Source organism: Myxocyprinus asiaticus, chromosome 49 (genome assembly GCF_019703515.2).
Source record: "Myxocyprinus asiaticus isolate MX2 ecotype Aquarium Trade chromosome 49, UBuf_Myxa_2, whole genome shotgun sequence".
Classification (NCBI taxonomy): domain Eukaryota; kingdom Metazoa; phylum Chordata; class Actinopteri; order Cypriniformes; family Catostomidae; genus Myxocyprinus; species Myxocyprinus asiaticus.
In genome coordinates, this window is record NC_059392.1 from 6,519,209 (window position 1) to 6,578,988 (window position 59,780).

The 59,780-nt window shown below is 37.8% G+C and overlaps 1 protein-coding gene across 2 annotated transcripts; it reads left to right on the plus strand.

The window, feature by feature from the left end:
• The first annotated feature begins 4,048 nt into the window (after positions 1-4,048).
• Positions 4,049-53,939, plus strand: sh3bp4a (SH3-domain binding protein 4a). 2 transcript variants are annotated; one of them, XM_051693237.1, is made up of 5 exons: positions 4,049-4,135; positions 30,569-30,765; positions 30,915-33,298; positions 48,112-48,300; positions 51,128-53,939. In XM_051693237.1, exons 2-5 carry the CDS (start codon positions 30,645-30,647, stop codon positions 51,350-51,352), a joined length of 2,919 nt encoding a protein of 972 aa, XP_051549197.1. In that variant the 5' UTR covers positions 4,049-4,135; positions 30,569-30,644; the 3' UTR covers positions 51,353-53,939. The 2 variants fall into 2 exon arrangements, with proteins under 2 accessions (XP_051549197.1, XP_051549195.1); XM_051693235.1 differs by lacking the exon at positions 4,049-4,135 and adding an exon at positions 18,956-19,017.
• The last annotated feature ends 5,841 nt before the right edge of the window (positions 53,940-59,780 follow it).

Here is a 59,780-nt window from a genome sequence, read left to right on the forward strand (position 1 = left end):
ATTTTAAAGTACTAATACTCGTTATAAATCACTCAATGGCGTAGGACCTAAATAGACTGTAGATATGCTTGTTGAAAATAAACCTAACAGACCTCTCAGATCATTAGGATCAAGTCAGTTAGACATACAGAGGGTTCACTCAAAACAAGGTGAGACTGTGTTTACCTATTATGCCACCCGCAGCTGGAATCAGATTCCAGAATAGGTCAGGTGTGCTCCAACAGTAGCCACATTCAAATCCAGACTGAAAACACATCTGTTTAGCTGTGCATTTACTCACTGAGCATTGTGCTGCACTTACTGATTGCAGTGCATCATTTTATTTCTGTATTCTTTTTCGTTTTTTATTCATTTTAATATTTTTTTTAAATTTATTTTATTACTTTTACTTCTTATTTCATGTTCTTAATTTGTTTTGTTTTTTAAATGTATGTATCTTCTATTTTCTTTATCATTTTTATGTAAAGCACTTTGCATAAAACTCCATTGTGTATGAAATGTGCTTTATAAATAAACTTGCCTTGCCTTTAAAAAAAAAAAGAAAAAAGAAAAAAGGATGAGCCCTTCAGTATGTTCTACCCAAACTTCCTGTTAAAGTAAAATTATGTCAACATACATGTCTATTCACTGGGTCTTAAATCAGATTATATCTGAATACCAACCCCCCCCCCCCCCCCAAAAAAGATCTTCCTTTCAAAATTGTCCCGATTTCTTATTTATGTTTCAGCAAGGTTTGAGAACGTGCTATCCCGCATCACGGCATGACCTCAGAGCTCGTACAGAACTCCAGATAAGAATGTGACTGCTTGAATACCCCTGTGTGTTTCCCATAGATCAGTTCCCAGACAGAAAAAACACTGAGTCAAAGCCGGAGAATGCAGCCTGGGCACTGAAAACTACTGCAGCTTACACAAATGCCCTCTGTATGAGGACACAGCCAGATAAAAGAACAGAAACAATTCGGACTGTTCTTGCTGGTTTACAGAGATACGGTACATACAGGAAGGAATGTTCCAGGTTCAGTACAACTTTTGGCATGCTGTCGATCACCATAGAAAATGATTTCAGCTTGTTCCTCAGTTTGGGAAAACAAACAAAAATCAAGTTTACAGTAATGCGCTTTGGATGGAAATCAATGGAGCATATGTACCAGAGGGTTTAAAAGCCGAAATGTGTAAAGCACTTATATCAGTTCTTCTATATGAAGTGTGTGTTATTTGAGCTTCAAAGTTGTTTAAAACATCCTTTTAGCGGTGGGACTACTTTTCTAGGCAGATGAACTTGAATATTCTCCATGTAAACAGTCCCTTTATGGAATCCCCACACAATCTCAATTCGTAATAGTCGTACGAGATGGCGAAATCGTAAAATTTCTTATGACATGTGTCGGACTGAAAGGTCGCACAAAATATTTATTCATCGTCTGCAATATGGAATCAACACAAGCCTTATGTGGAATTAAAGTCATTATACAAACATATTTGACATGCCACATTTTTCATTTCATCCATAAAAATTCAGTGGAATATGTGTAAACATGGCCTGTGCAGAGAGCTTACAAATGTCAATAAAAGGACGCAGACACAAAACTTCTCAAATAATAAGATGTTTGCTCGCACGGCTGGATGCTAATTTAGTGTAATCTTTAGAGGCCATTTAACCCGAACGTGTTTTTGCGTTAAAAATAAGTAGATGCAACACAACACATAGAAGAGAGTGCAGGTGTCTGAAAAATCTAGATGCACATCTAAAAACATGATGCTTCTGCAAGAGACCAAAAAAATAAAAAATGGTGATACACAACGACGTGGCTCAACGGTCAAAAAACGTTCGTCTAGCGCATGTTAACATTTGAAAAACAATTGGAAAGACACTAGAGATGGATGCAAAAAATGCATTCATTGTGAACAGCCCCTTAGACCAGAAATATCAAGACTTGTGTCTCTGCAGAACAAAAATGGGCGTTTCCCAATCAGTGGGCGTTTTCAAACCGGGATGAGTATTTTTCAACTGCTTTACAAGATTTGCCTACTACAGTACATGAGAAGTATATAGGTGCAGGCAGAGCTCCAAACATGGGCGGGAGATCCAAACCGCCAGCTAAGATATAGGGAGCCCCTAACCAAAACCTTTCCCTAACCCTAACCATGAGTGGAAGTGACGCCCCCTTTTAGAGTTGGCGCATCCCCCTTTTGGAGTAACCACGCCCCTTCATGAAGTAACCCCCACCCTCTTTTGGAGATTGCACCTCCATCAAGCAGGTATACCTACTTGGACTACATTGAGATTCCCTAATTTCATTGGTTAGTTGAGAAACACCCATCCTGGTTTGGAAACGCCCACAGATTGGGAAACGCCCATTATTGTTCCTCAGAGACCATACATCAAATTATCAGGGTTTATAGTGTGCTTTTTTTGTGTGCATGTGCCTTTGGTTTTATACTTTCAGACCAAATCCCTCTCGTCTAACTTTGTCACTGTGTCACGGGGCTTTAATGAACTGTGTAGTTTCTGTTCATGCAGAACGATGGCTGTCTTTCAAGACATCGTGCATATAAATTGTTTCATCCTCCCTTTTACCTCTTATAAACAAACTAAACGTCTGCAGAAAAAGCCTCATGCCTTGCTGGATGCTGTCACAGCTTGTCGTCTAATGATTTTATTTTGTTTATTTGCTGCTTGGTGATTCTTTGTGAGATAAAGACCTGTGCTTTTTTGGAAGGTAATCTGTGGAAGTACATGAGGCTTTTCATGCTTTTCTAATCTCTCTCTTTCTTGTTCTGCCTTTCATTACATTTTTCTCATCTCTCATACAAAAACAGACAACAACCCCTAACCACCCCCGGAGAACGCAGGCCATGGTGCTCCTGGTGAAGAGGAGTGTCTTTGTTGCAGTCTGAAAGATAGCAGCGGTTCTCGCTTCCTCCCCGAGACTGCTATCAAATTATTCCACTGGCCCCCCGAGCATCTCTCCTCAAGCCCACATTTTTTGTGGATATACATAATAGCTCTCTGGAACTTCAAACTTCAAACTCCAAACTTCAAACTGTTTCTCTGTTCCTCTATGTAGGGTTTTATGTCTCTTGCTCGCTCCACATAAACACACACACACACATATATAAACACAGTATGTACAGTTAAAGAAATGTTCCAGGTTCAATACAAGTTAAGCTCAATCGACAGCATTTGTGGCATAATGTTGATTACCACAATAAATACTTTTGACTCATCCCTCCTTTTCTTAAAAAAAAAAATAATAATAAAAAAAAAAAAAGGAAAATTTGAGGAAACAGTTAGGCACTGACAAAGGAAGTGAATGGGGCCAATTTTTGGAAGGTTTAAAGGCAGAAATGTGACGTTTATAATTTTATTAAAGCACTTACATTAATTCTTCTGTTAAAACTCATGTATTATTTGAGCTGTAAAGTTGTTTAAATCATCGTTTTACAGTCATTTTAGGGTTTTTGACTACATCGTCATGGTAACGAAGTTGTAAAATTGTCTATAACTTTACACAGAAAATGTTAGTAAGCAGTTTTATCACACTTAAATCATGTTAATGTATTGTAGCTATACTTTTGAAATAGTGAGTATTTTAACGTTTACGGATTGTACCCATTCACTTCCATTGTAAGAGCCTCTCTTTAACACAGATTTTTGCTTTTTTGAAGCAAATAAGGTGCAAGTCAAAATTTATTTTTTTCTGGTAATCAATATTATGTCACAAATGCTGTCGATTAAGCTTAACTTATACTGAACCAGGTAGATAGACAGATAGATAAATCATTATTTAGAGTACTACAATACATCTGAGTAACCGACAGGAAAGACGTATGGAAGCTTTCGATACAGAGGTGGATGGATGAATATCAGCCGCATCATCACTCAGCGAAATTAATAATTGATTAGGCAAACTACAGACGCCAGTAGAATAGTGATTTTTCTCCGGACCACCGGATTCCAGTCTCCGCCCACCCGCCGCCTAAACCCCGCCCCTTGTGTGACGTCAAATGCGCTCCGGCCCCGCCCCGATGCGATGAGAGAGAGCCAAAGAGGCACAAAGGAGCACAAAGTGAAGTCGCCAACTCAGCACTGCAACTGCGCGCTGCTGGGGATAAATATATGGAATGCAGAGGTAAGTTAATAATAACGACGTTACGCTTTGGTTTCTTTTAATCCACTTGGATGCATTTGAAAGGATTTTGGCTATATTTTTTAACTTCTTGGAACGTTACTGTATCATCGCTGACGCGCAATGTGAATTAATACACACGTTTCGTACATTACACGCGTATGTATGTAATTAAGAGCCTTTAACTTTAAGTTGCGCGTACTTAAAATAAACATTCTTGTCTGTTAGCAGTCTGCACTGGTAAACGCACATTAGATGTGTCTAAATAAAAAGGCATAAACTTATATGGTAAAAAAAGAGAGTGAGTAAATGATGGCTGAATTTTCATATTTGGGTAAACCATCCCTTTATACATGATGATGCCCTTGATGTTTTGTTTTCATATATGATTCCATTATTCCATATTTGCATCTTTTCTTTAACTCTGTTGATCTACGGTGAGTTTGTGTCTTGTCTGTCTTACTGCACTGACACTACAGAAAATATCAATATTTTAGATTTTTTTTTAAATACGTATTTTAAATTGGTAAATAAATGGCCAGTAACATTAAAAACCAATTTTAAACCAGTGTACCAAAGTTTTAGCCAAAATACCACTGTGATTATTTGTTCTGTAAAGTCCTTATAAACAGGGGCGGGGCCATAAGGGTGACATGGGGTGGCAGCTACCCAGGGGCGTGTCTAGGAGTTTTTGCCAGGGGTGGCAAGAGTCGAGTAAGGGGTGGCATCCAGTAAGTTAGTCATGGGGGGTAGTTTTGTGCGGTGTTGTCTTGTGGAGTATTCCGTCTGACCGGGGATGGGGGGTTGTCTACTGAGCCGGAATGCTGTGTCCTGCCAGACATGGGCGGAATGTTGTTGAACGTCGGACCATGCGCGACACAGACGGGTTAAGCCATTGCGCACCGTCTCCAGGACACGAGCGGGGTCCGAGTTGGGGTGGCAATGCTCATTTTTAGGGTGGCAGCTGCCACTCCATGCCACCCTTCTCACCCTTTTATTTTTAAGTTACCACAGTTTTATTGTAGCAAAAATAACTGTAGTAGTAGGCTGCCTGTGGTATTGTGGTGTATACTATGGTTACCATGGTAAAGTTTCATATGGGAATAACCGTTCTCACTTGGTAGTTTGTTATTTGTTGCCGTGGTTATCAGGAATTGATAGTCAGGACCACCCTGTTGGTGAGGACATCCTATACATTTCCCCCCTCCCTATCTGCTCCCATTTCCAGGCATCTATCCTCTCTCTCCTCTTTCTCCCTCCCCTTACCACATTCCTTTTGGACTTTGAATGGAATAGGATTGACCTGTGGCATAACTCAGTCTTGTTTGTCTACAAGACCTCAGCTTCCACTGGTTATATTAACAATTTATTTTCAATGGGATGTTAAAAATTCATGGCTTTGTGAACAAATGGCCGCTGTTACTTTAGATGGGTAAGGTTGTGTAAGTGTGTCTTATAGGCATGTTTTGTATCTAACAGCTTTGTTAGATCCCTATTACAAGTTGGCCATCATAAAATGTACTAGTAAATACTGTTATAAGCTTGTTTACACTGCCTAAAAGCTTTTGTTGCATCGAAAAACATAAAAGCTATTCATTCAATTTCAGCTCGTCCCTTGGTTTGTAAAAACAAACAAAAAGAATGTGCACAGTAATGCACTTTGACTGGAAGTCAATGGGGCAATGCATTGCACCGGAATAAACATTAAAATGCACATTGTTTCGAAAGTACAGCCACAAGACCTAAAGGTATAGTTCACCCAAAAATGAGAATTAATACAAGCAGAAATATGCTTGTATATTTTAACGAAATATGAGCTGAACATTTCAGCTTTTAAACCCTCCTGATCTCTTGCCCCATAGACTTCCATTGTTGGTGCATTACTGTAAACTCAACATGTTTGTTTTTACAAACTGAGACATGAGTCAAAATTATTTCCAGTGGTAATCGACATCATGTCTGAGATGTTTACTATAGAGCTTAACTTGTATAGAACCCAGAACGTTCTACCATCACCAACGCTTTCTGTTATTTGTGTCTTGTCCAGTGTATATAAACCCATGTTAATTCAGCTCTGAACAGCAGTGTCACAATCCCCCTTGAGTAAGATGGCAGTAGACTGTGAAAAAAAGAAACACAACATAAATTCCAGATCGTTTTATGAGAATTTAATGTTTCAGAGATGTGGCCATCAGCGTTGATTACATTGTAAGTAAAGAGAGGCTTTTTGAAGAGTTTATCCTAAAGCAAGCAGGCCTTAAAGGGGTAGTTCACTCAAAAAATTCAATTGTCATATTTTACACACCCTCATGTTCGGTAGCAAAAGTAACAAAAGGGTCTGGAGAAATGTATCGGAGTAAAATATACATGTTTCTTCAAAATTTAGAGATAGAAGCAATTAAAATAATGAAGTGATTGAAAAAATAATATATATATATATATAAGTAACCACCTTTCCATTTACCGTCAGGCAATTATCCATCTAAACATGCAGGCGGAAAATTACTTACGCAAATGAAGACATAAAAACAATTATAAATGTAAAAATAATAATAATTCTGATGATAATAATCACTGAAATATAAATCATGGTTCGAGGTGAATGTGTTTTTGTATTATTTTATGTTGTAATCACAGATGTATAGGCTGCAGAGTTGCGCTCACAATGAAGTGCTCTGTGGAAATAAAGCGAACTGAACTCAAAGCACCTCCTGAGCTGAGATGTCTGAGGTCATTTGCAGCACTCATGGACGACGCTGTTCTTGCAAAAAAAAAAAAAAAAAAAAAAAAAAATTATAAAAAATATTAAATTGATAATAATAATGGTTTTTCCGACACATTCAGAATCATTACCGCTTTTGCTGGTGTCACTGCGGCTCGCTTCGTGCGTGTGCTTGTAAAATTTATATTTTAAAGTATTTATATAGTATTTCTCTGTAATGTAGAACAGTGTTAGCAATGTTACTTATTCTTTCTCAGCCCTGGAACTCAAACCATTTTCTGATGCCCATTGCCCCCAACATATAGCCTATATATTTAAGTAATTAAATTAATATCATAAACGTGTGACAACTAGTCGACTAATGGCTTAAACTAACGCCTACTAGTCGACTAGGAAAATCTTTGGTCGGGGGCAGCCCTAGAAATATTTATGCTTGAGAAAAGTAGAAATATTCAAAAACTGTACTTAAGTACAGTAACGAAGTATTTGTACTTCGTTACTATAGACCTCTGGATATGACCCTGGTAAGATCTTGAATCAAAGGCAAGGCAGTTATTTTTTTTTATGTCAGACTGTACACTCACTGAGCACTTTATTAGGAACACCTGTACGCCTACTTATTCAGTGGCAGCAGTGCAGTGCATAAAATCATTCAGATACGGGTCAGGAGCTTCAGTTAATGTTCACATCAACCATCAGAATGGGGGAAAAAATGTGATCTCATTGATTTTGAACGTGACATGATTGTTGGTGCCAAACGGCCTGGTTTGAGTAACTGCTGATCTCCTGGGAATTTCACGTACAACAGTCTCTAGAGTTTACTCAGAATGGTAACAAAAAACAGCCAGCGAGCGGCAGTTCTGCAGATGGAAACACCTTGTTCATGAGAGAGGTCAACAGAGAATGGCCAGACTGGTTTGAGTTGACAGAAAGGCTACGGTAACTCAGATAACCACTCTGTACAATTGTAGTGAGCAGAATAGCATCTCAGAATGCACAACATGTCAAACCTTGAGGCGGATGGGCTACAACAGCAGAAGACCATACCGGGTACTTTATTAGGACCATAGTGTTCCTAATAAAGTGCTTAGTGAGTGTATATCTTAGGACTTTGGGCGATCATTCTTGTTACGTTCTGTCATTGTCATACGAAATTGCAACAGTACCGCACAAGCCCAAGCAAGTCGGAGTTCTAGATTCGATCTCTGCTGTGCGAAACTTTTTTTATAGTACAAACATAACATGATGGAAATGCTAAATAATGAGATATTTAAGTTGCATATCATATAGACAAGCTAGTATCACTTAACAGATCATCTTTCTCTCTCTCATCTTATTAGTCAGACGTCGTAGGAACTGTCACACTAACGGACTGTAACGCAGAGTTTTGAACATTGTCATAACTAAGACTTGAGGCCAAAGTATACTTTGGTTTTCCATGTGCCGGTACGTGTCGCGCACGGTGTGTGTGATGCAGATTTCCTCAACAGAACAGTCTTCGTGGACTGTCCTTGTGCAGCCCAGCTTTTCTAGACACGTTGACTGTCTTCATCTGTGGATGTCGTCGGCATGTTGACTGTACTAAAGAGCATCGAATTTCGTCATCCTCACATGTTCTTGATGTTGACTGTACTAAAAGAGTATCAAAAAGCAGCTGAATAGTATGCATGCGTTGAGCGATTAACATTTTACTTTGAAAAAGCAGAGTGCTCTACAGTGTACAAAACGGAACAACACACGAAAAAAACTAAGTATACCCTAGCCTAGATTCTTTGCAAATGAAATCAGTCAGTCATCAGTCATGTCACACTAAGCAATCAAAGACTATGAATTTTGGCGTTGTGGATGAAATAAATCTTTTATGATTTTTAGAATTAGTCTCATACTGCAAAATCATGGCCAAAATCGTATAGTGCGCACTGGGCTTTGTCTACAAACTCTGCAAACATCACCAAATTCTCCTAGTCTTCCCATTGGCTACTCTTCCGAAAAAAGAAAACACGCATTTGTGTGTTTGGAAGGCAATATGAATGCTCCAGTGCGACTATTATAGACAGCCTCTGTTATGATATTATGTATTAAACCCTCGAGCTTCAGCCCAGGGTAAGTATTACTGAGAATAACCTAGAATTATATACTCTTTTGCTTTGCCTGTGTGTCAGACACAGGGAGTGTATTGTTGATGGTATCAGTGGATGTTTTTAGCTGGGATCAGGACCAAGACATAGGCGGTTTGTTTTCAGGCCTCAAACATGAGACGTACGTCAGTCTAGGGCTCAGATTTAAGCCTATTGTCTCACATTTTGATTCATCAACCGCAGATGTGTTTATATATAAACTACCCATTAAGATTTTTTTTGGTAAAAATAATCTCCCATTTACATGTACACTAGACATCTTTGAGAATTTTTTTACTTGTAAAATAAGAGCATACATCTTCACCAAAGATTTACTTTACTTATCGATTCTGCTGACTGACATGAGCATGCCATGTGTAGTTTGCATTCTTTACTGTCTCTGTTTCCTGTATTTGCCCTAAACGAAGCTCAGAGTTTTGAGTGGGATTCTTGTGTACCATCTACTATAGATATACTACTCTTGTGTAAATTCCAGTGTTTGGCAGCTGATTTACAGCTGGAGAGCTTCAGATGAACAGCAGAAGAAGGGAAGGGGCAGGAGCTACTCATAAGCCAAGCATTTCCTCTCTTTCTTTCCTCTCTTTTCTTCTCTCACTGTCTACCAGACTATTTCTTGTTTGCTCTCTTAGTCTCTCCAGTGCACTTCCTGTCATGGTGTTGTTACATCCTGTCTCTGACCCTTCCAAAAATGGCAGCCAAATAGTTTTCTTTCAAACTTTCTTTTGAACTTTCAAACCTTTTCAAACTTTATTTTGAACTTTCTTTCTTTTGGACTTTTTTTATTTTTTTTTTACAAACTATCTTTCGAACTTTCTTTTAAATGTTTTTTCATGACCGATAATGAATCTTCATTTCCATAATTAGGGGCCAAGCACCAAAGGTGTGTAGCCCCTATTGTATCCGTTAGTATTATTATTATTCTGCTGCTGCTGCTTCCTCGCAATGGGAGTCAATGGCAGCCCATAGAACCGTTCATAGGAAAATCATTAAATGTGGCACACTGATAGAGGTGGTCATAGATAGTCCCTATAGCAAATTTTGGACCTCTAGGACAAACTCCATAGCGCCACCACCAGTACTAAAATTATATTTTCATTTGCATGTGTCTTTTGAACCGTTTGTCCTAGAAACAAAATAAAAAAATTCCAGACTGAGCCGCACAGAAATGATAGTAAATCATTTAGATTTTTCGCCTTTGTTTAAAAATGACGGCAGCACAAAGTTAACAAGGCGATGTAAAACTGGATGTGAGGCTGTATCTTGGTAATGGTTTGTCCTATCAAAACTAAACTTGGTATGCTTCATCAGGACCATGATCTGAAGGTACATGCAAAGTTTGGAGACAGCGCCACCTATGGGTCAAAAGACGTAAAAATAGCTATTTTTGTCCGTAACTTTTGAACCGTATGTCCTAAAATCATGGGGTTGGTGTGTGTGGATTCTCTAGGTCATGCGGATTTCAACTATACCAATTTTTATCATGTCAGCCATACTGTCCCTCCACCACATAGAATTTTATTAAAAAGTGATATATCTTTTAAAAGCATTGTCAGATTTAAAAGATAATTTTTATGCATCATAAATATCATGTCCTGAGGATACCTGAGCAGTTTTGAGACAGTGTCACCTAAAGTTCAAAAGATAATCCACATTTGTGTGCTGACTCTTAACCTTGCGACGTCTCTTTGCCATCAGCCTGACATGGCAACTGAGTGGCTCAGTGTGCTATAGCACTGGTTTATAGTTTCAACACCCGTGGTTTCGAATCTCCACCTCGAAAAATCGGTTGCAGAGCTTTTATCGAATAAATTACCATTTTCATTTTGTTTTATAGTTACATGAATTCGAAGTTGATTATGGTGACTACAATGATTGGCAGTAATTGCTCTATGTTTGGTATGTCCCTTTGGTGATTGTCAATTCTGTGGTGCAGTGACCTGTTGAACGGAAAGTCATAGGTTCAAATCCATCCTGAGGCGATGTGTAATGTTATGTGTGTTTGCGCTTTATGTCATATAGGGCTGAACGATTAATCAAATTTTATTTTCAATTACGATTTTGGTGTCCAACAATTATGAAAACAAAATAATCGAGATAAAGATTATTGTGCCACATTCCGTTTCGCAATGAAACACCCCAGCATTATATCTTTAAAGCATCCTTTTATTAAAGTTCAAATAATAAGGAAGCGGGTTATGAAAAACTCAGAAACCGTCATTTCTCTGTGCAATCAACGCCACATCTATGAGTTGCATGAAGTGACCGGGGAAGAGATTGAATCTTCTCCCGGCTGATGCACACTCTGGCACGGGGATGCTCGTCGCTGCAGCTAGATTATAGTGTGATGGCTTGCGACGTAGTGAATCATAATATATGTGTCACGTTCACTGTGTGTATCATATCATGAAGAAAATTGGTGATACACAGCTCTTAAGAAGAGAAAGTTTGTTTTTTGTGAGTTAAAGGTGAGAGAGTGTAGTCTTAGCCCATTATACACTAAAACAAAATACATTTTTGATTAGTATTTTTTGGCTTGTTTTCCAAAATAACACCTAAAAACTCCTATAAAACAATGTACATTTACTTTAGGAGCTATACTGCAGAAGAAAAAATCAGAGAATGTTGAATACAATATTTAATTAGGGCTTGACATTTGGAACACTTGTCCGGGACAAATGGAATTTTGAAGTGGCAAGTGAAAGAGAATTTTATTTGCTCGACTGGACAAGCAGACTGATTAAAACGTCAATAACGAAAAAATAACTGACTATATTCATGATAGCCTAGGCCTGTGTCACTTATTAGAAAGTTCATATTCTTATTCTGCTGTTGAAAATAATCCAGAGCATGTAATTTTATAATTCGCTAGCGATCTAGTATCAGCTGCGCCCTGTTTGATTGACAGGCGGCGTATGTGTGTGTGCTGAACATGCATGTGTTCTGTAAATGCTCATGCTAATGAGCACCTGAACGATCAAATGCATTTAAATATTCTGCCAAAATGGCCGTCTTGGTGAGGTATTCATGTAATCACAGAGAGTTATGTCTAAAGTGAACGTAAACAGCAGAAAATTAAAGCGGATTTGTAATTAAAATGCCGGACTAAGTATAAATGTAAGCTAATAGACCTGCTGCCGTCTAGTGTAGTGTGTCATTATAATAATCAAACAGCCATAACAAGAAAACGAGAAAACACTCACTGCTCTTGTCTTGACTGGGTAACTTTATTAGCTTATGTTGCATTTCATTTTGAATGTTTACTTGAATACTTGATAGCCTACTGCTGTTAAAAACGTTTAAATCTGTTAAAAAAAGCACAGAATTTTATTAATTTGTATTTTTTGTTTTATTATTTTTAATCTATTTCTATTCAGTGCTGTTTTTTATTGTTATTTCATTACTGACTGTTTACTTGTCTTGAATAATTACTTATGAACTTGAAACCATTCTTCCATAATTAACATATTAGTTAGTGTTATTATTTGTTGTGGTTTTGAAGCTGGTATTGAGAATCGTCAAATTTCACTACTGAAACTTTGGTATTGTGATAATGTATAGCCTTTATTGTACATGGTAGATCTTGCTGCAATAACATGATAAAGTAGATCTCATTACATAGAAGTGAGAGCACCCCTGCTGTAAAAGAGGCTTTCCTTTATTTGACTACCATACTAAACACAATAATTATCATATGATAATAGCCTCCTCCCCTACCCAGTGCAGTATACATTTCAAGTTCAAGGAAATCCACTTTTAAAAAGACAAGTTTTTTTTAAAAGTTCAATAAATGCATGATGTTTCCAAAGTCAATGAGTAATCGTGTTAAATAACCGTGATCTCAATATTGACCAAACTTTTTGCCATAATCAAGCAGCCCTAATATCATATGTGATCTTTAGGTTGTGGTTAATGCTGTGCAGTGCTTGCCATTTCGGTGCATGGCCCCGTATATGTGAGCCGAATGAGTTTTGTTTATTTTTATATTTTTAAATCAGCATAAATTAAAGGCACTACAACAAGATGGTGCCAGATGGGATGGTTTGAGTATTTCTGTAACTGCTGATCTCCTGGGATTTTCATGCACAACAGTCTCTAGAATTTACTCCGAATGGTGCCAAAAACAAGAAACATCCAGTGAGCGGCAGTTCTGTGGACGGAAATGCCTATTTGATGAGAGAGGTCAGCAGAGAATGGCCAGACCGATTCGAACTGACAAAATAAAGTAGAAAGAATGTATGAATGCGGATGCATGACTGAAATTCAGAATCATCGTACAACACATGCATTTGAGATGGGTTGTGTGATATCTTAAATGAGATGGGGAGAAATCTGATTGGTCCTTGCTGAACTGGAAGTTGGCCAATCAGGTGGTAGATTCCTTTAAATTGACAGGGATAAATGTGTCAAAGCTACTTGGGTTTCATTAAAGCTAGACTGCAAGGACAAACAATGTGTTTTTGACCTTGCTTGCTTAATCACTAGGGACCCTAGTACCGGAAATGTTTCGATATTCCAATAATGCTCAATCTCTCTGCTTTAACTGTTCTTGAAAAAAATTCCACTTAACAATTTTAGTTCCTTAAGTCCATTATTCAGTATCACATATTCCATATATCTTATTCTGATTCCATATCACAAATTCTGGTTGCACAATTAAGTGGCATGAAATATATCTCAATGTTTGTATGATGCAAGACACGCGACTTGGCGATGACACCACCCAGTAACTAAACAGATACACACTCACAATCACAAATATACCCATACATCCCACCCTTCAGGTTTTATTCAGTTTCAGGCTACATTTGGTGTGTAATGTAATATATGACTCTATTGCAGCCTGAACATGTTAAATGATAAATTGGAAGAGATGCTTGCTTCCTGTCAGCACTGGTCTCCAGGGAAGTGTATGTGTGTGTTCTCTATAATAATTAGGTTTGACTCTATGGTTTTGGACTGGTTAGTCTCTGCAGGGTTTCTCCTCCCACCAAGGACTTAACTCATAAAACACACACACACACACACACACCACATATAAACACTAGAGAAAAATAGAAAATAAATTACACACTTGCTGGAGCATAGGAACTTGCATCTGTAGGGGGCGGCATTATTTACTTAGACATAGACATATCGAAAGTTTAAATAACTTTAACTGACTTGTTTTGTTAGAGTCTCTTCAAACTGCTGTTCATCACAGTAGTTAACCTGAAAGAGAAAAGTAGCTGTAGATAAAGACAGTTTATGCTACGCCTGCTATAGCACCCCTTGTGGCGATGCTGAGTATGCAATGTAAGTGTTGCACTGTGAATCGCAGTCAAACACATTTCGTAATGCAACAATGCATTGAATTGAGTTTACATAGCTAAAAGCATTGGCACTCACGTAATTGCGTAGATTGCAAAGATTATGTTCCTAACATGCATAACACAATTAAGACGATATACGCAAATGTGAGTCTGTTTTAACAGACTATTGTAGACATTTATACAGTTCCACTTTATATCAGGTGTCTTTTACTACTGTGTACTAACTTTAAAATACATACAATGGAATGTACCTACTGTGTAACTACATGTTTTTCTGCAAAATTCTCCCAAGATTCACATTTGCTGCTACTGAGGTTGAGGTAGGTGTAGATATATGATTAGGGTTTAAGTTAGGGTTTATGGTTGGGGTAGGTTTAGGTTTAGGATTAGCGGTAAGGTTAACGTATAACTACAGATGTAATTAAATACAGTTACTTTAAATATAAGTACAATGCAACAACACATGTAGATAAGTACATAATATCAAATGCTTAAGTACAGTTGAAGTCAGAAGTTTACATACACTTAGGTTGAAGTCATTAAAACTAATTTTTTTAACCACTCCACAGATTTCATATTAGCAAACTATAGTTTTGGCCGTGAAGCATGGGGGTGGCAGCATCATGTTGTGGGGGTGCTTTGCTGCAGGAGGGACTGGTGCACTTCACAAAATAGATGGCATCATGAGGAAGGAAAATTTGAAGCAACATCTCAAGACATCAGCCAGGAAGTTAAAGCTGGTCACAAATAGGTGTTCCAAATGGACAATGACCCCAAGCATATCCACAAAGTTGTGGCAAAATGGCTTAAGGACATCAAAGTCAAGGTATTGGAGTGGCCATCACATAGCCCTGACCTCAATCAGATAGAAAATTTGTGGGCAGAACTGAAAAAAGCACGTGCGAGCAAGGAGGCCTACAAACCTGACTCAGTTACACCAGTTCTGTCTGGAGGAATGGGCCAAAATTCCAGCAACTTATTGTGAGAAGCTTGTGGAAGGCTACCCAAAACATTTGACCCAAGTTAAACACTTTGAAGGCAATGCTACCAAATACTAACAAAGTGTATGTAAACTTCTGACCCACTGGGAATATGATGAAAGATATAAAAGCTGAAATAATTAATTCTCTCTACTATTATTCTGACATTTCACATTCTTACAATAAAGTAGTGATCCTAACTGACCTAAGACAGGGAATGTTTTCTATAATTAAATGTCATGAATTGTGAAAAACTGAGTTTAAATGTATTTGGCTAAGGTGTATGTAAACTTCTGACTTAAACTGTACATAGTAGTTAAAGACACCCAATATAAAGTGGGTCCTTGTATACTGACACCTATACAATAATACTTAGCAAAACCTCCTGAATCTGAATTTTAGTAGAAAAAGACATGACTTCAGCAACGTTGCGCTTTGTATATCTTGCGACTTTGGCTGAAGTAGACTTTTTGTGTTCTTTCTCCCTAAGGAACAAAGCAAACCTTAAAAACACAATCGTAATCAGTTTCCAAAAGCACAACAGTGTTTCATTCTACTTCATAATTAATGGGGACTCAGCACAAATTCAGTCCTCATAATCCCCCCTAACGCCACTGAAACCCTTGTTGTTGGTAGACATGCCTCCTGAGGTAAATCTTCTAAAGCTCTTGTTTAACAGTCTTCAGTTTAAATGTCTTTCAAAGCATTTGGTAATGTTTTTGAAGATGGACTGGGGTTAGCCACGTTAGGAAAGGTTCTCATTGTTATGTACAGCATTTCTTGAGAGCAGTCCCAACTCGACATAAAAACAACTCCGTTCAATTACCAAGGACTTTGTTTAATGCCTCGGCTAATCCAGACCTCCCAACAGGACTGAAATTTGGCATCACTTACGTGTGCCTTTGTAAATCAGGGGTTTTAAGAACACAATTCACTAGCCTCGAACTCATTCTTTTTGTGTATTCATGTATGCAAACTAAATTCAGTGCATAATTGAAACAACATGATGTCTTCTTCAACTCATTGTAGACCAGAAATAAACGTTAGAGAATAATTGCTTTTTAAAACACGTAGCCCTGTTGGGTCCGTGGCCTGAAGGTTAGTGAGCATATTCCAGCACATTAAGCTTTGGTACTCTTATGGCTGATTCAAGGTTCTTTCTGGCCTGTAACATTACTATAAAAGTGTCTGCCAAATGTACAAATGAAAATTGAAATAAATCATAAAATAAAGCACAAGAAAGATAAAATGCATAGCCCAAAACTAGCCTGAGAAAGAGTCTAAGAAATCAGCCTTGTCTGAGAAATACATTTGATAAAGGGGCTTTTTGATTCAGACTCATTTGCGTTAGCTCAACCTTGTAAGGTAGAATGACCAATTAACATAGAGATGATAAATGAAGCCGGTCATTTAATGGACTTCTATTAAATTAGCCTCTTATTGCCACTTTGAAATATTAGTTTCAGCCCAGAGGTCCATGCATTTCACCTCAGTAAACCTTTTGTTTTAGAGTCAATACTTGAGTACTAATGGGGGTAGTGGAGGGAGAAATTACTTTGGCTTCTGTAGAAAGAGGATACATAAGGTGGTCATATTTACTAGGGATGCTCCGATCCGATACCTGGATTGGTATCTGCTCTGATACTGAAGCTTTTAGACGGATCGGGTATCGGCCTGACGAGCCCGATCCAAATCCGATACTGTGTGTTAGTAATGTTCGTTACTGTCAAGTTCCAAAAATGACATAAAAGAACCATAAAAAGACCATTAAAGCAGTTCTTATGACTCGTGCATTTTATTCAAAGCCACTTGAAGACGTGCGATAGCTCTGTGAATCACAAAAGGCTGTGTTTAATAAGTAAATATATAGTATGCGCAGCGCCAGCGTGTGAGTGAATGGTGCTGCTCTATTGACACAAACTCATGCACAGGCTGGTGATGCACTCACGGCTATTTTTAGCCGTCACAGTGGTGCGCAATATTTGAGTGCTACTCAAGAACAGCATCTCAGATGTAGATGATCAATAGTTTGGTTCACTCATAATAAAGAGTACTCCCAATTAGTTCCACACAATAATGTTAAGATATTCTAAACTGATTATGCAAAAAAACAACACTATTTTCGGGTTGGGATTGGTATCGGCTGATACTGAGATTTCCGATATCGGAATCAGATCGGAAGAGAAAAAGTGGTATCGGTGCATCCCTAATATTTACCAAGTAATGGGATGCTACCACAAATCAGACTAGCCTTATTCAACCAATTAGCATATCAAAGTAATATAAAACACCACAAAAAACAGCTTAAACCAGCCAAAGCTGGTTTGCTGGTCTCCCAGCCTAGTAAGATTTGACTGTTGTCTGGTTTTTGAGGAGTCTTGGGCATTTGTTAGCTTGGCCAGTCTTTGAAAACCAGCTAAGACTACCTCAAACTAGTTAAGTTTAAACCAACTTGGGCTGCTTTAAGCAGTTTTTTTTTTTTTTCCAGCAGGATTATCACTTATAATAAACTAATAATAATATTTTATTTCCAAAGGCCATAATATGCTACATTATCTCGATTATTGCCCCAACGACCACATTTTGAAACTGTAATTATAATAATTCATTTGAGATGACAGGTGTTTTAATGGAGGGCGTAAGGATCGTTTTGATCTAGATGTGCATGGAGCATAGCAGTACTGGTCTTTTTGTATTAATGAATTCAGCCAAACAGTGTTTTCTGTTTGAAGCTGCCTGAAGGATGATGATTAAGAAGTAGTGCTTGCATGTGAACTCACAATATTTGCGCAAAGTTAACAATGTATCTAAGATAATCTAAATTCCCAGGCTTCCGGCTTGAAGTACCTTCAACTCATCTTCTATGAGCTGCATGGCACAAACGAGATAAGAGATTTAATGTCTTATGGGACAACTTAGAGTTGCTGATTACCAGTGTTTCATGTTGTAGAGGTAAAAGTTTAAGCATCTCTCTGTGAAAGTTGTATTCTTCAATACGCATTACGCAAGTATGTGCACTCAACGCAAGCTCGATATGATGCGTTTTTGCATTCCAAAAGACCACTATTCAAAATGCTATGCAAGTACGTGTTGCATTCTCAATGTTGCCACAAGGGGCGCTACTGTAATAGAGTATGTGAGCGCAAACGTTTCTAGCTATGCAAGATCAATTTCACGTGTTTCAGAATGTGTTCAGACCGCAATTCATAATGCAGCGAAAGAGTGTTTTGCATTCTCATCATTGCCACAAGTGGCGCTATTGTGTGTATTATTGAAAACTGTCTTCTTTTATGGACAGTTTTCTCTTTCAGGTCAACAACTGTCATGGCGTAGCAACAGTTTGAAGAAAATCTTGCTGAAAAATTTGCCAAAATCGACATGTTTATGTCTAGCTACCTGAATAATAACAATAAGAGGTAGGTAGTAACTAGGGTTGTTGTAAAATATCGATATAGCCATTATTGATCGGCATGTTATTTTATCTATATATTTTTGAGGCATCGATATATAAAAATTTGCCGACATTTAAATTAGAAGCCCAATTGGCGTGCTTTCCAATTTATTCTGTTGGCCTCTGTTTAACAGTCTGGTGTAATAGCGTTGGGATATACCATTTATTGAAGCTGATCAAACACACACACAGGACGAGCTGACGCGGCACAGATGGCAGTTCAAAGTTACAAAGGTTTTTGTACTTCTTCAAGAATGAAGAAACTGACGTTGATCTGGTTTGCAGGTTAGTGAAACTGGTGTAACTGGGTGACGTTTATTATGCAGTTTCTCTGTATGTAGCCATGAATAGGTCTTTCATTCAAGTTGTCAAACCACAAAAAGACATACTTGTTACTGAAAATACATTGTTTAGGCTCTATAAAAGATACTTACATACAATATATCATCCAGTTACACTAGAGTAAATAATCTTTGTCCTTTGATAATGATTTGGGTCGAATTGAATGAAAAGCATTGGTAGTGTGTGCGTACCTTTGTAGAAAATATATAATTTTTTTTACATTTTTGAACACGCCATGTCATCCGCTAGACACTTCCGGTGTGTGACCCCCTTCAATTAACCCTGCCGCTCAGAGTTTACAAAAGTAGTGTTGAGAAGTATGTCTCAAGAGACAAAGACAATTGTTCAACGAGCAGCCCTATTTCTATCTGAAAATGTTTTCTGATTATCGATGCGTGAAAAAGGCATCGATCCCAAGGCTACTAGTAATGTGTTACATTTACTCCGTTACATTTACTTAAGTAACTTTTTTGGAAAAAGGGTAACCCTTACTTTTAAGAGTAGTTTTCTTTTTCGTTCTCACATTTAATTAGGAAAAACCATCGTCACAGATGTGACAGTTTTGAAAGCGGCACTTACCCATACATGATGAGGTAAAAGCATCAAAACGCTTTGAAACCAGCAACTTTTGACTTCTGAGACAATGCACGATTGATTGAGATAAGATTAAAAATCACAGTATGGTCTTGCACGATTACAAAAGCTTGGAAGGCTGCATTTAAAAATTGACTGCAATCAGCGCTTCAGTCAGCATTGTGTAAGCAAGCGGTGCCCTCTAGTGGTGTGGATGGTATTTTCCTTTATCTAGTACACCACGATAGAACTTAAAATGGCGTGTTTCTTTGGTAACTTTTTATTTTTCCATGATGTTGTTGACATTTCTATGGAATTGCCCAACATATGCATAATATGAATTTGTGACGTTCTATTATATACAGTACAAACGTGTAAAATGTGAGCGGTATTAAGTTTTTTTTATTTTATTATCTGTTTATCTTCTATTTATCTTTCATTGACTCTCTTTAAAATTTTGGCCTGTCATGTGTTCAACAGATCTAATCCATTTTCAATGGAAGTTATTTATTGTTAGAACAAAAGCTTTTGTACATTTTTTTAAAACAGAATTCCTGAGCAAAACGTGATCTGAATTCAAAATAAGGTAAGTGGAAAAATCGTACTGATGGAAACTTATAAAAAGCCAAATGGTATTGCTGACCTACTTCACGCCATCTATTAGTAGAAAAAAAGAAATGGACATTCAAAAGGGGTTTAGATGGGAATGAATCCTATGGCAAGTCTTTTGTGTGAAAGGTTCTTAAAAATACATGCCAAAGATGCTTACCTCCTTTGAAGGTTTCATTAAGCCCTTTAATAACACAGATGAAAAGACTTCCCTCCAAGACCCTTATCCCTTCATGGATATATATATTGTAATATCTTTCAACCTCCACAGAGCCAAGGAACTACGGTAGTCATAATGTTTAAAGTAATAGTCAGAATTCCTTCTAAAGTGACTTTTCAGAGTACTTTTCAGTGTGAACTAAATTTATACCACAGAGCTTTTTCATTTCATTCACATAACTAGAAATTACTTTTATATACAACGGCAATATACATTTAAAGGGATAGTTCGCCCAAAAATGAAAATTCTGTCATGATTTTCTTGCATGTTCCAAACTGTTTTACTTTATTCTGTTCTGTGGAACACAAATTTCATTCATAATTTCTGAGGTAATTTGTGCCACAGGAATACAATTATTATCAGCTAACCTACTCAGGCCTTGTTTTATATTCTTTTCATGCTTGCTTGATTATTTAGTTTGACTAATTATAGCTTGTTTTACATCTCTGTGTTGTTATGCATGTCTGTTATTTCAAGTACAGACTATTAGCTCTCATCGTCTCAGACAGAAGTTGAAGCAATCGTGCATGGAATGTTCAGTTTCCTCCTCTTAAAGGCAAACTGTTGCTCACGATTCCATAAATCGTCAGAAAAAATATATAGCACCTCTAATCCACAACAAGGTGCGAAAATGTATCATTTTATATAGCACTGCAGGAATTCCCAAATGAGAAGTTTTTGTTCATTGATGTTGTTAAACTGGAACCATGCTGTCACAAAAAATAAAATATTCACTTAAGGATGGTATTTATTAATTTTCTTCACTCAGCAGGTGTTTTTAGTTTGTTTAATTGATGGAACCCCTACTGCAGCATATATGCATGCGATTTCTAGTTCAAGGTGTCCTTTTTTGATGTGCTATTCTTTTTTTGTTTTTCAGAACCCAAGAAATCAAATGCACTAGCAGTAATTTAAGACTTTTTTTCACTCTGAAATCAGCTTTATAAATTCACTGTGTATTACCCAATGGAGTGCAATTCACAGTATAGCTAACATTTATATTCATTATGTTGTATTTGACTTTTGCACAAGAATCATTTATACCTTTTGTTCAGTAATGGAACTCGCCGTAAAAATGGAAATGTGCATACTATGTTATTTTGTTACATATATCTTCATTATGAGTATTAAACCTAAGTGGCTTTTTATGCTGAATTAAATGATTGTAGATTTTCCTGAAGTTACTGCCCATGTAATCCTATTTTCACCGTATTAAAGTATTAAATTAAGATTAAGTATTAAAGGTGTTTAAATTGACTAAGCATTTTGACCACTATGTGGCGCTGTTTCCAAACTGCTTATGTACCCTCAGGACATGATGTTGAAGACCCCTTCCAATGTTCATTCAAATCGGACAAAGCGTTTGAATTCTCCTATGGTATTCGTTCATTTTTTTACCTAAATACATTAAAATGTAATAAAAATGGTTCACTTACGACTCGGTACACTCAGCATTGTATAGTAACACATATGGGCATGCCTTTTTACACGACCTAGTTGAAACATCTCTACAATAACGCCAATATTCTAATATTGGCTATGGCGTTTGAGCCCCGCCTATTTTGGTGCGAAATTGTCCGCTATAAAAACAGGTGCACAAAAACCATTTCCTCAGAATTTCTTCCTTCAAGACAGCAATCATCTCTTGTCTAGAAGCCCTCTACCTTTGTCGTCGATATACACAAGTCAGCGGGCGGAATCTTTGTGGGAACACTTTCCGCTCCCCTGCAGTGCTCCGGCGAATATCACACCGCCTCACCGTGTGACACTTTGCTGGTGAACGGGCCTCAGCATCCTGATTCCCCGCAGCGCTTTGGCAGGGTTTGTGTATCCTTACAAAGCAATTGTATATTGTGTGATATAAATATATATTAATTTATATATTTATAGATCTAAAAGAGTCACTTGCGTGTTCGTGTCTTTTTAAAGATTTCGTTCCGTAAGTGTTCTTTGTGCGAGAGGCACATCCTGCGTCAGATCAGCATGAGTGCTGCATTTACTGTCAGGACCGTGCCCATGCAGAGTCGGCTCTCATGGAGACAGACTGTCCTCACTGTGAGGGCATGAGTCACAAGACGCTTCGCTCGTGAATCACCCTCATGATGTTATGAGGGACGATTCAGCCTCACGCCCTCCCTCCCGCCTCTTCTGTGATACCTGAGGATTCACACGAGTAGGCACAGCGGGGTCGTGAGGTCAAGCAGGATGACTTTGAGGTGGTCCCAATGGCAGCACACGCCCCACGAGCCCCTCAATCTCTACGAAGCACATGTTTTCAGATACACTGTGCGAGACGAGCTCTGACCTTCTGAAAGAGCAGGCGGCCTCGTCTTGTGCAGCAATTCTGGGGCTGGAGATGATAATGACGAAGTCATGTCTCTCACTGCATCAGGCGAGTGGTCAGTGGATGATGCTGCCGCCCCTCCCCCCAGCGAGGGAGAGGAACATGCACGCGCCACTGACAGGGAGATGCTCTGCATCCTTACAAGGGTGGTCGAAGAGCTTCACCCAGAGGAACCTGAACAATCTCGCCTAGATGAATGGTTCCTGCAGTCCGAAGTTCATAATGAACTATCTAAGTCCTGGTGCGCGCCCTTCTCGGCATGCTCGTGCACTGACGCCATCCTCTTTAATGTGGATCACGGGGAAGAAAACGGTTATGCCCAATTACCCCCTGTGGAGGAGGTGGTAGCGGCACACCTCTGCCCAGTGAGTAACAGGCCATGGAAATCATGCCACATACATCCTTCCAAACCATGTCGACAAATGTTCGCATTGGAGGGAAAAGATTACTCAGCAGCAGGACAAGCTGGATCAGTACTCCACGCATTAGCGGTGCTCCAGGTAGTTCAAGCCAAGCTTCTCAGGCAAATGGACGAGCATGGCTTCAATCCAGAGACATTCAAAGAGCTCCGCACCACTACAGATTTATCGCTGCATGCCACAAAAGTCACCGCGCAGGCCATCGGCAAGTCCATGGGCAACCTGACAGTTGTGGATCGACATATATGGCTGACCCTCACAGAAATGAGTGATAAGGAAAAAGCCACTCTGTTGGATGCTCCAGGGTCTCCAGCCAGCCTATTTGGCGGCTCTGTGAATAAATTTGCTGAATGTTACGTCGCGACTCAGCAGCAATCACAGGCTATGAAACACTTTATGCCCAAACGGAGTATATCACAGCTGGTTCACCCTCGCCAAGCCAGCACCCAACTAAAAGCCCCATACCTGCTGTCTCACTGGCACCTGCGTATCAGCACATGCAGCAAAAGCGCTCCTGACGGGCACAACCTTTCGAAGCGGAAAGCAGAGCCCCGCGGTTCCCTCTGGGTCTGCTCCAAAAAATAATAAAAAAAAGGGCTTGATTGGAGACCCAAAACACTGTTCCTCATCACCCTACTACTGTTTGCCGGGAAAGGAATATTGTTGTTGCACTCAAATAAATGCAATAAAAAAATGCAATTAGTGCAAAAAAATATACAGCACTCATTGCAAATGCATGAGATTCTCATTCTTAAAAAAGAGCCCTTTTCCTCTTCAGAGCACACACATTATGCACAACTGCTTCCCTATATTGAGCGTCACATAATATCATACAGTGAGCAAACCAAATTGCCCTCTGTCCCATTACGCAGACGCGTGGCGAGCCCTAACGGGTATTTCAGAATGGGTGCAAAAATCGATCGAACATGGTTATATGATACAATTTGTACACCGGCCACCCCGTTTCAGCGGCGTTCTGTCTTCCACGGTTTCGTCCGAAGACACGCCAGTGTTACGAGCTGAAATACACAATCTCATCATGAAAAACGCAATAGAGATTGTGCCAAATTGTCAAGCACAAAAAGGGTTTTACAGCCGTTATTTTCTTGTTCCAAAGAAAGTCGGCGGACTTCAGCCAATCCTGGATCTTAGACATTTAAATCATGCACTCATAAAGCGTCCATTCAGAATTATTACTCAGAAACGGATATTATCACATGTACGCACACACGATTGGTTTGCGTTGATAGATCTGAAGGATGCGTCCTTTCATATCCAAATTGTACGACATCACAGGATGTTTTTGAGATTCGCATTCGAGGGAACAGCGTATCAATTCAAAGTCCTGCCCTTCGGACTGTCTCTGGCTCCTCGCACATTCACAAAGTGCAGTGATGCGGTTCTCACCCCTCTGAGACTGAGCGGCGTATGCATCTTGAACTACCTCGACTATTGGCTGTTACTGGCGCAATCAGAGACTTTGTTATGCCAGCACAGAGACTTACTGCTTCAGCCATTCTCAGTTCAAACTGGGGAGAACACATCCTCTGAAGTTGTTTCAGAAAGCATTGGGATTTATGGTGGCGGCATCCGAAGTGCTTGGCGCCAAGGGCGCATGCGCATCACTATATCCCACCGCTCTATAGCTGCTTTAGCACCATGGACAGCTCCTGCGTTTTACCAGCCAGTTGTCGTGCTGGGGCAAGTTGTCACGTAGCACCTAGAGCTATCGGCTGTATTTCTAGCCTTAAAGGCTTTTCAGTCAGAAATAGCAAACTGTCATGTCCTGGTTCGCTCAGACAACATGACAGTTGTGGTATATATAAACCACCAAGGTGGAATTCAGGAGACCTCAAACTGTACTGAGGATTTGGGAAATATTTGGCAAAGCAGAAATCGATCTATTTGCCTTAGTGGAGAATACCCACTGTCCCCTCTGGTACTCGAAGTCCCAAGTTGTCAGGTGGAAAGTGGTGACCACGGATGCTCCAAACACAGGTTGTGGGGCGGTGTGCGATGGACACTTGACTTTCGGCACCTGGACAGGTGCGAGGAGGGCGTGGCACATCAACCGCCTAGAGCTATCGGCTGTATTTCTAGCCTTAAAGGCTTTTCAGTCAGAAATAGCGAGCTGTCATGTCCTGGTTCGCTCAGACAACATGACAGTTGTGGCATATATAAACCACCAAGGTGGAATTCATTCACCGCCACTGTTGAGATTGACGTGTCGCTGCCTCCTATGGAGCGAACATTATCTCCTCTCCTTGAGAGTGACATATGTCCCAGGCCACCTGAATTATGGTGCGGACCTACTCTCACGCCAAGGGGTGATGCCAGGCGAATGGAGACTTCATCCTCAAACTGTATTGAGGATTTGGGAAATATTCGGCAAAGCGGAAATCGATCTATTTGCCTCAGTGGAGAATGCCCACTGTCCCCTCTGGTACTCGAAGTCCCAAGCCCCACTGGGAAGGGACGCAATGGCATGCAAATGGCTGGTGAAACACAAATATGCATTTCCCCCGGTATGCCTGATTCACTCTGTCATATGCAAAGTCTGAGAGGACAAGAAAACGGTTCTATTAATAGTGTCAAAATGGCCCAACCAGCCATGGTTTCTGAAAATGATGGAGATGCTGTACAGCTCGCCATGGAAAATACTGCTGAGGGGGGATCTCCTCTCTCAGGCGCAAGGCACAATCTGCCAGCCCCAGCTGTGGAACCTGCATGTGTGGCAACTATAACTGCGTATCACGCACATGAAGCCGGCGCCTCTATAAGAAAGCATGATTTAATCATAAAGTTCCTTAAGGGAGCAAGGCAATTAAACCCACCTTGGCCAGCTACTGTCCCGATTTGGGACATAACTTAAGTCCTAAAAGCTCTCACAGGGCCCTTCTTTGAGATTTTGAACTCTGAATATTTGCGCATGCTCTCCGTTAAGACCGCACTACTGCTGGCTCTGACCTCAATAAAACAGGTAGGTGACCTGCATGCACTTCAGTCAGCAATTCATGTCTGGAGTTTGGCCCCGGTCTTTCAAGAGCCACTGTCAAACCCAGGAAAGGCTATGTACCCATGGTCCTAACCACGTTCTTCAAAGCGCAGGTGGTTCACCTTCGGGCCTTCTTCCCTCCATTTAATTTGGATGAGGAACAAACATTGCATTTGTTATGCCCTGTGTGGGCACTACATGCATACGTTGAGCATACTTGCCAGTTCAGACTGTCTGATCAGCTCTTTATATGCTATGGAGGATGCACAAAAGGAATGTCCATCTCCAAGCAAAGGCTCTCTCACTGGATTGTCGATGCAATTGCCCTGGCTTATGAGTTGCAAGGTAAGACTTGCCCAATTGGTGTGAAAGCACACTCAACTAGAGGCATGGCCTCCATGGGCATGGACGAATGGTGTGTCCTTACAAGACATGTTTTGTAGCAGGATGGTCCTCTCAAAACACATTCACAAGGTTTTACAACCTAGACGTAATGTCTCTTTCTTTACAAGTCCTCTCTTAGAGCACTTGCCATTCATTGGCCAAATATATACTTATGCCCTGCACTTCCGTGTATTCAGGCCGTTATAATTTACCATAAAGTCACAAGCACTTTCATTATAAATAAACTCCCTTCCCGACTGGGTTCATAAGGAGTTAATTCATACTATATGACTATAGTTCATATATTCTTTATGAGTGCTCCCCTCCTGACCTACATGATGATCACTTACTGCGACATACTCACGTCAGTCACCGTCCTATACAAGACTGCGGTGCCATGTTTCCTCTGTGGGAAGTGATGTCGTGTAGTGCATGCGTGATGGGATTCTGTTCCCCATATTTACACGACAACGATGTACTAAAAACGGAAACGTTTTTCCTTTTGCGTTTTTGAAAAGTTTCGCGTACAGACGACAATGCTCTCAAAATGATCCCCGTTCACACAGATCCGCGAAAATGACTAAAAACGCTGTATTATGCATGCCAGGCCAGTAGCTGGCGATGTCACTTTGTAAAGAAACACTACGCACCTGCGCATATAAGCATTCTTCCACAGAGCGGTGAATACAAACAATGAAGATGGCGAAAGCATTGAGCAATTTTGTCTGGACGGACGATGACGTTGCTTTATTACTACAATTACTTTGCTGGAGAAGCATCAATAAACTCAAAATCTTGAGCAGCACAGACACAGTCCTGTAGTCCGCCATTGTAGTTTTGAATGTCTCACATGTTGTTTTAAAGTACTCGCACTCATGCCTATAGACTGAACTCTCAAGATTATTCAATAAACTCTGCTCATTTTTACCATCACTTCGTCTCCTGCCTTCTTCTCTATTCTCCCTGCTGACTCTTGGGCTGGTAGGAGAGTAAGTTAACATAAGCTGTTGATGTTGACTGGTTTTGGATATCAGACAGACCTCTGATATATGGATATCTTCTGATGGACAGAGAGGTCTTGTGTACACTGGATCTAACATGCATTTTCACTGCCTCATATTTTCATATTCTAAGCATATCATTGAATACTGTACATGGCATCACATCTCTGTCTATAGGCTATATACATAAGCAGTGGGTAAATTAATTGCAGGGTAAAGGTACATCAAATAAAATTAAGTAAATAAATAACATTTAAAATACAAATACATTTTTCCCATCTGAATCCATACATTAATCAAGATTTTCAAATTGCAGGTTCTGCCTACTGTACAATGTTTACACTCCATACAAAACACTCCAAATGAATAAATTGTTGATTATTGTTATTTGCACAGACACCAGTATTCATATTGATAATTATACATCTCAAATTGATGTCCATCAATCCACCATTCTTTTTATAACACGTAATACACGTGCGCATGACGTCATCATTTTCACAAATTCGCGTTTTTGTACGTTTACACAGAGACGATAACGGCATCGTTTTCAAAAACTTGCACTTTGAAACCCGTTTTCAAAAGTTTGCGTTTTCAGGCCCCAAAACGCTGTTGTCGTGTAAAGGAACAGCCAAAATGCTTAAAAAGTTTTCCGTTTTTAGTTGAAAACGTTGTCGTGTAAACGGCCCCTAAGTGGCCATAAAAAAAACCTTTGATTTTCACGGTCAAAATTGACAAATCAATAAATCAGCCACAAAGCAGATAAAATCGGACAGAAATTACAGGGTGAGACTCTAAAACATCCTCAGTGAAAAACATACACACATACACACACACACACACACACACACACACAAGAATGAACTGGTGAGACTTTAACACAATGCTTTTGTTTTACATTTGTCAAATAAAACATAAATCAGTCACAATGCTAAACACACTCTCAGAAATGAAGGGTTGATATGATAACACACTCACAATGCAGAACACACACACACAGACAAACAGAATAAGTGGAGCTGTACAGCTATCTTTTGGTCATTGTTGGCATTACAAGTCATTTGTTGTTTTCCAGCTGATGACAGCAATTTGACACACTCACACACATACACACGCATTTGCAAAATACATTTTTACTACAGAAAGTTTGAAATTGCTAAATGTTTACTCTTATGCATTTACTTTTAGTTAATAAATTTTAATGTTTTACATATATTAGTAGTAAAACATAAAATAATATACCAATAATATAATTGTATATTATTGGTAGAAAAATGCTTATTCTGTGTCTTTGATGACAAGCATAATCACATAAACTGCAAAAACTGACACTTCAAATCCATTTTAAAATGCTAAACTTTTAAAAATAATAGTTTGATAATGTCTAAATATATATCCAAATGCATATCTTGTGATAAAATATAAAATTAGGTTACAACAAGCCATCAGACTACACAGTAGGTGGCTACAGCAATCTACTGGCATGACATGGTTTTCAAGTCATGTTATATATATTTTGTTAGCCTGATGGCAGAAATCTGCCTCCAATTTATGTCAGATTCTCATATTTTCTTCATGTTTCAACCTATAGACGTGTAGGTACTGAATTTTTAATTTTATATAAAAAAAAAAAAATTGCTTCTTTGTATATGCAAATGAATGGTAACATTTAGAAATCTACATGTAAATTAGATACAAATAGCATAAAATCCCAAAAGAAATGCATAATATTATTGTTCTTACTTCAGGGGAAAAAATAGTATCATTATCATCATCATCAAAAAAAAAGGGTTATACATCTAAACCTTCCAGTCAAAATTGACCGAGAATACCAAAAGGAGGTGCTATATTTTAATACCATAGGAAGGTTAAGTCAAGGTCAAAGATAAAGCACAAATGACCATTTTAGGAGATGGCAATACTTTCTTATGGATGTTTATGTAATATTGATTTCCTATCTGAAATAACTTCCTTTACTGTCCTCTTCTTAGCTATACATGTTCCCTCAATGAAACCTTGCAAAATGACAGGATTTATTGAAATTTACGAAGAGCAATATTGATACCAGAGCGTAAAAGATATTTAAAACAGAATTCACCAGTATTTGGTAATAGCATTTGTTTGACTCCTAAACCAGCAGTTTATAACTCCTACAAGCAGACACCAGTGCATATGTGGCTTCAAGTGGAGTCGGAAATGTCGTAATTAGGGGTTCCGAGCACATGAATGACCAAGCATATTAACGAGCGAAGTCATATTAACGAGTGGGAAAGTCAGAATTCTAGATGATACACGAGTTTCCGATTGGACATTGGAAGAGGCGTGTCTACATGAAAGATGATGGGAAGCAATAATTTTGCAAAATTATTTAAACTTCTGTACTTTAATAATATAATTTTTTTTGTATATGACAGTCAACTAATTACTCACCCTTCAAGGTTTGTTTTAAGAAAATTCTTAAATTTTTTGTTAGATGCATATATGTTGCATGTATGTTGTGTATCAGCGATGCAGGCTTATTCACTCATGTTTATTCACCATTACAACAGAAAAAGAGTTTTTGACACCATTCATTGAGTATTTGTGTAAGTTTGGCTTCTTCCGTAGTTTGATTACAACTTGAATATGTGACATGTAGGAACTTATGCCAAACTCTGAGGTATGAGCTTCCCAGGTGCACTTGAAAGCAGCAATAAACCTCTGCCAAGATTAAAAGTAATCAACTCAAGCTCATTTTAATCACCTGCAATACATTTGGAATTACATCTTGCCCCAGTTTTTCACTTAGTTATACCCCTCTAATCTCTTGCTGCTATCTCTCTGAAGAGTTTTGTTTTAGTGATCCAATAATCTGATTGCAGCTTGTCTCATACTCAATGCATCAGGCTTTTGTTGTTACTCACAATGCTAATCAAAATCATGCCTGTCCTTTTTTGTTTCCTCATCAAGAAAACAACAGAAAACTGCCAATGTCTAATACTGTTTGGAGCCATGGTGAAATAGGGTAACCAGTGCAAGGGACAAGATGGCCGCCCACAGGATAAGAGTAACAAACAACAACAATGTGCTCCCGAGATGTAAATCAGAGGGCACCCTCATCGACATTGACGAGGGAGTGACCGAGGCGAGTCTCGTAGATGTCAAAGGTCAGTTTATTGCACTGCTTTCTTCTTGTTTGGAAGGCAGAATTTTTCTTTTTGGGTGAACTATCCCTGTAAGAGAACATTTTATTTGGCTTCGTCATGTATATGATGTATCAGTAATTCTTAACTTTCGTTATGGTCTTTCCTTGCAGTGCCTTCTCCCAGTGCCTTGCGTTTGGCTCCCTCGACTACTTTCGGGACCGCACGGGAAGTAGTTGCCATAAAGGATTACTGTCCATCCAGTTTTACCACTCTGAAGTTCTGCAAAGGTGATCATCTGTATGTGCTGGACACATCTGGTGGGGAATGGTGGTACGCCCATGACAACAGAGAGATGGGATACATTCCCTCCACATATGTTCAGCCAATCAACTACAGAGACTCTTCTCTTAGTGACAGTGGAATGATTGACAATCTTGGGGACTGCTCCGAGGAGGGAGCAAAAGAGTTGGAGATTCTGGGAGAGTGGACTGGTTTGTCCCTCAAGCCGTCCCTGCCTTATGACAAAAACAATCCCTTCTCCATGCTGTCTTCAACCAACCCATTCCTAAATGGATCCATGGTTGACATTCTTGATCAGAACAGCAACGAGAAGGCAAACCATTGCAACAGTTTGGATTTGCTTTTCTTTGACTCATTTGCACCTTCTTCCCCCATCTCCAACAACACAACAAGCAGCTACGGCACCTCAAAAGGGTACAGCAAAAGTGCCTTTGATGGCACATCCACCAGCCCTGATCTTGAAGCCTTGCAGATGTTTCACAAGGACAATGCCTTTTTTCGGAGCAAGAGGTCTTATAGTTTGTCAGAGTTGTCAATCTTACAAGCTCAGTCAAATCCTCAGTTGCCTTCATCAGGGTTTTTCACTGGACTTAAGGCTCCCTCACCGGAGCAGTTTCAAAACAGAGAGGATTTCCGGACGGCGTGGCTAAACCACCGGAAGTTGGCACGTTCTTGCCATGACCTGGAGTCCCTGGGGCAGAACCCAGGTTGGGGTCAAACACAACCAGTAGAGACCAACATTGTCTGCAATTTGGACAATTGTGGAGGGGCAGTCCAACTTCCAGATACTAATATCAGTATTCATGTTCCTGAAGGCCATGTTGCAGTGGGTGACACTCAGCAAATCTCCATGAAAGCTTTGCTAGATCCTCCCTTGGAGCTTAACAATGACAGATGTTCCACTGTCAGTCCTGTCATTGAAATCAAACTAAGTAACATGGAGATAAAATCATTCATAACCTTAGAGATGAAGGTGTCAGTGGCGATTAGGACAGATAGTCAAATTGCGGCAGTTTTGTGTGTGAGAAGTGATTGTAAAGAGGGTCCTTATTCTCCAGTTCCACAAGCTTACACTTACGGTGATACAATTCAGGTTCAGCTGGACAATCTGGAGCCATGCATGTATGTAGCAGTTGTCGTCCAGACTCAGCATGTGTCCTTCAATTCAACAGTTTGGGATCAGATGGTAAAGAAAGTTACATTGGGTCTCTATGGGCCCAAGCACATTCATCCATCTTTTAAGACTGTGGTGGCCATTTTTGGGCATGACTGTGCCCCCAAGACTCTACTTGTCAGTGAGGCTGGGAAACAAGCAAAGTCTGCCCCACCTGTTGCCCTACAACTGTGGGGGAAGCACCAGTTTGTTCTTGGCAGACCTCAGGACTTGCAGATTGGCATGTACTCCAACATGTCGAACTATGAGGTCAAGGCAAATGAGCAGGCTAGGATTGTCCGTGGGTTTCAGGTAAAATTGGGCAAGGTGAGCAGGCTGATTTACATGATTACGTCTCGGAATGCAGATGAGATTTCTGACTTCACTTTACGTGTCCAGGTAAAAGACGATCAGGACTGCATCCTTGCGCAATTTTGCGTTCAGACACCACAGCCGCCCCCTAAAACGGGGATGCGGAACAATGGCCAGAGGAGGTTCCTGAAAAAGAAGGAAGTCGATAAAATAATTTTGTCTCCTTTGGCCATCACCACCAAATACCCGCAGTTTCAGGAGCGCTGCATCACTAACTTGAAATTTGGCAAACTGATCAAAACCGTTATCAGGCAAACCAAGAATCAGTACTTGCTGGAATATAAGAAAGGGGATATTATTGCCTTACTCAGCGAGGAGAAGATCAAACTTAAAGGACAACTATGGACCAAAGAGTGGTACATTGGATACTATCAGGGAAAGACTGGGCTTGTACATGTCAAAAACGTGCTGGTCTTGGGAAAGGTTAAACCCATATACTTCTGTGGGCCAGATCTTACAACCACAATGCTAATGGAGCAAATCCTAAAGCCCTGCAAGTTCCTCACCTACATTTACGCCTCCGTAAGGACGATACTTATGGAAAATCTGGGTAACTGGCGAGCATTTGCTGATTCTTTGGGCTATGGGAATCTTCCTTTGACGTATTTCTGCCGGGCAGAACTGGACAGTGAACCAGAGAGGGTTGCCTCTGTGCTTGAGAAACTGAAAGAAGATTGCCTCAACATGGAGACTAAGGACAAAAAATCTTTCCAGAAGGAACTAATGATGGTAAGCTCTCTGTCTGTGTGTTTGTTCAAATTGCATATTTTGTGAACTTAATATATTTGCGATACTAGTGGGAATCAGTAGGGACCTAGTAATATGATATTTTGTTGTTATCTAGGTTGTGATATGATAATATTGTGATTCTGTTAGTTTACTATTGGGATTCAAAACTGGGATATATTGTGATGTTTTACACTCTTTTTTTTTCTCATTTATTTTCATTGGACATTGAAGAGCCATATAAATAATGTAGAGCACGTAAGTGTCAGGGAAAAAATAACATGAGGAATTAGCGTAACTTTGTTCCAGCGTGTTTTTCATTTCACAAAAAACTTTGCAGTCTAACTGTATGAAGCATCTGTAAAGACATACCATTCTTGTAGTTATTGTAAGTGTGGCCGCATAACGTTTGATTTAAACCTATTTTATGCAGTCCAGCTTATCTGCCTTTCTCTTTTTAATGCTAAGGGCTAATTCTGATGAGGGTGCACTTTGCTGCTCTGTGCTGCCTTTCTTATCTATACTGCTGTGAAAAACAGCAGCTGAAACCCTGCTTTGCTAGCTCACATTCTTACTGAAAGAAAGATTGTGCCTGTATTATTTTTTTTATTATTGGGCACAGGATGTCCAGTGTTGCTAATGCACTAGCTGTCTTTTTAAACTACACAGTGTCTGAAAAACAATATTGGAAAAGAACAGAGTTCAAACTAGTGGTAAAATGAAGGGAATGTTTGGAACATAGCCTTAGCCAGAACATTTCTAACTTCTGTATTCATTCCACTAGCACTGACCGATATATCCCATTCATAACAGGTTGGTGTTCCAGTTCTGTCAGCTCAGAGCTTGCAGATCTGAGGAGACAGTGAATGGAAACAGATATGTGTTATCAGTTACTCAGGATGTGGAGCGAGAGAGAGGGAAAATATAATTTCAGGCTTATCTTTGGGAAAAGTGTTAGCTTTAGCTCCTTATCATGGAGAAACAAAAACTGCTTAAACCAGTCTGGTTTCCTGGTGGTTTAAAGTGGTTTAAGGTAGTTTTAGATGGTTTAAGATAGTTTTGGCTGGTTTAAGAAGGTCTCCCAGCCTGGGCAGTCTGGTGTGGTTCATCTTTCAGTTTCTCCAGTGGAAAAGTGCCCAAAACATCTTACCAGCTTAGGCTGTTTTATTTATTTATTTATTTATTTTCAGCCAGATAGCTACTTTTGGAAATGCTGCCTTTATCGATTTAGATATTCCCTGTTCTTCTAAATGTAAATGTGATATATTCCTGACAGGAATCTTTGTTTTATCTTCCCCTCCACAACAGACAGAGCTTTTGTTCAAAGTTAAATTATTCAAGAATTGAGTGGGTGGTAAGCATCTGTTACAGGGCACAATACCTCAGCAATCATTCGCATCTCTTGGAGAGTGTATCTGGATATTGCTGTTGGCTGAAAGGAAGCTTCATCATTGTTTCCCCGTCGTGCTTCAAGAGCCGAGACATTTATCAAATGGAGATGAGGCCATTATTCCCAAGCCCTGATGTCAGAAGATAGCTGGTTGTCTTCTGTAGTAGTTAATCGATTTTAAAATTACAGCCTGTGGTCCCTGATGGATGCATGCCCTTTGCTTGCCTCTCTTATGCCATTTATTTAGCCATTTGTCTCTGTGTGTTTGGTAATTATGCCTAATGCTTCTCAGCCTGGTGACATTTTGAGCTGTTCAGACAATAAGATTGAAGAATTATATAAGTATTTTAAGCTAATATGCCTCAGAATTGCGATTAAGCAATTTTGTGTGCTGTCTCAGTACATTTTCTTACAGTTAGCTTTCTATGCACATACAAATGGGCATAGTCTACAGACTGATTTCACAATGAAATTGGAAACAGTTGGTTGACTTTTTTTTAAGCTAAAATTGTCTGTGCTATTGAAATTCGAAACACTCCCCCTAGTGGCCAAAGCTAAAAGTGCTGTTTGGTGTACAGGCACCTGTGGGTGAAATGTCCACAGAGGGGTGCCAAAAGCGAGTTGTTTTCAATTGTACAGGCTGTAATACAGTAAAGAGGAATGCATATTTTATAAACTGCACCCCCCAACCCAAACCACAAACCCAAATCTAACCATCAAAGTGTAATGTTAAAAGGAAAAATGCAACCTTGAAACACGCCAGTCACTGATTATCCTAATGCAGTTACTTCCTGGTTTCAACGCAGGATCCGAACCTGGATCTCCCATGTTGCTGACTGATAATGTGGCCGATCCTAGGGTACTGGAACTCTTGGAAACAACATGCCAACTTCCTGTGTGATCATGTTGTAGCTTAAATACACACTTTAAAAAATTATCTTCATAATCAGCACTTGTCTTGTTTCACAGTAAAACTATCCAAACATCCTTAAAATAAGATATATTTACATGAGAAGGAAAATTATGCAAGATCATATGACTTGTTTTCAGATAATTTATCATTTGAATTAAGTTTGTCCATTTTTGTATTGGTAAATATATATTTTCCATTAGGAAATTTCATAAAAATAAAAAAAAAAAAATAAAAAAAAAAAGAAATTTGGAAAAGGGGCACAATAAAAAAAAAAAAAAAATTACTTAATTCAAGATATAGTATCATGCAATTTTGTTTTAAGGATGTTTAGATATTAAATAAGACTTTCAAAAAAATTATTTAATATTGATTTATTTTTTTATTTTATTTTTTGAAGTATAAATGTATGACTTTTCCTTTAAATGGTACTCTGTCAAGTCACAAATGGCAGCTTGCCAACATTATTCAGCAAGCTGAATGTTTCAAAAACTTGTATGCTAGATGCTTGGCTAGACCTTCTGGAAGCTTCCAAAGACTGTAAGAGCTTGGCAGCCATATCTAAACACTCCTAAAATAAAGCCATAAAGCCTGGAGGGCATTTTGAGACCACCAGGCTGGTATAAAAACTAAGCCATTTTAATTTCTTTGTGGTTCATTTAAATATTTGAAGTGGGCAGAACTGCAGTTATCAGCAGCTAACAATCAGCGACCTGCTTAGGGTTTGGGCAGCCTCTTTGTGTAAATGTTAAAGTCACTAAAGTCAAAGCACACCAGTTCAAAATAAAGTGTTTATATTTGTTTGTCCTGACTTTGACATCAATTTTAGCTGTCAGTGGAGTAATTGCGTTCTTTTATCTTGGGCTGTTTTGAAGATGGAGTAAATTAGGTCTCAAATTGACCCTTCTATTCTATTCTATATCTATTCTATTTGTTCGATGTTTTAAGCACATTTTATTGAAAATCATTAATTCTCTAAATTCTCGTTCTCTAAAGCTTGTCTGAGCAAGCAACACCAACCAAGGGGTGCAGAGCTTGGCAAAGGGGTGATTCAAAAAGTGAGGAGATAAACTGAAATTAATTAGAATCGCAGTTAGAACTGTCCCAAACAATTAAATCAAGATAAATAAACCTGACCTGACCACAATATAAAGACTGGCACTGTGAGAATAGAACATTTAAACTCACCATTATTTCCCCTAGGGGGTTTAAAAATACATCTATAAGTGATGTCCAACGGTTTGCGCATGAAGGACTTACGCCTGACATTTCAGTCGAATTGCCAATGTGTGGTTGGAAATGTTTTACAGTTTAAGTCAGAAGTTTACATACACTTAGGTTGAAGTCATTAAAACTAATTTTTTTAACCACTCCACAGATTTAGCAAACTATAGTTTTGGCAAGTCGTTTAGGACATCTACTTTGTGCATGACATGAGTAATTTTTCCAACAATTGTTTACAGACAGATTGTTTCACTTTTAATTGACTATATCACAATTCCAATGGGTCAGACGTTTACATACATTAAGATAACTGTGCCTTTAAGCAGCTTGGAAAATTCCAAGAAATTATGTCAAGCCTTTAGACAATTAGCTTCTGACAGGAGGTGTACTGAATTGGAGGTATTTTAAGGCCTACCTTCAAACTCAGTGCCTCTTTGCTTGACATCATGGGAAAATCAAAAGAAATCAGCCAAGACCTCAGAAAAAAATTGTGGACCCCCACAAGTCTGGTTCATCCTTGGGAGCAATTTCCAAATGGATGACTCCAAGCATACCTCCAAAGTTGTGGCAAAATGGCTTAAGGACAACAAAGTCAAGGTATTGGAGTGGCCATCACAAAGCCCTGACCTCAGTCCGATAGAACATTTGTGGGCTTAACTGAAAAAGCATGTGCAAGCAAGGAGGCCTACAAACCTGACTCAGTTACACCAGTTCTGTCAGGAGGAATTCCAGCAACTTATTGTGAGAAACTTGTGGAAGGCCACCCAAAATATTTGACCCAATTTAAACAATTTAAAGGCAATGCTACCAAATACTAACAAAGTGTATGTAAACTTCTGACCCACTGGGAGTGTGATGAAAGTAATAAAAGCTGAAATATGTAATTCTCTACTATTATTCTAACATTTCACATTCTTAAAATAAAGTAGTGATCCTAACTGACCTAAGACAGGGAATGTTTTCTATAATTAAATGTCATGAATTGTGAAAAACTGAGTTTAAAAGTATTTGGCTAAGGTGTATGTAAACTTCTGACTTCAACTGTACATGCTTCTTTAGAAAATCAATATGAAACATGACCGTCACCTTTCCCCACCCTCCAGCGACATTTCTAAAAATAGACAACTTTTCTATATCAGTTTGACCATAATGGGACCACTTTGACACATTTTACAGTCATTTATACTTTGTGGAAGTAGTATATTGTTTGGCCGCTACTGTATTTGCCATAGTTTATTTCCTTTCGAGTTTCCTTGTTTCAGATGGGGATCTTCACTCGTGCTGCATCCTAATATGCATACTATCTCTTATAAATAGTATGTGAGATTAAAATTAGTGTGTCCCAAAATCATAGTACGCTGAAAATAGTACTCCAATGGTGTACTGTTTCATTATTTTTGCAATAAAATTTGGCAATACCATTTTTCACTATAGCACATTACACAATCTACCTTTAAGTAATAATGAATATTAAAGGAATATTCCAGGTTCTATCCACCTTATTTTTAAAGAAACTTGGCGCGGCCATTTTCAAGATTGAATGTGCACCACTTGAATGAATGAGAGAGCAAGGTGCTGTGATGGACAGTCCTCAAGCAGCTGAAAAATAAAGAAAAGAAGCTTGACTCGGCACGCACAGACTAACTTTTATTGCTTTAACTTTAGACACGCCAAAAGTGCATCTTGTTTAATCTTGCAAAATAATAAACACACTGTTCTTTCTTTTCAGTTAGAATTATTAATCAGACTCATCACCGGACTATCAAGACCTTCTCCAAATAATTAACCCTACTACTAACATTAAGTTGACCTTGCCGACCGAGGTAATTAATTTACTATGGTTATAATTTTTTTGTGCAGTGAGTTGTCAACAAACCTTTTCCGTAAATAATTTCCCCAAAACTTCAGATGAGGAAACACCTTTAGCTCAAGCCTCTTAGTCAAGGCTGTCTGATCTGGGTGTTTTGCACAACCAATGGTGTATCTTGACAGGAGTAATCTATCTGAAAACCAGGTAATGGGAGGATGCCAAGGAAATCCTGGCTAAATCAGCAGCCTTGACTCGTTTTTATGGCATATTGGATGGCGTGATGGATTGCTTGGTAAACACCTGATATGTGATCACATCATTCCCTGAAATGGAAGTTAATGGGACAGAGTTAGCTAGAATGAAATGCAAACATGTAACGATTAAACTCTGGAATGTTAAAAGGAATAGTTTGGGTTAAATACAAGTTAATGGAGTAGTTTACTCAAAAATGAAAAGTTTGTTATCATTTACTCACCCTCATGTTATCATCTTGTGGTGATACTTTTGAAACTTTGTGTATTTTAATGTTTATGGATCGGCACCATTCATTCCATTGTAAGTGCCTCACTGTAACCACGATTTTTGCTTTTTTTTTTTTAAATAAACAAGTGACGAGTTAAAAAATGTTCTTGTGATAATCAACATTATGCCACAAATGCTGCTGATTGAGCTTAACTTGTATTGAACCTGGAACGTTATTTAAATTAACATAACTTATAATCAGAGTTAATAAAAAATAGAACATTATTTAATATGCCAGTCAAAATGCAGAACAAATCTGATATTATACATTCCATCTAAGAGGTATAAGCCTCCCACTCCCACTATTCAGCTTGCCTTCACCCATGCTGTTTCCTTTCTTTTCCTTTTCTTTCTCTCTCTCTCTCTTTCTCCTCATCTTTCTAAACTAGTCTAATGCAGGAAGGCATAGCATGTAGCTAAACTGAAGAAAAAGTTAAGTGCTGCCACAGTTCTGAAGCTCACAGGTCAATTTCAGCTGTCGATCATTGCTGTCAAGTTGTCTCTAGAGAAAGTGGACGATATTGTGCCGAGGGCGAATGACACGCCAATCCCATTTGAGAGACATACATTCAGTCACCATTTCGACACCCTTCATGGGCTTTTTAGTGATTGGAACGGTTTCTGTTAAATCCGGAATTGGTTTCTGTGCTGCTTCCGGGTCTAAAGTAGGAGACCCTAAGGATCTGATTATAGTGTTATAGCAAGTTCTGTTAAAAAACCGATGGCTGTTTCCCTAGCAAACGCAGAACGTTCCCCTAACATTAGAGTATGGTTCCCATTTGGTTTCTAGAAATGTTTTATGTAGGGTTGTTTTTTGTTGTTTTTTTTTTTTTTTTACGTTTTTTCTTCATATCCATAAATTAACCTTCCCTGAACATTGCAATGAAAATGTTTAAATATTTTTTTCGTTCTAACAACAATATATATATATATATATATATATATATATATATATATATATATATATATATATATACACACACACACTACCGGTCAAAAGTTTTTAAACACTTACTCATTCTTTATTATATATATATATATATATATTATACTTTTTTTTTTTTTTTTTTTTCACATTTTAGAATAATAGTAAAGTCATCAAAACTATGGAAAAACATAAATGGAACTATGGGAATTATGTTGTGACTAAACAAAATCCAAAACTGTGTTATATTTTAGCATCTTCAAAGTAGTCATCCTCTGCCTAGAATTTGCAGACATGTACTCTTGACATTTTCTCAACCAACTTCTTGAGGTATCACCCTGGGATGCTTTTTAAACAGTATTGAAGGAGTTCCCATCTATGTTGGACACTTATTGTCTGCTTTTCTTTACTATTTGGTCCAAGCCATCAATTTGAAAAAAAATGTGTTTCTTTTTTTTTTTTTATTACGTTTGAGTTTTATAATGAAATAAATTAATATGGTGGCACTATTATATTTTTGTCTACAAAACTAATTTCAAACATTTAAGCATACGCCTTCAGATCAAAAGATTTTTAAGATCATGAGAAACATTTCAGTCAAGTGTTTCAAAATTTTTGACCGGTAGTGTATATATATATATATATATATATATATATATATATATATATATATATATATATATATATATATATATTAAATGCATTAATTTTGCTACTTTTTCACCTCTCATCCACTCTAAAACACAATTTGTTCCCACTGAAAACAGAGGATTTCAGAAACACTCTCCATTACCGCATACTTTGAAAAACATTGACCTCAGGAACTGAAAAAAGAGATTCCAAACTAAAATGGATTAGTGTGTATGCAGCCGCAGTATCTTAAACTACATCCCAGAATGTTGCTAGCGTCATAACAACGGTCACATTCTGAATAGGTGGCCCCCTGGCCTCTGGAATGTTCCGTGTTCTAATTCCGGAGCATTCCATTGTGGCGGCCTTCCTGATTGATAGGCACAAGAATTATCCAACATTCATCCTTTTTCCTTTAATAACAAGGTGACTCATGAGGTTTTCTTTCCCAGTTTGACGCGGTTGAAATGTTCAGATTACATTCCGATCACCACTCCGATAAGGGACTTTACTTTCCAATGACTTCGGAATCTGTATAAGGATTCTTAATGTCAGATGTGGCTATGTTGTCATTCAGCTCAACAAGGCAGGTTTTCAAGTCAGATTCTAATCAGAAAGACAAATAGGAGGCAATTTTCCACTGAAACTTAATTGACGTTGCTTGTTTATTTTTCCCAAGTCTTCTTACCAAAACATCCAATTAATTATGCTTTCATTATATTTTTCATAATTTTTTGGGACTGATCATTTTGTATGATCCTGCCTGTAAAGCAAACACTACTTCAAGTTATAACAGTCCCTGTTGTTTATGGAGTTCAGTCTCCTTCTTTCAGACCTGAGGCCGCTAAGATGAAGAGGCTCAGGAACTGAATACATAATACAAGTCAATTCAGGGAGAGCCACCAAACCAACTCTGGAAATAGACGGCTGACCCTGGACTGACTAGTCACGTTCAAACAATAAATAATCTTCCATTTTAGAGCCAATTCTGTTTTCTTGACATAGAGGAAAGAACCATTGCAGACTGATTTACGGAGGGAATTGCTATCAAGTTTTCTTCCTGCTCTTTGACAAGGCTAAAGTAATGGATTGTAAATACAGTGCTTCTTAATACCATTCAGGTCCAGAAATGTCCATGCATGGTCCAACTCTCTCAGTTATTTTTTCAAAAAACCAAACATGGCATTGTGTTGACAAAGCAAACCTTGGGTTTTTTGAGATGGAACAAAATGGAACTTGACCTGAACTGGTTTTGCTTCAGGACCGAGATTTTACATTGGATGTCAGTTGGTAACACAGTACCAAAATTGCTTATCGTACACTTAGATTTTGATGGTTTCATGCTCGCGTCAGATTCTAATTGAACACACAAAACGTATTGTTGCAGATGAACCCTGATGGTTCATGGTTTTCGATGATAAGTGCGTGTCACAAAACCAATCCATGTTGGCATCTGCCTAATTTGTCTAGCTTCTGCCAAGTTACAGATGAATTTGTGGTGAAATATTGTAGTTTCATTATTTTGCTTTCCTAACTATGCACACTTATATGGTTAGTTGCATTTTTATTATTTGCATTTAGAATTGTGTTTTTTTACGTATTGTGCATTAGAGATGGGAATCGTAAGGAATTTAATGATTCAAATTATTGAAGAGGGTAAAGGTTAGTTAGAGGCTTTGTTAGAGACAATAATGCAGTTCTGTACATTTCTTGTGAATGTTCATGTGAGGCGAGTCTTACAAGAATAATAAATTACAAGGCCATTTGGCAAGGAAGAAAATTACCCAGGGCTGTTTGGCTGTGCTCATTTTTCCAGCTAATGACTATGACATTTTGCCATCTCATCCCAAATGTCAGGAATCAGCAGACCTCTTGGGTGCTTTCAACAGCCCCAACAAGAATCTTCTCTCTGGCCCAGCACAAGGCGAGGGCGTTTGCCCAGATTATCAGGCAGTAATCAAATTAGAGCATGCAGAAATAAAGGGCAAGAGAATTGTGAGGGAATCTGGGGAAAAACAGAAAAGATAGAAATTGTTTTTTCAGAAAAAAAACGCACCGTATGCATGCAAAAGGCCATCTGCACCCTGTGGAATGAGATACAATCACGACGAATTTCAGCCTGCCACTTGAAAAATAATATATGAATATAAACACTGTATTTACAAGTATTTTCACACTGTACCTCATAATCAGTGTATTGTTTGTGTGGAGTCACATAGACACAGATGTGTCCCTAGAACCTAAAGGGCAGTTCGGACCAAACTCGTTCTCGCGCTAAACAAAGAAAGACGCGGCGCAAAAAATAGAACAGATCAAGTATTTTGAGACATGTTTTTAAAAGTTGAAGTTCTTTTAACTTGACATGGTGTCTAAAAAATGCAGCACTCCTGCATTAAATTATTCAAAAATACATTACAAATGCAATTCACACAAAACAACCTCTTCTATGAACATGTTTTCAATTACTAATTTAAGTCACTTTGATATTTTTACTAGGGCTTAAAATAAAAAATGTCATGTGGTGTTACTGTCCAGAGATAGTGAGAAAAATCTCAAAAGTGTCATTAAAAGCTGAAATTCTTGAAAAAAGAAATGTTTGCATGAACAGTGCAGGATAATCTTGTATTTATAATTTAAATATTATTTCTTAAAAATAAGCAGTGAATCCATCCAAAGACACATTTTTTTTTTCAAGTCGTAAGGTGTAACCCTGACAAAACTTGATATTATTGACTCAAATAAATACCTACATTTTCACCTAGAAAAATGGGTTTGAAAACATTTTTTAAAAGGTTTTTAATACCTTTTATTTGATGGTTACACCACATGACATTTTTAAATGTCATGAAGTACATTTTTTGTAGAAGATGCTATAGGCCTAATTGTTTTCAAAAATTTGTGAAACTAACATGGACTTAAATATTACATTTCTACGAAGATTTCTCATTTTTATCATCTCAGACAACTTTATTCATCAGTGACCCAAATTTGCAATTGTCAAAAACCTCAGTCTAGCACATGTTAACATAGAAAAACAATTAAAAACAGTGCAGATGGACGTAAAAACCTGTTTTGGTGTAAACGGCCCCTAAAGGTGCCATATTCTACTTTTTTTTTTTTTGTTGCTCCTGAAGTCCACTTATAATGGTTTCTTACACCAAAAACAAAGGTTAGAACTTTTAAAAACAGTCATAACTGAAGCAAGTCATGTAGTTTTAAATTTACAAATGCTTTCTGAGACTGTAAAATTGCTTTACAGCGTTCTCAACACTGCAGAGGAATATACTATATTAAAGAAATATTCAAGGTTCAATTCGAGTTAAGCTCAATGGACAACATTTGTGGCATAATGTTGATTACCACAAAAAATTATTTCGACTCCTTTAAAAAAAAAAAAAAAAAAGCAGAAATCGTGGTTACAGTGAGGCACTTACAATGGAAGTGAATTGGGCCAATTTTTGGAGGGTTTAAAGGCAGAAATGTGATGCTTATAATTTTATAAAAGTACTTACTTTAGTTCTTCTGTTAAAACTCATGTATCATTCGACTTGTAAAATTTTGTAGGGCCATAGGGTTTTTTAACATTACATCTCCATGGCAACAAAGTTGTAAAATTGGCTATATCTTTACACATAAAATGTTAGTAAGCGATTTATCACACTTAAATCATCTTAACACACATATTGTTTCTCTATTGTAGCTATACTTTTGAAACGGTGAGTATTTTAATGTTTACAGATTGGCCCCATACACTTCCATTGTAAGTGCCTCACTGTAACCCAGATTTTATTTTATTTTTTTAAAGAAAAGGAGGGGTAATCAACATTATGCCACAAATGCTGTCGATTGAGCCAAACTTGTATTGAACCCGGAATATTCCTTTTAGTCACCTCATACTTTTACGATGCTTTTATGAGGCACTCTCAACTTCAGTTAAAGCGATTCTTCCTTGTTCCGAAGGTTTCCACCTCCTTCACACCGAAAAACTCATACACAGACGATGGCTCCCCATACAGCAATGAAACATAAGTCAATGACTTTATGTACCCAACAGGGAGATGTGATATGTCTGACATTCTCATAATTGTATCTCGTCTCGCTAAGATTCTCCCCCGGCTCTAGTTGCTCTTTTCTTTCCATCATTCCTCAACAAGCATGAAGGAGAGAGGGGATTACCACTCCATTCTCTTGGAACTCTGAAGTCCCTTTTCATTCTGAACATGGCTGTGTTTGTATGTGTGGCAGGAAACGAGGTCGGTCGGGCCCTTTGAAGGATTCGGTCATTCGCCTGTGGTGGCCGCAGAGAGAAGATTATATGAGAAAGAGAAACGGAGAGATAAAGTGAAGGGGAAAAACAGAAATTCCTGGCCTTGCAATTCTCTCTTTACATATCCATTTTTTTTTATGGCAATGTGAGTGGGAGGTGGGTTACTTAGCTGTTGATTCATGACAGAATTATCCTAGAACTGAGCTAAATCTGACAAAACTTTCCTTTGGTGACATTCTAGGGTGTACTTGATTGGAAAACCGATTCATAAAGAAAGCAAAAATTGAGACTCAGTTGTGGCAGACTGATTGCACTGTGAATTCGGCAACAATAGGTTGAAAGTTTTGCTGCTAAAATTGGTTTGTGCTTACCGAAATTTAAACCACTGGCCCCAGTGGCCAAAACTGGAAGTGTTGTTGAACGACTGGGCATGTTTGAGCCCCAGTTTCCAGGTAAAATGTCCTCAGAGTGGCACCAAAAGCAAGTTGTGTTTTTTGTTTTAAATAATGTAAAATAGTCAACAGCAATGCGTATTTTATTAACTCTACCCTCTAACCCAAACCCCAACCCTAAACCTAACCGTCAGTGGAGTAAAAATTTAAATTAAGAATGAAAATGCAACCTCCGAATCACGCTTACCATTATTTGTGAACGCGATTACTTCATGGTTTCCGTGGGACTAGAACCTATGTCTTGGATGTTGTTAGCACAGTGCGGTATCAGTAGCACGAGAGGGAAATGTGTTTTATGTTTGAATTGATGCAAAAATTTCTGATTTGGGATGGCACTTGTCAGTAATTTGGCAGAATGAGGTTGATTTCAGAGTACATGAACTTTCAGAAGCACTGTCGATTTCCTGTGTGATCAGGTTGTCAGGGTTTGGGTTAGTCTGTAGTGTTTATAATTAGCTTTATATAAAAACAATATAAGTCTATGGTATGTCCTTACTTCTATTTGTTTAAGCTTTTCTGTTTTGTATGTGCATACATTTCACTCAGTTTTTACATACATTCCTTCTAGAAACCTTTTACAGTGAATCTTTACCATGACAGAATGTCATCTTAAGTGGTAAATACAGTGGTACTAGAAAGATCTCCAATCAAGTTGTTTGCATGCTTTAAAGAGCCCCACACATTTTATATAATTTTATAGAAATTACCAAATTAGTGTTCTAATGGAATCCTCTAATGGCTCACATTAGAATGTCATTATAATATATGATGAACATTTTATGCAGAGCTGGAGGGAGCAATAGTGTTAATGTTTTTGTCTGTGAAACATGTATTTTAATGATAAAACAAATTCAAAGACACATACATTAAAGGCCTATTCACACCAAGTATATAATACACTAATCTTTGCACCAACACTTATTTATTTTAACTCTAAATTGGTAGGTGGCGGTAATGCACCATGAGCTCCATGTTTAATCACACGAAGAAACACTTTCTTGCCTGTGACTGTTATATATCATGATTTTTTTTTTTTTTTTTTAACCATATAATACATAAATAGATCAGTGGTGTTGATGTCAGAGTTGTGGCTGTGTTCAGTCGATAGCTGTACTGCATTGTCAGTGCTGACTTGTTCTGTACGTAAGATATCATATTAGCCAGATAGCTAGCTAGCAGCTACCGAGCCTCATTACCGGTTTTCATGACAGCAGGACTATGTAGCTGCTAGCTAGCTAATACTTCCTATAACCAGTGTTGGGTGTAATGCATTACTAAGTAATTAATTACTGTAATTAAATTACTTTTTCATTGAAAACAAATAGTAAAGTAAGGGATTACTCTTAATTTTTCAGTAATTTAATTACAGTTACTTCTGATGTAATTGTGCTAAATACTGTATAGACTATAGAACAATTCTATATATAACAATAGTGAATTTAAAATTGAAATGTAATGTCTTAAGTTAAAAATTTATGTTTTCTTATTAAATGCAGCCCCCTTAAATTCTTTGGCCAGTTCATGAATAATTTATTTGATTTTAGTAATATGTAATGCAATTACTTTTCAGACAGAGTAAAGTTATCTAATTACACTATAGAAGATGTAATTAGTAGTTAGTAATTAATCAATTTTTTCAGAGTAACTTACCCAACACTGCCTATAACAGGCTGATTTCATGACTGTGATTCAGTTAGCTTATTGTGCGTATAACTTTGCTGAACAGCTTGTGTTTTTAGTGAAACGATATCATCGATATCAAAAATGATTTTTTTCCGATAAATATCGATATCATTTTATTGCCCAGCCCTAGGTTAAATACACGTTGCACGTCACCTAGGTCTTTCGAAGCAGCACACAACGCCGAAGCCAATTATGGTCCGATTAATGTGTATACACTCTGGACGAAGCCGTGCTACCATCGTATTATCTTTGTCTGTTTGTCCGACTCTGCAAAATCAAACTGCTGTGATTTCAGTCTTACTAAAAAGTTTGCATTATAAGAAGACTAATTATTGTTTTAGACAGATTGAAACCGAACATTTAAAGTGTAAATAAACATACTGACTGTGTCCTTACAAAAAACAACAATGGATAAATCTCTTCCATGTAAATGAGCCCATCTGCAATCACGACGAGCAACAGGACATTTTGTTGATTGCATGTTTTCGATTTCGCTGTATCAAGCTGGCTAGCTCCATCCACTGTGAAATGTCATTGGTCCAAAATCCCATGGCACATAACTGTACATGAAACATTAAATATTGCCTGTGATTGCTTGATCAGTATGGACAAATTGCTTTTCGCTGGAAACTTTTCATGATTCTCGATTGAATTTTTTGGCATCTGTACAATAAAAAAACTGACAGAGCCTCTTAATAAACAGATCATTGCAGTATAATATTTTAGTTTGTAGAAATTAGTAGTTTGGTTTAGTAAGTAAGTTTTTTCCTTTTGTAAATACTCATTATAGACTTTCATATAATCAATACTTGTCATTACGAGCGTTCAAAACACACTTAAACATGGTTATTCTGGTCTGTTTTTATGGTTTTCGAGGGATTTTGGGCACTTTTCAGGTGGTTTAAAGCAGTTTTTTTTTTTTTTTTTTTTTTTTTTCATTTTATGGGTTTTCATGGATACTAAACAAATATCATGTTTCTCTGTCTCACCCTTTCTCACCCAGGCTCTATTGAAAATGGATTGTCAGGGTTTGGTGGCACGGCTCATTATGGACTTTGTGTTGCTGACGACAGCAGTGGAGGTGGCCCCTCGCTGGAGAGAGCTTGCCGAAAAACTCGCCCATGTATCCAAGCAACAAATGGAGGCTTATGAAGCTCCACACAGGGATAAAACTGGAGTGGTGGACAGTGAGGTGAGGACACACATTTACAAATCATCCCTTTCAATGCCATTTAAGAACAATCTGTTCACATTTGTGAGTTGCACTGATATGGCCGTTTATAACTGTTAAGGATCCAAATTTATCTTTTAGCCGCACCTGCCAATCAAAAATTGAGTATTGTGCATTATTTGTATTATATTAAAAATAAAAAATAAAAATTTTAAAGTATTTAAATATGAACACATTAAATGTTTCATACTAGCCATGACACAATTGTTTTTTTATTATTTGTATTAATAAAAAAAAAAAAGTATTGTGTTTTTGTTTTTTCAAAATATAAAATTTTAACATATTAAATATATTTAAAAAATATTATATAACAAAATATTTTTAAATATTTTTTTGTAATTATAATATCATATTTTATATACGTATAATCTTAATGTTTAATATTATTACAAATTTAGAAATGTATTAATTATACTATTTACTATTTTCCCTACATATTTGTGACAAACAGTACAGGTTATTGTGTCACTTGAAATAAGTTAGGCTAAACTCAGTGAATCTCTTCTTATCATAAAAACATGAAAGTTGTGATTTTATACTTCAGATTTTCATTTTGGAGATTTAATGTGAGGCATATTCCTAATATGTGTCGACAGATGAACTTCTTGAGGGGAGAAAAATAACATCTGAATGAAAATTAATTGAAATATACAGGTGCATCTCAATAAATTAGAATGTCGTGGAAAAGTTCATTTATTTCAGTAATTCAACTCAAATTGTGAAACTCGTGTATTAAATAAATTCAATGCACACAGACTGAAGTAGTTTAAGTCTTTGGTTCTTTTAATTGTGATGATTTTGGCTCACATTTAACAAAAACCCACCAATTCACTATCTCAAAAAATTAGAATACATCATAAGACCAATAAAAAAAACATTTTTAGTGAAATGTTGGCCTTCTGGAAAGTATGTTCATTTACTGTATATGTACTCAATACTTGGTAGGGGCTCCTTTTGCCTTAATTACTGCCTCAATTCGGCGTGGCATGGAGGTGATCAGTTTGTGGCACTGCTGAGGTGGTATGGAAGCCCAGGTTTCTTTGACAGTGGCCTTCAGCTCATCTGCATTTTTTTGGTCTCTTGTTTCTCATTTTCCTCTTGACAATACCCCATAGATTCTCTATGGGGTTCAGGTCTGGTGAGTTTGCTGGCCAGTCAAGCACACCAACACCATGGTCATTTAACCAACTTTTGGTGCTTTTGGCAGTGTGGGCAGGTGCCAAATCCTGCTGGAAAATGAAATCAGCATCTTTAAAAAGCTGGTCAGCAGAAGGAAGCATGAAGTGCTCCAAAATTTCTTGGTAAATGGGTGCAGTGACTTTGGTTTTCAAAAAACACAATGGACCAACACCAGCAGATGACATTGCACCCCAAATCATCACAGACTGTGGAAACTTAAAACTGGACTTCAAGCAACTTGGGCTATGAGCTTCTCCACCCTTCCTCCAGACTCTAGGACCTTGGTTTCCAAATGAAATACAAAACTTGCTCTCATCTGAAAAGAGGACTTTGGACCACTGGGCAACAGTCCAGTTCTTCTTCTCCTTAGCCCAGGCAAGACGCCTCTGTTGTTGTCTGTGGTTCAGGAGTGGCTTAACAAGAGGAATACGACAACTGTAGCCAAATTCCTTGACATGTCTGTGTGTGGTGGCTCTTGATGCCTTGACCCCAGCCTCAGTCCATTCCTTGTGAAGTTCACCCAAATTCTTGAATCGATTTTGCTTGACAATCCTCATAAGGCTGCGGTTCTCTTGGTTGGTTGTGCATCTTTTTCTTCCACACTTTTTCCTTCCACTCAACTTTCTGTTAACATGCTTGGATACAGCACTCTGTGAACAGCCAGCTTCTTTGGCAATGAATGTTTGTGGCTTACCCTCCTTGTGAAGGGTGTCAATGATTGTCTTCTGGACAACTGTCAGATCAGCAGTCTTCCCCATGATTGTGTAGCCTAGTGAACCAAACTGAGAGACCATTTTGAAGGCTCAGGAAACCTTTGCAGGTGTTTTGAGTTGATTAGCTGATTGGCATGTCACCATATTCTAATTTGTTGAGATAGTGAATTGGTGGGTTTTTGTTAAATGTGAGCCAAAATCATCACAATTAAAAGAACCAAAGACTTAAACTACTTCAGTCTGTGTGCACTGAATTTATTTAATACACGAGTTTCACAATTTGAGTTGAATTACTGAAATAAATGAACTTCTCTACGACATTCTAATTTATTGAGATGCACCTGTACTTTGTCCCCAAGAGAAATTTGATGCACAAGTCATTTTAGTAGGCAGTTTAATAAATGGTTTGTCTTTGAATTGATTTGCTCACGTCACAATTCGACTTAAACCATTTAATGTTACAGTTACTAAATAGTAACTTGTTTGTTAACATTTGAATTTTTTGACTGTTAGAGTTTGCACAAACAGTTATTTCGATCACTTCGAAAAGATATAGCAACGCGAGTTAGAACAGTCTGAAGGTCTGTGCCAAATTTGGTGGATGTAGCTTGAAAGCTCTAGGAGGAGATACAATTGATCATTTTGGTCTTGGTTTAGGGATTTTGAAAAAAAACCCTAAACAAAGTCTTTAGAATAAAAGTATGTTGTCTTTGTCAAGCCAGCATAATAACTTACTGGCCAACAGGTTTTATTTATTTGCCAAAGCCAGTTTTTACTTGCATTTGGTGCTTTAGTACTAATTCTAGACCATGTTACCTCTCAATAATTTTTGACTATTCATCAGACTTGTAACTTATTAATGATCCCCTTAACCATAGTTTATCTCATTGTTTCAGGCAATGTGGAAACCAGCCTATGACTTCCTGTTGACGTGGGCCGCTCAGATCGGGGACAGTTACCGTGACGTCATCCACGAACTGCACATGGGTCTGGACCGAATGAAGAACCCCATCACCAAACGCTGGAAACACCTTACAGGCACTCTTATCCTTGTTAATTGCCTCGATATGCTTAGAAGCTCTGCCTTCAGTCCTGCCCCTCAGGATGACTTTGCCATCTAGCCCCACCCCCTTAGAACTGTGACTCCACCCCTTAGCCCACTTTCTGTATTCAACATCACCTCAAAAGACTTTGCTGAACTTTGATTTCAAAATATATACTCTTTTCTAAGTTACCGCCAGTTGTTTGTTAACCTCAGATCAATAGCCGCGAGGACTTCCTGCACCCGCTCACGTCCATATAAGGACATGTGCTAAGATAAGCAATCCAAAACACAGTGTTTTAAGTGTAGATATTTTTTTAGATCCCTTAAAAGCATTTTTATCAGTCTTGTTCTTTGTGATATCTATATTTTTTATATCGGATGGCTCAACGGAAATTTTTACTATCACTTTAATGTTTTTCAAGAATGATTTTTTTCAGAAAGGTTACGACTTTGTTCATCACTAAAGATTGTGTATTTTGTCAAGTCACATTTGCCCATTCTTGTCGTTGTCATCCTGTCCAACCATCCTGAATTTTGTTGCCAAACGATAAACACAAGCCTTCCACATCTATGGTTTTATTATTCCACTGAAATTTTGCTTTCATAGAGCATCAGATTTAATTGGTTGGTTTATAATAGAAAGACAACACAGATTTGTCTTAGAAACACCACAAACTGGTTTTGGGGCATGATTATCTGTTTGGCCAATGACAAGAGTGTTCAGGAAACCTGTTTGAAAGCAGTCTTTTATGTCTTTAACATATTTACAACTATTTTTGGTGTCGCTAGTGGCACATATATTACACTTCAGAACTTTAGCAAAAATTGCGAAGTTTGCATTACCATATACTTTAGGTGTTAAATTGCAGTGTTTCGTTTTTGATCAGTTTTCAGTTGTGGGTCATTTTAATTCAGTGTTGTTAAATATACGAGAAACGAATGCAGTCAGATAAATAAATTAATAGACCATAATGTGATTTTATTTATAATTACAAAGATTTGTCGATGGTTTTGTGTGTGTGTGTTCTACATTTATATTTTTTGTACTTCAGATGATATACAATTTTTCGATTTTATTTTCTTGTAAAGCTTTTTCTCTGTCTATTTGTTTAGAATATTAATCATATATTTTTCTTCTTAAGTACATTTAAAGTCCTGTACATGTCATGGATTCTTTTGTGCTGTTAACATTAACATGTAGGGAAAAAAGGAATGTATATATTATATATATATTCTGTGATTAGAGTTACACTATATTGCCAAAAGTATTCGCACATCTGCCTTTAGACGCATATGAATTTAAGTGACATCCCATTCATAATCCATAGGGTTTAACATGACGTCGGCCCACCCTTTGCAGCTATAACAGCTTCAACTCTTCTGGGAAGGCTTTCCACAAGGTTTAGGAGTGTGTTTATGGGAATTTTTGACCATTCTTCCAGAAGCGCATTTGTGAGGTCAGACACTGATGTTGGACGAGAAGGCCTGGCTCGCAGTCTTCGCTCTAATTCATCTCAAAGGTGCTCTATCGGGTTGAGGTCAGGACTCTGTGCAGGCCAGTCAAGTTCTTCCACACCAAACTCGCTCATCCATGTCTTTATGGACCTTGCTTTGTGCACTGGTGCGCAGTCATGTTGGAACAGGAAGGGGCCATCCCCAAACTGTTCCCACAAAGTTGGGAGCATGGAATTGTCCAAAATCTCTTGGTATGCTGAAGCATTCAGAGTTCCTTTCACTGGAACTAAGGGGCCAAGCCCAGTTCCTGAAAAACAACCCCACACCATAATCCCCCCTCCACCAAACATCACAGTTGGCACAATGCAGTCAGACAAGTACTGTTCTCCTGGCAACCGCCAAACCCAGACTCGTCCATCAGATTGCCAGATGGAGAAGCGTGATTCGTCACTCCAGAGAATGCGTCTCCACTGCTCTAGAGTCCAGTGGCGGTGTGCTTTACACCACTGCATCCAATGCTTTGCATTGCACTTGGTGATGTATGGCTTGGATCCAGCTGCTCGGCCATGGAAGCTCTCTACGCACTGTTCTTGAGCTAATCTGAAGGCCACATGAACTTTGGAGGTCTGTAGCGATTGAAAGTTGCCGACCTCTGCGCACTATGCGCCTCAGCATCCACTGACCCCGCTCTGTCATTTTACGTGGCCTACCACTTCGTGGCTGAGTTGCTGTCATTCCCAATCGCTTTCACTTTGTTATAATACCACTGACAGTTGACTGTGGAATATTTAGTAGCGAGGAAATTTCACGACTGGACTTGTTGCACAGGTGGCATCCTATCACAGTACCACGCTGGAATTCACTGAGCTCCTGAGAGCGGCCCATTCTTTCACAAATGTTTGTAGAAGCAGTCTGCATGCCTAGGTGCTTCATTTTATACACCTGTGGCCATGGAAGTGATTGGAACACCTGAATTCAATTATTTGGATGGGTGAGCGAATACTTTTGGCAATATAGTGTATGTCTGATGGATGACCTGTTTTGGTGTTAGATCTTTGAGATGTTTGACAGTAACTGTTTGAAAAGTCTGCATAGCCATAATTCGCACATTGTCTTAGTTGCCGCCAAATGTTTAGAAAGAAAATGAGTTAAACGTGCTGTCCCATGTTGTTCCCATGGATTCAATAAAGCAGCTGTAATGTATAGAATTTAGTTGCATTGAAATTTATGCCTGTATGTTTTAACAGATTACATGTTATTATGACAACTTAAAGAATTTTCACTTTTGGGTGAACTATTCCTTTCCATTTTCAAGCATTTAAAGAGTTATCTGTGCACCAGTTATCCATGCAACAGACTTTGTTTTACTTCAATCTGACCTACGCAGGCAGCTTTTTACATCCCTAAGCACTTCTAAAGAGCTGACTGTGAAAAATCAATTTACACTATATTTAAATTGCTTAATTACAAGCTTGCATAAAGAAGTCAAACGGGTTCTATAAAATCAAGCCGTTTTATTAAGATCATAATTAAAAAGGAAGAAAAGCACAATTACTAAAATCAATTAAGACATAAAAGCAGCGTACACAGATAGATAACTGGGAGATGCATCAAATTCACTGCAGCAAATGCTGAAACCTGTAATAAATAATAAATAATCAAACTGACAGGCAATTAGGATTTGTGACTCAAAAATCATTGTTAAAAAGATTGTAAAACACAGTACTGTATATTTGCTAGCATCACCGAAGCAAGTATTTAGGTCCTTTCACAGGTGTAGAGATGAGTGCAGGTGGCTCTGATGTGTTTGGCTGATTGCTTACAATGTCTGTAGTTCACATTTTGTTATGGCTAGAAACACAGAAAATTGACAAATATAGTACTGTGCAAAAGTTTTAGGCACTTGTGAAAAATGTTGCATAGTGAGGATGTCTTCAAAAATAATGACTTAATGTCACTTAATGTCATACAACATAGGATGTTCCAAGCTTCTTGGAGAATCGCCACAGTTCTTCTATCTGTTTAGGCTGTCTCAATTGCTTCTGTCTCTTTATTTAATCTCAGACTGACACGATGTTCAGTGGGGAGCTTTGTGGGGGCTATGACATCTGTTGCAGGGCTCCCTGTTCTTCTATTGTAATAATTTCTATTTGCAAAAGTAATGTTTGTGAGTCTAACATTTATATTTCCTATTGACACACTAAAGCTGAAGATATAAATAACCATCTTAAGACAAATGCTTTTGTGAAACATCTTATGTGCCTAAGACTTTTGCACAGTACTGTATATACAGTACCTGAGCCCTACTATCAATTTTCTTTCATCTTGGTCTAACATTATATGAGATTAGCCAGCAACATGTTGCCTAAAGGGAATAAGACATTTTTTTGCTTAATAAACCAAAATACAGGTGAATCTCGCGAAACCTGTCAAGAATATGTCCAGGTCATTTTTCACTCCAAAATCTAAAAGAAAGACACTTCAAAAGACAGTTGGCAAACCTTGGCAAAGAAGTTCGAAAGAATGTAAGAAAGAAAAAGTTTGAAAGAGTTTGAAAATCGTTTAATAGAAATTCTGAAAGACTGAAAACTAGAAAGTGATGGTTCGAAAAAAGTTTGCAAGCAAGTTCAACAGAATGTTAGAAAGCGTCAAAGAAAGAAAGTTTGAAAGAGTTCTAAACGTTTGAAAAAAGTTAAAAAGAAAGTTTACCAGAAAGAGAGTTCAAAAGAACATTAGAAAGAGAAAGATATTTTGCCAAATATTATTATTTTATTTTTTTTGTATTGACATTAATTTCATGACAATTAAGCACATTTAAACCCCAAATTCACATTACCATAATGCCAAAAAAAATTTTTTTTTAATGATATTTATTGAATGATTAATATCACATTGTGCTTAATTGTCAGGAAAATGTAACACAAAAAAATTAATAAATGATCTTAATAGTCCTAAAATTGGCTTTATGCAAAAATTGTATTTCTTATTTTGAGGAATCTGACCTGAGTGTGTTTTCTAAGATTCCCCCGTACAAATAATAGCCAACCTTCAATGAGAAAGGATGATGTGATACATTCACATATAAATGAACTGAGTGAATTGAAGGTGTCTTATATTGAAATAAAAGGCAAAAGTTTTAAAAAGTGTTTGATCATCTTTTCATGCTGACGGCTTCAAAGAGCCAGAGAACGTATGGAGTAAATCTTAAGACATGATGCCGTGCGAGATGAACTTCCAAAGCACTTCAACATTTATCTGTTTATTTCACATCCTTTCATCTCTGATAGACCATAGATCATGACTACTTTTCAAACACAGATGCAGCATAAGAGTGAGATAATTTGCATTGTGACATTATTTTTAAAAAGCAAATTTTCTCCCTAAATTCACATTACCATTATCTGAATGAATGTTTTATTTTTTAGTTATTTTATAATTCACATTATTTTTATTCGATTCTTATTACTTTTTTGTACTGTAAAAATTATGGTAATACAGTTATTTAAAACAATATAATTTAAACGCAGTACAACAAATACTATCATAATGTATAAATACTTTACCATTTAAATATCTTTTTTTTTTTACATAATAGATTCTTTGTATTGCGGTAATTAGATTTTATGTAATGGATATAAAATAGGCCTCCTTTTCTTTATGCAAAATATAATATTTTCTTTCTTTCTTTGGGTTTTGAGGTGAAATTTTCATGACAAGTTTCATGAGATTAAACCCAAAACAAACGGAAACTCCCCTCTCTAAAACCGAACAAACACCCGAAAATTATTTTCTTTCACCTTTATTTGAATAAAACAAAAGTACCATCACCATTGTAACACAAGATCTTTGAGTTATTCCTGCCATGCGACTTTCCTCTTTCAATCCCACTAATAAACTCACAAACAAATAAATAATTCTGATGACATAATTGTCTGTCACTGGCATGCATTGCAAAATGAGCTTAATTAAATGTTCCGCCAATGCATTATGCATCTCAATGGGCAGCTGACACTGAGGTTCCACGTATCCATGGCAATGAGGCAAGGCCACACAGCAGTGATACAGAGGGACATTCCAGGTGGTTGCCAGGATACGGGTGAATACTTAAGGCTGATTGGCCAATGGACACGAGGTCAGTGTGTTTTTTGAAAAGTGACAAAGCCTTGTCTGAAAGTAAATATTCATTATTTACTTTGTCTGCAAGTAAATAATGGATGGATGGTTAGATAGAAAAGACAGTTATTTATGGATGGATGGATGGATGGATGGATAGATAGAAAGGACAGAGTGATGGATGGATGGATGGATAGATCACAACATAAGGACTACAAGGATGTGAGTTTGCAAACTTGAAGTCTCTTCAAGTAATGTTACCTCATAAACCAAAAAGTGCTAATCTAAAATCCCTGAGGGAACCCAAATTCACAGTAGCGCCATCTTTAATTTTTGACTATAATGAATAATGAGGCTGTGAGGGAGAGACTTAATTGTTTGTACAGTTGTTTAAAATGTTTTGGATCGTTCCGCTGATAAAATTTAATTTTTCCAAGAAATTTCAGTAGATAAAAAAAATACTCTAAGAAAACATGAGTTGTGGAAAATTAGAAGTGATCTAAAAGCTTTTCATTCATGTCAAAAATTAAAACATGGTGCTATTGTGAATAAGATCTATAGCGAGATGGATGGATGGATGGAAAAGACAGAGTGATGGATGGATGGATAAATAGAAAAGACAGAGTGATGGATGGATGGATAAATAGAAAAGACAATGATGGATGGATGGATGGATAGAAAAAATTATAGACAGATAGATAGATGGAGTGATGTATGGATAGATAGATAGATAGATAGACAGATAGATAGATAAATAGAAAAGACAGAGTGATGGATGAATGGATGGAAAAGATAGACAGATAGATAGATAGATAGATAGATAGATAGATAGATAGATAGATAGATAGAAAGAAAAGACAGTGATGGATGAATGAATGGATAGATAGAAAAGACAGAGTGATGGTTGGATGGATGGAAAATATAGATAGATAGATAGATAGATAGATAGATAGATAGATAGATAGATAGATAGATAGATAGATCGATAGATCGATAGATAGATCGATGGAAAAGATAGATAGATAGAAAGAAAAGACAGTGATGGATGAATGAATGGATAGATAGAAAAGACAGAGTGATGGTTGGATGGATGGAAAATATAGATAGATAGATAGATAGATAGATAGATAGATAGATAGATAGAAAAGACAGAGTGATGGATGGATGATGGAAAATACAGATAGATAGGTAGACAGATAGATAGATAGATAGATAGATAGAAAGAAAAGAGTGATGGATGAATGGATAGATAGAAAAGAGAGTGATGGATGGATGGATGGATGGAAAATACAGACAGACAGATAGACAGACAGACAGACAGATAATAGAAAAGACAGTGATGGATGAATGGATGATGAATGGATAGATAGATAGAAAAGACAGAGTGATGGATGGAAGGAAAATACAGATAGATAGATAGATAGATAGAAAAGAGAGTGATGAATGAATGGATGGATGAATGGATAGATAGAAAAGACAGAGTGATGGATGGATGATGGAAAATACAGATAGATAGATAGATAGATAGATAGATAGATAGATAGATAGAAAAGACAGAGTGATGGATGAATGGATGGATGAATGGATAGATAGAAAAGACAGAGTGATGGATGGATGGATGGATGGATGGAAAATACAGATAGATAGATAGATAGATAGATAGATAGATAGATAGATAGAAAAGACAGAGTGATGGATGGATGGATGGATGGAAAATACAGACAGACAGACAGACAGACAGACAGACAGATAATAGAAAAGACAGTGATGGATGAATGGATGATGAATGGATAGATAGATAGAAAAGACAGAGTGATGGATGGAAGGAAAATACAGATAGATAGATAGATAGATAGAAAAGAGAGTGATGGATGAATGGATGGATGAATGGATAGATAGAAAAGATAGAATGACTGATGGATGGATGGATGATGGAAAATACAGATAGATAGATAGATAGATAGATAGATAGATAGATAGATAGAAAAGACAGAGTGATGGATGAATGGATAGATAGAAAAGATAGAGTGATGGATGGATGGATGGATGGATGGATGGATGGAAAATACAGATAGATAGATAGATAGATAGATAGTAATGTTACCTCATAAACTGAAAAGTGCTAATCAAAATCCCTGAGGGAACCCAAATTCACAGTAGCGCCATATTTAATTTTTGACGATAATGACTGAGGCTGTGAGGGAGAGATGGATCATTCTGCTGACAAAACAATAAAAGAAAAAATTTACTCTTTCCAAGAAATTTCAGTAGACAAAAAAAAAAAACTCCAAGAAAACATGAGTTGTGGAAAATTAGAAGTGATCTAGCTTTTCATTTGTGTCAAAAACCAAACATGGCACTACTTTTAATAAGATCTATAACGAATGACTCAACAGCTTTATACTGTCGCACTCTGTCTAGCTGTTTTAAAATGCAAAAAACCCGTCCAGTGTGAATGGCCCTTTAGTGCCAAATAAATATTGCAGTTAAACACCAGAAATGGCTTCCTGTGAGAGCCGCTAATGTGAGCTTTGTCTGTCTTCACATTCATATTCCTGTTTAGAGGCTTAATCCCTGAGAGGGAGTTCTGAAGATGAATGAAGTTGTAAGGGGGAAAGAAACAGCATTGGAATGGAAAGTTAAAATGAAAACGAGAGCCTGCGAGAGAGTATTGCTCAGCTTGCCCTTGCACTTCAAGTAAGCCCTTTAATTAACATCACTCCATCCTGTGGAGTGCTGCGGATGGATAACAGTTAGAAGAATAAATCAATATCTCTCTCTTCTCCTAGGAATTTTCTAGCCTCAGCAAAAGATGCAAATGTTAAAGAGAACCAAACTGGTCAATTAAGTAGAAGTTTTTATATTAAAGACAGCATTCACAGCATATTAAACATCTGTAATGTGATGTATATTTACAAGTAATGCTTTTTTTTTTT

Coding starts and splice junctions, on each gene's coding strand:
- sh3bp4a (XM_051693237.1), top strand. CDS start 30,645: ATGGCCGCCCACAGGATAAGAGTAACAAACAACAACAATGTGCTCCCG. Junction 30,766..30,914: donor GAGTCTCGTAGATGTCAAAG/GTCAGTTTATTG, acceptor CTTTCCTTGCAG/TGCCTTCTCCCAGTGCCTTG. Junction 33,299..48,111: donor TCCAGAAGGAACTAATGATG/GTAAGCTCTCTG, acceptor TTTCTCACCCAG/GCTCTATTGAAAATGGATTG.